General features: G+C 36.0%; 3 protein-coding genes and 3 long non-coding RNA genes across 6 annotated transcripts; 4 read left to right on the top strand and 2 right to left on the bottom strand.

The window, feature by feature from the left end:
• Window positions 1-16289: 16289 nt before the first annotated feature.
• LOC115927178 lies at window positions 16290-18728 on the bottom strand. Its single transcript, XR_004065480.1, has 3 exons — window positions 18690-18728; window positions 17183-17307; window positions 16290-16664 (listed from the first exon to the last, which is right to left on the bottom strand). It is a non-coding gene; the product is annotated as an uncharacterized LOC115927178 (long non-coding RNA).
• A 17947-nt stretch (window positions 18729-36675) lies between these two features.
• Window positions 36676-37343, bottom strand: LOC115927177. Its single transcript, XR_004065479.1, has 2 exons — window positions 37243-37343; window positions 36676-36908 (listed from the first exon to the last, which is right to left on the bottom strand). It is a non-coding gene; the product is annotated as an uncharacterized LOC115927177 (long non-coding RNA).
• Window positions 37344-42572: 5229 nt separating this feature from the next.
• LOC115927418 lies at window positions 42573-43285 on the top strand. The gene is made up of 3 exons (XM_030993280.1): window positions 42573-42759; window positions 42844-43062; window positions 43140-43285. Exons 1-3 carry the CDS (start codon window positions 42573-42575, stop codon window positions 43283-43285), a joined length of 552 nt encoding a protein of 183 aa, XP_030849140.1.
• Window positions 43286-44449: 1164 nt separating this feature from the next.
• On the top strand, window positions 44450-48139 carry LOC115927555. Its single transcript, XR_004065735.1, has 3 exons — window positions 44450-44544; window positions 45735-45836; window positions 47945-48139. It is a non-coding gene; the product is annotated as an uncharacterized LOC115927555 (long non-coding RNA).
• Window positions 48140-49100: 961 nt separating this feature from the next.
• LOC100888832 lies at window positions 49101-61310 on the top strand. Its single transcript, XM_030993279.1, has 11 exons — window positions 49101-49160; window positions 50724-50837; window positions 53821-53955; window positions 54549-54755; window positions 55313-55507; window positions 56223-56361; window positions 57052-57209; window positions 57876-57959; window positions 58952-59138; window positions 61196-61231; window positions 61300-61310. Exons 1-11 carry the CDS (start codon window positions 49101-49103, stop codon window positions 61308-61310), a joined length of 1326 nt encoding a protein of 441 aa, XP_030849139.1.
• Window positions 61311-62014: 704 nt separating this feature from the next.
• On the top strand, window positions 62015-66946 carry LOC100890702. Its single transcript, XM_030992658.1, has 2 exons — window positions 62015-62568; window positions 63492-66946. The coding sequence occupies exons 1-2, from the start codon at window positions 62232-62234 to the stop codon at window positions 64061-64063; spliced, it is 909 nt and encodes a 302-aa protein (XP_030848518.1). The 5' UTR covers window positions 62015-62231; the 3' UTR covers window positions 64064-66946.
• Window positions 66947-72089: the final 5143 nt, after the last annotated feature.

Below are 72089 nucleotides of genomic sequence, written 5' to 3'. Positions count from 1 at the left end.
GAGCAATATCGCCGTTATTTCGGCTTGGTTTTTGTTGATTTTTGAGTATGTTGTAGCTGAGACTATACGCTTACTAAATGTTTTCTAATTTTGTTCAGTCTGATGTCATCGTGGTCTGTTGATGATAATCATCAACATCATCATGATCATGATCATCATGATCATCATCATCGTCATCACCATTACTATCAAGATCATCATCATCATGATCATCATGATGATCATCATTGTTTACATGTCTATATAACTTCTCCCTTTCTCAATATAGTAAATATTATAATCTCTCATAAGACTTGAAGACAGACCACCTAATTCGTCCCCATGACGAATTAAATTTCTAGTTTATTATTTATTATTCTTTATTTTTATTTATTGTTCCCACTTTTTTGTGAACAGGATAACTCAAGATCGGTTTAATCAATTTCGTTCAATTTTGGCACAGTCATAGGTCATTGTCATGAGACGTCAGTGTAACATTTTCAAGGTCATCAAGTCTTCATGACGTCATCCAGGCGCCATTTTGTGTTTTTCTTGGTACTTTTTACTCATGATCATATCTTCATAACGGAAAGGCATTTCTCTTTCATATTTATCATGATTAAGGTCAATATCCGTCCGATCAATTTCAAGTCAGAAAACGCGCGCGCATGCGTACGTCCGCGCGTCAGCGCGCGCGCAAAAAATAAAAATGCTCAGAATCGTCCCAAATTCATTTTGCATACGTTTCAGGCCATTCTAAGCATTTTGCAAAAAAACGCGCGCACGCAAATGCGCGCGCGTTTTCGCGCGTACTGGTATTTTTCAACATAGAATCGCCAAATTTTCTCTGTCATCATATTTGACACATTTTCCCAAGCATTTTGATACCTTGTTCACCTTTTTCTGCCCATTAATAACGGAATGAGCGTCCGTTTAAGATAATTTCCGTGCGTGCGAGCTCTTGTAATACATAGCATACATGGGCAAAAACATGCCTATACAAAATCCATTGTAGCGCTTAAGGATGCAAAGTGATCCCAATTTTGTTTTCATATTTTGATCGAGTATGAATTGGAGATATGATTTCATGTCTCATTTGACCCTCAATTAACTCATGACGTCATCAGAATGGCCTCCGAACTCAAAATTTCAATTTGCATATTATGACGTCAGCATATTTCTGGAAAATTGACTGTATCTCTGTAAATATTGATCGATTTTCTTCCAAATTTTGATATGATCTACCTGAGACAATTTTCTACAAAGACAGTTACCACAATATTTTATTTTGACAAAGGTATCATGGCGTATTTTTGCGATTAAAGGTGGCATGTCAATTTTTCACATTCTGCGTGTATTCTCTATGGGACATAGACATATGACTTTTTCTCAAAACTGGATTCTACATCCTGTCTTTTGCGAGCTATATCTCCGTCGTTTTAGCTGTGTTTTCGCTGAGCTTTGAGTATGATGTAGCTGAGAGAATAAGCTATCACAAGTGTGCCCTTTATTTTTCGATCAGATGCCGGGATCATGCTCATATTTCACTTACAAAGTGGGATTTGTGAATTCTATTTTCCGTTTACGTGTAATCTCTACGGGAAATGTTTTGGCATATCGGTAACGCGCTTGACTTCCGACCTTGAGGTCCCTGGTTCGAGTCCGGGAGTTTTCAACAATTTTTTTTCTTCACTTTTTTTTTTCTTTTTTGACTTTTCAATGATCATAAATTTGAAAACAGACCACCTAATTCGTCCCCATGACGAATTAAATTTCTAGTTTTTTTTATTATTTCTAACCACTTTTTTGTTGGCAAGATAACTTGGAAATGGCTCAATCAAATAATTTGAAATTTGGCACACATATGTATAGGCATATGTACAAAGCACAATAACGTTTTCAACATTGACCTTTACTGATGACGTCATCTAGGCGCCATTTTGTAAAATTTTACGAAAATCAACTCCTGATCATATCTTCATAACCAAAAGGTATTTCTGATTCATATTTATTATGATCACGGTCAATATCCGTCTGGTCAATTTCAGGTCAAATAACGCGCGCGTGCGCGTACTTCCGCGCGTCAATGCGCGCGCAAAATTTTGAAATGCTCAAAATCGTCTCAAAATCATTTTGCATACGTTTTAGGCCATTCTAAGCATTTTTTAAAAAATCGCGCACACGCGCATGCGCGCGCGTTTTCGCGCGTAAAACTATTAGACACCATAGAATCGACATTTTTTTTCTTTCATAATATTCCACATATTCTTACAAACAAATTGATACCATGTTTGTCTCTTTATGACTATAAATAATTGAATAATCGACCGTTTAACATAAATTTCAATGCGCGCGAGCTCTTGTAATACATAGCATATATGGGCAAAAACATGCCTATGCAAAATCCATTATAGCTCTTTAGGATGCAAGGTGACCCCAATTTTTTTTCATATTTTGAGCGAGTATAAATCAGAGATATGATTTCATGTCTCATTTGACCCTCAATTAACTCATGACGTCAACAAAATGGCCTCTGAACTCAAAATTCCAATTTGCCTATTATGACGTCAGCATATTTTTGGAAAATTGATTGTATCTTTCTAAAAATTGATCGATTTTCTTCATAATTTTGATATGTTCTAACTGAGACAATTCCCTACAGATCCAGTGGTCACAATTTTACATTTTGACAAAGGCATCATGGCGTATTTTTGCGATTAAAGGAGGCATGTCAATTTCACACATTTTGCGTGTATTCTCTATGAGACCTGACATTTTCACAAAAATTGATTCTACATTCCCGTCTTTCGCTAGCAATATCTACGTCGTTTTAGCTTCATTTACGCTGCACTTCGAGTATGTTGTAGCTCAGACAAAAAGCTATTCCAAATGTACCCTCCATTTTGTCTCAATTTTATGTTGGATCAGCCCACCTATACTTGTTCCAAACAAGTATTACAAATCTAGTTTATTTTTCTTATTTTGACCCACTTTTTTGTTAGCAAGATAACTTTTAAATGGTTCAATCAAATGCTTTGAAATTTAGCACACATATGTATAGGCATATGGACAAGACACGGTAAGGTTTTCAATCTTGACCTTGACTGATGACGTCATCTAGGCGCCATTTTGTGAAATTTTCTAAAAATCATCTCATGATCATATCTTCATAACCAAAAGATATTTCTCATTTATATTTATAATGATCAAGGTCAATATCGATCCGGTTAATTTCAGGTCAAAAAACGCGCGCGTGCGCGTACGTCCGCGCGTTAGTGCGCGCGCAAAAATTTTAAATGCTCAAAATCGTCTCAAATTTATTTTGCATACGTTTCAGGTCATTTTAAGCATTTTATAAAAAAATCGCGCACACGCGCATGTGCGCGCGTTTTCGCGCGTAACACCATTACACAACATAGAATCGCCATTTTTTTTTCTTTCATGATATTTCTTATATTTTTTCAAGGAATTTGATACCATGTTTATCTCTTTATGACCATTAATAACAAGATGAGCGTCAATTCAAGATAAACGTCTGTGCGCGCGAGCTCTTTTAATACATAGCATATATGGGCAAAAACATGCCTATACAAAATCCATTATAGCTCTTTGGAATGAACCGTGACCTTCAATTTGTTTTCATTTTTAAATAGAGTATGAGTCGGAAATATGATTCCATGTCTCATTTGGCCATTAAGTGTGTCGTGACATCATCATAATGGCCTTGGAACTCAAAATACGAATTTGCATATTATGAAGTCAGCATATTTATGTAAAATTGATTGTATCTCTGTATATATAGATCGATTTTCTTCCAAATTTCGATATGTTGTAGCAAAGACAATTCTCTACAAGCTCTGTCATCACCATTTTTCATTTTGATCACGACATCATAGTGAAATTTGAGATGAAAGGCACATATCAGAAATTTCTTAAGTTGCGTGTTATGCCTATGGAAGGTGAATTTCGTTCACATCATTTATCTACATGACATTGTTTTTGATCAAGATCAAGGTCAATATCCGTCCGGTCAATTGCAGGTCAAAAAACGCGCGCGTGCGCGTACCTCCGCGCGTCAATACGCGCGCAAAATATTAAAATGCTCAAAATCGTCTCAAAATCATTTTGCATACGTTTTAGGCCATTCTAAGCATTTTATAAAAAATCGCGCACACGCGCATGCGCGCGCGTTTTCGCGCGTAAAGCTATTACACAACATAGAATCGCAATTTTTTTCTTTTATAATATTCCACATATTTTTACAAGCAATTTAATACCATGTTTGTCTCTTTATGACTATTAATAACGGAATGATTGACCTTTTAACATAAATTTCTGTGCGTGCGAGCTCTTGTACTACATAGAATATATGGACAAAAACATGCCTACACAAAATCCATTGTAGCTCTTTAGGATGCAAAGTCACCCTAATTCTTTTTTCAAATTGTGATAGAATATAAATTGGAGATATGATTTCATGTCTTATTTTACCCTCAATTAACTCATGACGTCATCATAATGGCCTCCGAACTCAAAATTTCAATTTGCATATTATGTTGTCATCGTATTTTTGGAAAATTGATAGTATCTCTCTTAATATTGATCAATTTTCTTCCAAAGTTGTATATGTTTTAGCTGAGACAATGTTCTACAAATGCACTGTTCACAATTTTTAATTTTGACAAAAGCATCATGGCGTAATTTTGCGATTAAAGGAGGAATGTCAATTTTTCACATTTTGCGTGTATTCTCTATGGGACATGAGTTTTTCTCAGAACTGGATTCTACATTTCCGTCTTTTGCGAGCAATATCTCCGTCGTTTTAGCTTCGTTTACGCTGAACTTCGAGTATGTTGTAGCTGAGACAATTAGCTATCTCAAATGTGCCATTTATTTTGTCTTAAGTTTTAGTTGGACCAGCCCACCTATACTTGTTCCAAACAAGTATTACAAATCTAGTTTATTATTATCAGGTGGGCTGTATCTAATACAGACCACCTTATATTTTTGTTAAAATCGCCTTTATTTATTTATTTATTAGGTGATACGTAACGAAGTCTACGTATCACCTTTTGATTTCGTCAAGATTTTTCTTTATTATTATTTATTTTTATTATTCTTCCTCGAATTTGTTCGCAAGATATCTCAAGAATGGCCAAAGCCATTATCATGAAACTTGCCATGATGATAGATCTTAGTCTAACTTAGAACTGCGTGACTTTTCATAGACTCAACATCATCGTGACGTCATCTAGGCGCCATTTTGTGAAAATCAACTTATGATCATATCTTCATAACGGAAAGTTATTTCTCATTCATAATTATCATGATTAAGATCAATATCCGTCCGGTCAATTTCAGATCAATAAACGTCCGCAAACAAGCGCGTGCGCGTTCGTCCGCGCGTTTACGCGCGCGTAAAATTTTAAATTGCTCAAAATCGTCTTAAATTTTTTTTGCATACGTTTCAGGTCATATGGAGCATTTGATAAAAAAATTACGCACACGCGCATGCGCGCGCGTTTTCGCGCGTACTGGCATTTTGCAACATAGAATCGCCGAATTTTTTCTGTCATCATATTCGGTACATTTTTCCAAGCATTTTGATAATTTGTTCACCTTTTATTAACGCAATGAGCATCCGTCAAAGTTGACAGCACGCGCGGATTTGCGTTATCTTTATCCACAATACATGGGCAAAAACATGCCTATATAAAATTCATTGTAACTCTTTAGAATAGATAGAAACTCCTAATATTTTTTCATATTTGGATAGATTATGAGTCGGAGATATGATTTCATGTCTCATTTTATCCTCGATTAACTCATGACGTCATCATAATGGCCTCCAAACTCAAAATTTTAATTTGCATATTATGACGTCAGCATATTTTTGGAAAATTGATTGTATCTCTGTAAATATGGATCAATTTTCTTTTAAATTTTGATATGTTCTAGCTGAGACAATTTTCTACAAATGTAGTATTCACAATTTTTATTTTTGACAAAAGTATCATGGTGTATTTTTGCGATTAAAGGAGGCATGTCAATTTTTCGCATTTTGCGTGTATTCTCTATTGGAAATGACTTTTTCTCAAAACTGGATTCAACACTCCTGTCTTTCGCGAGCAAGATCTCCGTTGTTTTAGCTTCGTTTTCACTGAGCTTTGGATATGTTGTAGCTGAGACAATGAGCTATCACAGGTGTGCCCTTTATTTTTCGATTAGATGCCGGGATCATGCTCATATTTCACTTGCAAAGTAGGATTTCTGAATTCCATTTCCTGTTTACGTGTAATCGCTATGGGAGATGTTTTGGTATATCGGTAACGCACTTTACTTCCAACCTCGAGATCCCTGGTTCGAGTCCGGGTGTCTCCAACACTTTTTTTTCACTTTTTTTCATTTTGACCTTCACTGTACCATCTCCTTTGATTATTTAAACACGCAGATTCGCAAATAATGTCATAAATAACCCTTTTTACTTTATTATTACCCTATTTTCACTTAATCCATTACTTTTTGCGTGTAATCCCTATGGGAGATGACTTTTTCTCAAATCTGGAGTCTACATTCCTGTCTTTTGCGAGCAATATCGCCGTTATTTCGGCTTGGATTTTGTTGATTTTTGAGTATGTTGTAGCTGAGACTATATGCTATCTAAATCAACCCTCATTTTTTCAATAAGATGTCATGATCGCGCTCATGATCATGATCATGATCATCATGATCATCATTATCATAATGATGATAATCATTTATCAATTACATTTTCATTTCTTTGAATAAGATAAAAATCGTCAAAAGGTGTTCTTCATGATGTAAATTAGAGTCAAATGTGGAACTGGTTACTGCACAGGGTCAAAGGTCATATATTGTTTCAATCTATCTTCCCTAGATCCATGATGATCAAGGAGACACAATTTAATCTTGACATATGAATAGATCATAAGGGAGAAGCATATAAATGGTAGAAGCATTTTACAAAATAATATATCGTGTAATGCATTATTCGTTATGTAAACCATTATCATACGTATCACCTAATTCGTCAAAGTGACGAATTAAAGTCTAGTTTATTATTTATTTTTCTTATTTCGACCCACTTTTTTGTTAGCAAGTTAAGTTGAAAATGGCTGAATCAAATGCCTTGAAATTTAGTACACATATGTATAGGCATATAAAGAAAACACGTAAAGGTTTTCAACCTTGACCTTGACTGATGACGTCATCTAGGCGCCATTTTGTGAAATTTTCTGAAGATTTACTCATGGTCATATTTTCATAACGGTAAATCATTTCTCATTCATATTTATCATGATCAAGGTCAATATCAGTCCGGTCAATTTCATGTCAAAAAACGCGCGCGTGCGCGTACGTCCGCGCGTCAGTGCGCGCGCAAAATTTTATAATGCTGAAAATCTTCTCAAATTTTTTTTGCATACGTTTAAGGCCATTTTAAGCATTTTATAAAAAATCGCGCACACGCGCATGCGCGCGCGTTTTCGCGCGTAACACCATTAAAAAACATAGAATCGCCATTTTTTTTCTTTTATGATATTTCCCATATTTTTACAAACAAATTGATACCATTTTTATCTCTTTATGACTATTATTAAGGGAATGAGCGTTCGCTTAACATAAATGTCCGTGCGCGCGAGCTCTTGTAATACATAACATACATGGGCAAAAACATGCCTATACACAATCTATTATAGCTCTTTGGGATGCACCTGGACCCCAATTCTGTTTTAATATTTGAAAAGAGTATGAGTCAGAGATATGATTTCATGTCTCATTTGGCCATTAAGTGTATCGTGACATCATCTTAATGGCCTTGGAACTCAAAATACGAATTTGCATATTATGACGTTAGCATATTTATGGAAAAATGATTGTATCTCTGTATATATTGATTGATTTTATTCAAAATTTCAATATGTTGTAGCTAAGATAATTTTCTACAAGTTTAATAGTAACCTTTTTTCATTTTGATGACGTCATCAGAGTGAAAATTTTGATTAAAGGCCTCATGTCAGAAATTTCATAATTTGCGTGTTATGACTATAGAAGGTGAATTTCGTTCACGTAATGAATCTACATGATAGTATTTTTTAAGAATTTTCAAGCAGTATCTCGCTTAACTTTGCTCTATTTTGTTTTCAAATTGAAGTTGACCAGCCCACCTATACTTGTTCTAAACAAGTATTATGTCTAGTTATTAAATATTTTTCTTATTTCTAACCACTTTTTTGTTAGCAAGATAACTTGAAAATGGCTCAATCAAATGCCTTGAAATTTGGCACACATATGTAAAGGCATATGTACAAAGCACAATAACGTTTTCAACATTGTCCTTTACTGATGACGTCATCTAGGCGCCATTTTGTAAAATTTTACGAAAATCAACTCATGATCATATCTTCATAACCAAAAGCTATTTCTCATTCATATTTATCATGATCGAGGTCAATATCCGTCCGGTCAATTTCAGGTCAAATAACGCGCGCGTGCGCGTACGTCCGCGCGTCAATGCGCGCGCAAAATTTTTAAATGCTCAAAATCGTCTCAAATTAATTTTGCATACGTTTCAGGCCATTTTAAGCATTTTCAAAAATTGCGCGAGAGCACTTATGCGCGCGCGTTTTCGCGCGTACTGGTATTTTCCAACATAAAATCGCCAAAATTTCTCTGTCATCATATTTGGCACATTTTTTAAAGCATTTTGATACCTTGTTCATCTTTTTCTGACCATTAATAACGGAGTGAGCGTCCGTTTAAGATAATTTCCGTGCGTGCGAGCTCTTGTAATACATAGCATACATGGGCAAAAACATGCCTTTACAAAATCCATTGTCGCGCTTTAGGATGCAAGGTGAACCCAATTTTTTTTCAATATTATGGTATGGATTAAAAATATGAGTTCATGTCTCATTCGACCCTCTATTAACTCATGACGTCATCATAATGGCCTCCCAACTCAAAATTTTAATTTGCATATTATGACGTCAGCATATTTCTGGAAAATTGACTGTATCTCTGTAAATATTGATCGATTTTCTTTCAACTTTCGATATGTTCTAGCTAAGACAATTCAATACAAATGCAGTATACAAGATTTTTCATTTTGACAAAGGAATCATGGCTTTTTTTGCGATTAAAGGAAGAATGTCATTTTTCCCTTTTTGCGTGTATTCTCTACGGGACATGACTTTTTCTCAAAACTCGATTCTACATTTCCGTCTTTCGCGAGCAAAATCTCCGTTGTTTTAGCTTCGTTTGAGCTGAACTTTGAGTGTGTTGTAGCTGAGACGATTAGCTATCTCAAATGTGCTCCTCATTTTGTCTTAAATTTTAGTTGGACCAGCCCACCTATACTTGTTCCAAACAAGTATTACAAATCTAGTTTTTCTTATTTCGACCCACTTTTTTGTTAGCAAGATAAGTTGAAAATGGCTCAATCAAATGATTTGATATTTAGTACACATATGTATAGCCATATGGACAAAACAAAGTAAGGTTTTCAACCTTGACTTTGACTGATGACGTCATCTAGGCGCCATTTTGTGAAATTTTCTGAAAATTTACTTATGATCATAATTTCATAACGGTAAGTTATTTCTCATTCATATTTATCATGATCAAGGTCGATATCAGTCCGGTCAATTTCAGGTCAAAAAACGCGCACGTGTGCGTACGTCCGCGCGTCAATGCGCGTGCAAAATTTTTAATTGCTCAAAATCGTCTCAAATTTGTTTTGCATACGTTTCAGGTCATTTTAGGCATTTTATAAAAAATCGCGCGTACGAGCATGCGCGCGCGTTTTCGCGCGTAACACCATTAAAAAACATAGAATCGCCATTTTTTTTTCTTTCATGATATTTCTCATATGTTTTCAAGGAATTTGATTCCATGTTTATCTCTTTATGACCATTATTAACAAGATGAGCGTAAATTCAAGATAAATGTCAGTGCGCGCGAGCTCTTTTAATACATAGCATATACGGGCAAAAACATGCCTATACAAAATCCGTTATAGCTCTTTGGAATGCACCGGGATCCTCAATTTTTTTCATATTAAGATAGAGTATGAGTCGGAAATATGATTCCATGTCTCATTTGGCCATTAAGTGTATCGTGACATCATCACAATGGCCTTGGAACTCAAAATACGAATTTGCATATTATGACGTCAGCATATTTATGTAAAATTGATTGTATCTCTGTAAATATTGATCAATTTTCTTCAAAATTTCGATATGTTGTAGCTAAGACAATTCTCTACAAGCGCAAAAATAACATTTTTCATTTTGATGACGTCATCATAGTGAAAATTTTGATTAAAGGCCTCATGTCAAAAACTTCATAATTTGCGTGTTATGCCTATAGAAGGTGAATTTTTGCTCTATTTTGTCTCAAATGTTAGTTGACCAGCCCACCTATACTTGTTCCAAACAAGTATTATATGTCTAGTTAGGTGATACGTATGAAATATACGTATCACCTTTTGATTTCGTCAAGATTTTTCTTTATTATTAGGTGATACGTACGTAGACGTATCACCTTTTGATTTCGTCAAGATTTTTATTATTTATTTATTTATTTATTTATTTATTATTATTCTTCCTCGAATTTGTTCGCAGGATATCTCAAGACTGAATAAAGCCATTATCATGAAACTTGCCATGATGATAGATCTTAGTCTAACTTAGAACTGCGTGACTTTTCAAAGACTCAAAATTATCGTGACGTCATCCAGGCGCCATTTTGTGAAAATAAACTTATGATCATATCTTCATAACGGAAAGGAATTTTTCATTCATATTTATCAGGAAGAAGATCAATATCCATCCGGTCAATTTCAGATCAATGAACGTGCGCAAATGCGCGCGTGCGCGTTCGTACGCGCGTTTACGCGCGCGAAAAAAATTAAAATGCTCCAAATCATCCCAAATTTTTTTTGCATACGTTTCAGGCCATATGGAGCATTTGACAAAAAATCACGCAAACGCGCATGCGCGCGCGTTTTTTGCGCGTACTAGCATTTTGCAACATAGAATCGCCGAATGTTCTCTATCATCATATTTGGTACATCTTTCCAAGCATTTTGATAACTTGTTCACCTTTTAATAACGCAATGAGCGTCCGTCAAAGTTGACAGCGCGCGCGGACCTGCGTTATCTTTATCCACAATAGATGAGCAAAAACATGTCTATACAAAATTCTTTGTAACTCTTCAGAATAGATAGAAACTCCCAATATTTTTTCATATTTAGATAGGTTATAAGTTGGAGATATGATTTCATGTCTCATTTGACCCTCAATTAACTCATAACGTCATCATAATGGCCTCCAAACTCAAAATTTCAATTTGCATATTATGACGTCAGCATAATTTTGGAAAATTGATTGTATCTCTGTAAATATTGATTGATTTTCTTTTAAATTTTGATATGTTCTACCTGAGACAATTTTCTACAAATAAATTATCCACAATTTTCCATTTTGACAAAGGCATCATGGCGTATTTTTGCAATTAAAGAAGGCATGTCAATTTTTCACATTTTACGTGTATTCTCTATGGGACATGACTTTTTCTCAAAACTGGATTCTACACTCCTGTCTTTCGCGAGCAAAATCTCTGTTGTTTTAGCTTCGTTTTCGCTGAACTTCGGATATGTTGTAGCTGAGACAATGAGCTATCACAAGTGCGCCCTTTATTTTTCGATTAGATGCCGGGATCATGCTCATATTTCACTTGCAAAGTAGGATTTCAGAATTCCATTTCCCGTTTACGTGTAATCGCTATGGGAAATGTTTTGGTATATCGGTAACGCACTTGACTTCCAATCTCGAGATCCCTGGTTCGAGTCCGGGTGTCTCCAACAATTTTTTTCTTCACTTTTTTTTCCTTTTGACCTTCACTGTACCATCTCCTTTGATTATTAAAACACGTAGAATCGCAAATAATGTCACAAACAACCCTTTTTACTTTATTATTACCCTATTTTCACTTAATCCATTACTTTTTGCGTGTAATCTCTATGGGAGATGACTTTTTCTCAAATCTGGAGTCTACATTCCTGTCTTTTGCGAGCAATATCGCCGTTATTTCTGCTTGGATTTTGTTGACTTTTGAGTAAGTTGTAGCTGAGACTATATGCTATCTAAATCAACCCTCATTTTTTCAATAAGATGTCATGATCGCGCTCATGATCATGATCATTATCATCATGATCATCATTATCATAATGATGATAATCATTTATCAATTACATTTTCATTTCTTTGAATAAGATAAAATCGTCAAAAGGTGTTCTTCATGATGTAAATTAGAGTCAAATGTGTAACTGGTTACTGCACAGGGTCAAAGGTCATATATTGTTTCAATCTATCTTCCCTAGATCCATGATGATCAAGGAGACACAATTTAATCTTGACATATGAATAGATCATAATGGGAGAAGCATATAAATGGGAGAAGCATTTTACAAAATAATATATCGTGTAATGCATTATTCGTTATGTAAACCATTATCATACGTATCACCTAATTCGTCTAAGTGACGAATTAAAGTCTAGTTTTTTTTTCTTTTTATTCTTCCTCAATTTTGTTCGCAGGATATCTCAAGAATGGCAAAAGCCATTGTCATGAAACTTTCAATGACGATAGATCTTAGTCTAACTTAGAACTGCATGACTTTTCAAAGACTCAAAATTATCGTGACGTCATCCAGGCGCCATTTTGTGAAAATCAACTTATGATCATATCTTCATAACGGAAAGTAATTTTTCATTCATATTTATCATGATTAAGATTAATATCCGTCCGGTCAATTTTAGGTAAATAAACGTGCGCAAACGCGCGCGTTAATGCGCGCGCAAAAATTAAAAATGCTCAAAATCATTTTTTTTTGCATACGTTTCAGGCCATTATAAGCATTTCGCAAATCGCGCACACGCACATACGTGCGCGTTTCCGCGCGTACTGGCATTTTGCAACATAGAATCGCCGAATTTTCTCTATCATCATATTTGGCACATTTTTCCAAGCATTTTGATAACTTGTTCACCTTTAAATAACGCAATGAGCGTCCGTCAAAGTTGGCAGCACGCGCGGATCTGCGTTATCTTTATCCACAATACATGGGCAAAAACATGCCTATACAAAATTCATTGTAACTCTTCAGAATAGATAGGAACTCCCAATATTTTTTCATATGTGGATAGATTTTGAAATGGAAATATGATTTCATGTCTCATTTTACCATCAATTAACTCATGATGTCATCATAATGGCCTCCGAACTCAAAATTTAAATTAGCATATTATGACGTTTGCATATTTTTGAAAAATTGATTGTATCTCTGTAAATATTGATTAATTTTCTTTTAAATTTCGATATGTTCTAGCTGAAACAATTCTCTACAAATATAGTGTCCACAATTTTTCATTTTGACAAAGGCATCATGGCGTATTTTTGCAATTAAAGGAGGCATGTCAATTTTTCACATTTTGCGTGTATTCTCTATGGGACATGACTTTTTCTCAAAACTGGATTCTACTTTCCTGTCTTTCACGAGCAAAATCTCCGTTGTCTTAGCTTAGTGTTTGCTAAGCTTCGAATATGTTGTAGCTGAGACAATAATCTATCACACGTGTGCCTTTCATTTTTCGATCAGATGCCGGGATTATGCTCATATTTCACTTGCAAAGTAGGATTTGAGAATTCCATTTCCCGTTTACGTGTAATCGCTATGGGAAATGTTTTGGTATATCGGTAACGCACTTGACTTCCATCCTCGAGATCCATGGTTCGAGTCCGAGTGTCTCCAACAATATTTGTCTTCATTTTACTTTTTGACCTTTCACTGTACCATCTCCTTTGAGTATTAAAACACATAGAATCGCAAATAATGTAATAAATAACCCTATTTTCTTTATTATTACCCTATTTTCACTTAATCCATTACTTTTTGCTTTTAATCCCTATGGGAGATGACTTTTTCTCAAATCTGGAGTCTACATTCCTGTGTTTTGAGCAATATCGCCGATATTTCTGCTTGGATTTTGTTGATTTTTGAGTATGTTGTAGCTGAGACAAGTTTCCACGAGATTTATGTAGACTATCTAACATTATCATGACGTTATCATAGTCAAAAATTCAATCATAGGTGACATGTCAATTATCATATAAAACAATCCTCAATCGGATACCTGAAGGGGGCGCTATACCACTTTCAATCCAGGGGGGTGCAACTCCGCTTCTGCATCCGTCTAGCCATGGGGAGATTTTGGAGGGTCAAAAGTGCACACTGCTTCCACTTATCGTGTATTAGCCTATGAAGACGACAAATTTTTAGTGCACCAGCGAATTGGGGATTTTGGACTGCGCGCAGCGCGTAAAATATGTAAATTAAAATTTGGAATATTCATGAGCTCATTTCCACTTATTAGCATATTATCGTAATGAAAAAAAGACAATGCGCATGCGTTACTCTCGACAGAATCCTTGGGCCGAATAATGTAGAACAAAGGTCAGAGTTGGGGAGGTGTGTGTGTGTTGGGGGGGGGGGGGGGGGGGGTAATAAACTTTTAAGTGGTTGACTTAGTTGGGGCCACAAACTTCACTGTCACCAGGATGGAAAGTACATTTTTTTAAATTCAGTTCAGTTAAAAGGCAAAAATAATGACCCCATTTCACTGTGGTACCTCAATTCATTGTTTACCTTTTTTGTTTTGTTCGTTTATTAACTTTTTAATCAGAAAAATTGCACTGATCCTTTAGCCCACTCAACAAGTGATATATTCATATTTTTAGCGTCCAAAAAATGAATCATTCTCACCTCGACTTCAATGATCTTCATATTGTGCCCCATCCCAAATGAAATTTCTATTTTGTCTCGTTCTTTTCATTCTTGCATTCGTCGCCACTGTTATTTTTTAAATTTGCCCCCCCCCCCCCATCAGTAACATTTTCAATACAGGGACCCCTTCCAATATTGACATTTCCATAGGCTCTATTACCCTCCCTCCCCCATCCACACCCCAATTACCTATGCTTTCATCATTTTGGCATTGACTTATTCTTTATTTAACCCCCCCCTCATCTTTATTGTAAACCATTTTTTATATTATATTTATACATTAGTCTTGTCCACTCTCTTGTTACATTTCCGCTTTCTCTCTCATTAGGAAAGATGGTTAAATCTATTTCGCTGATGCCAGATATACACAAACATCAAATGGTCGAACACCATACTCAGTTCTACACAAGACTGCATCAACCCCCATCTCACCTCAGTCATAGAGCATTATCATTACAGAGTGCCTACATCATCATAATCACCAGCATCATCCCATATATTTCACAAAATAAGAAAATGAAAAGAACAGAATTGAGCAGTATTAACTAATTTATTAACATCTATGAACTCATTTATCAACATATTTTGTTTCTATAAAGATCTTTTTAAATCCAACATGACATCAACAAAAGGATGACAAAAGGATGGGGGAGGGGGGGGGGGGGTGCTGTCTCTTGAATTCAAATTTTTCAGTTGTAAAAGTTTACTGTAGATTTTGAGGAAAAAAAATCAATAATATCAACATGCTGTTTTATTATGTAAAGCACAGGTATATACTGAGTTTTATGAGTACTTTATCTTACATTGGACATTATTGTCGTTTTTACTACTACCTGTATTATCATTATTATTACTGCTATTATCATGATCATTGTCATTATTGTTACTATTTGTAATATTTTTATTATTATTAATGTTATTAATTATATTACTACAGTATTACTATCGAACTACATCATTTTATCCCCCCCCCCTTCAATTTACTATCCAGTTCATGTTTCATGTACACGCATTTAAAAGAACAAATGATTACTTTCATGATCCTCGATATATCTTCTTCTTCTTCTTCTGGTAATCTTCAAAAGGCGTTGTAGCCTATCACGAAGATGAATTAATACTAAAGATTACAAGTGGTGTGAGGAAGATAGATTGTTTCTAAGTGGGATAAGGAGAGTAGATGCCTCAGAAGTAGTCCCTGGCAGTTCTCTGGACTGTCAGCATGCACTATATTTGCTGGAAGTAAGTTCCATTAACTTTGGGACAGAGTGTTGGGCAAATACAAACTTGTCTATGTCGCTTTTGGCTTCGTGCAACTGGAGGGTCATGTCATGGTACTTCCTGCTCGTGATTTGTTAAAGCCCGTCTGTACTAGTTTGGTCTGGGGGATTAGACCACCCTGCAAGGTCACTTACAGGTGGTTATCTCATCAAATCAGCCCTCAATTAATATAAGAAAAAGAGGATCATGGGGGACCAACAGGCACCGATTAGGCATTGTTTGCTATATAGAGGGCGCAAGTAGCTATAAGTAGTGCAGTGGGAAAATTTTCAAGGGAGAGCGGAGAGACCATAGACTATCTTGTGCACCATTCCCAGTCTTCTTGCAGAGTGCCTTGTAGTTGTAGATATAGTAGGCAACTAAAGGTGCTGATCATCTCAGTCAAACTGCTGGTTCACTTGTGGTCCCCATTGTGAAGTAGCGTCCTGGAAATCTGAGATGTTGTAGGGATCCCAGACACAGGAACAGTTCTCAAGATGAGGGTGGACTAGGGATTTGTACAAAAGAAGCCTGGGTATCAAACCTTCTGCAAGGGACAACCTGCATAATGAAAACAAAAAGAGAGGAAAAATCAAATAAGATTAAAACTGCTGCATTACATTGGATTTTCAAAAATAGATCTAGTACCTTCCCACTTTGTTTAGGTCTTGCATTTTAATTTTATTAAAAAATGATAAACTTATGTCTATATGATAGGGCCTTTTTTGAAAAAAAGAGTAAAGGTTTAGATGTATTTCCAATTATTTTAAAAGTAATTTCCAATTTATTTTAAGTTATTATTTGCTAGACTTTTGTGAATAAAAGTTTGTTAGATATAATGTAATATTTAGGAAAAAATGCCTTTGAGTACGTCTTTTAATATGCTGAGAGAATAAACTGTAGCAACACCATATTTTGTCACCTAAATAAAAAGCTAGAGAATAAATGAGAATTACAAGATATAATGCAACACAAGATGACAGTTCCCCAAATCTTTGTATATAGTCCAAGTCGAGTGCGGTGTTCGCATGGGCTTAGATTATATAGCCTGAATATTTTCGAACTTCATACAAACATACCTTGCCAGAGTTCAACTTAGGTGTCCTGTTCTTGATTAGATCTACACCATAACATTTGATGATCAGGTCCTGGTGCTCTTTGTTGCACTTCTGTGATCATTATCTGCTTCTTTGTTCCATAAGATCTACAATTTAAAGAAAACATAAACTTAGTAAGGTTCCTGCTAATATCAAACATGCATTAGTTATCAGTTTATAACTTTGTTCATGTCCTTTAATAAAGAAAGAAATATCCATATCATATGTAGGGTTGGATCCAGAATTCTCACCAACATAAAACTAAAAGGGGTGGCATAAAATCCTGAAAATAAACTAATTATTTCAAACAAGGCACAATGACATGAAGTAAGAGCAGAAATCAGGGAAAGAGGTGGAGGGGGGGGGGGGGGGGGGGAGGAGACACCTTTTTTCTTTTGTTTTTGTTGTTGATGGTAGATCTAGCCTAGTACTAGATCTACATTCAAACTAAGCTGAATCTGGACCTGGATCACAATAATGACACATGTGCACGACTAGTCTAGTCTAGTGGAGCAAAAACGACACTAGACCCATGGCTATGGAATTCTTTGCTATGGCATAACACAAGCTATAGATCTAGATCTAATTGCCTATTTTTAGTATTATTAGTAGGTGGCTCTAGACCTAGATCTAGACCCGTCCCTAGACCTATGCCACATCTGAAAAGGGGGGCACAGAATGATTGCGCACCCCCCCCCCTCTCTCCATAACTTCCACATCATTTATTTAATCCACCTACACTAGGCATTTATTTAGTCTTTCTTTATTAGAATGCATTAGGCCTAGAATCTAGCCCTAGATCTAGGCCTATACTAGATGCGGGGTTAAATGCTGTTTATATTTAAGTGCTAGATCTAGACTAGACCTAGATCTAGGCCTAGCCCTAGGCTCTGCTTAGGCTTTGCTTAGCCCGAATGTTTCTGTCTCTTTCGCTCGTTAGCGTCTGATTTGGGTAGGGTCGGCTGAAGAGAGGAGCCGACCCTACCCAAATCAAGGGCTAACGAACAAAAGAGACAGAAAATTCAGGCCAGACTATGCTATGAATACTAGCCTAGCCCTAGGCTTTACAGTAACACACTGTAAGTTATAGCCGCGCCAGCTCAGGAAACGCAGTCGCTTCTTGGTGGAGTGTTACAGCCGGCTAGAACCGGCGGATTGAAGATCATAAACCGCGCAGTCTCCAACAGGTCCACATCTACGACCGATTACTATCGGTAATCAAGCTATGAACTGAACTTAAAATTATGAGATGTGCTCTAATGAAATAACCTACGGTAAAATCCTGATTGTTTCTAAAAATATTACCGTCGATGACTTAAATTAGAGTTCATTCAATTAGTTAATATTCTTTGGTCAGAAGAAAGAAAAGAGGATGGGGTAGGGGGTTAACCGGGTAATACGTTGTGACAATGCGGAGAGCCGCTCACTGCAATGACGAACACATCACAATCATTTCAGAGACCTTCACACAAAATGGATCTTTACTTACTTTTCTTGATATCATAGGGTATCACTTCGATGTCAATGTTCGCCTGAAGATTTTCTGCTTCACTGAGATGTACTTGACAAACTTCTATTATAATAGAAATTCACTTAAAAGAAAAATGTTTCATTGTTCGTAATTGAATAACTTGAAAGTTGCAGTTCATACAACCGCCATTTTCGTGCTCAAATCGTAGGGAATTCTGGGAATGCAAAAAATGTTTTATGCATGACCTAATACATAAAACATTTTGTCGATGGCCAATCAACAAACAGTAATTGGCGTATTTTCTACGTCATTGCTCATGAATATTCATTGACCCTCCAAAACCGTCGTTCAAATCGGACAAAACCCCCATAATGCATCCAATGCAAAACCTATGAAATGTCAAAGGTCACGATTTTAGTTGGCCCTCTAGTCCTCCTACGGAGGACATACTGTGTATGATCGAATCTCTTTGTTTCAATCATGGTCATCTGGAAGGCATTGTTCTCAATTGCATCTCTCTCTCTCCACTCTCTTGCTCTTTTACTTCTCCTCTCATGTTCTGCCCCTCTCCTTTTTTTGGTCTGTCTCTGCATCTATCTATCTCTCTTCTCTTTCACCCTCTCCCTCTCTCTCTCTCTCTCTCTCTCTTGCCTTGCGTCCCTCTTATTCTCTTGGTCTGTCTCCCTCTGCCCTACAGTTGAAACTTGACTCATGGATAGAACATAATGGGAGTAGTAAACGAAATATGAAATCGTAAAAATGCGTTCTTTATTATGTTACACATGAGCATACGTATCACCTAATTCGTCAAAGTGACTAATTAAAGTCTAGTTATTATTTTTTTAGGTGATACGTACGTAGACGTATCACCTTTTGATTTCGTCAAGATTTTTATTATTTATTTATTTATTTATTTATTTATTATTATTCTTCCTCGAATTTGTTCGCAGGATATCTCAAGACTGAATAAAGCCATTATCATGAAACTTGCCATGATGATAGATCTTAGTCTAACTTAGAACTGCGTGACTTTTCAAAGACTCAAAATTATCGTGACGTCATCCAGGCGCCATTTTGTGAAAATAAACTTATGATCATATCTTCATAACGGAAAGGAATTTTTCATTCATATTTATCAGGAAGAAGATCAATATCCATCCGGTCAATTTCAGATCAATAAACGTGCGCAAATGCGCGCGTGCGCGTTCGTACGCGCGTTTACGCGCGCGAAAAAAATTAAAATGCTCCAAATCATCCCAAATTTTGTTTGCATACGTTTCAGGCCATATGGAGCATTTGACAAAAAATCACGCAAACGCGCATGCGCGCGCGTTTTTTGCGCGTACTAGCATTTTGCAACATAGAATCGCCGAATGTTCTCTATCATCATATTTGGTACATCTTTCCAAGCATTTTGATAACTTGTTCACCTTTTAATAACGCATTGAGCGTCCGTCAAAGTTGACAGCGCGCGCGGACCTGCGTTATCTTTATCCACAATACATGAGCAAAAACATGTCTATACAAAATTCTTTGTAACTCTTCAGAATAGATAGAAACTCCCAATATTTTTTCATATTTAGATAGGTTATAAGTTGGAGATATGATTTCATGTCTCATTTGACCCTCAATTAACTCATAACGTCATCATAATGGCCTCCAAACTCAAAATTTCAATTTGCATATTATGACGTCAGCATAATTTTGGAAAATTGATTGTATCTCTGTAAATATTGATTGATTTTCTTTTAAATTTTGATATGTTCTACCTGAGACAATTTTCTACAAATAAATAATCCACAATTTTCCATTTTGACAAAGGCATCATGGCGTATTTTTGCAATTAAAGAAGGCATGTCAATTTTTCACATTTTACGTGTATTCTCTATGGGACATGACTTTTTCTCAAAACTGGATTCTACACTCCTGTCTTTCGCGAGCAAAATCTCTGTTGTTTTAGCTTCGTTTTCGCTGAACTTCGGATATGTTGTAGCTGAGACAATGAGCTATCACAAGTGCGCCCTTTATTTTTCGATTAGATGCCGGGATCATGCTCATATTTCACTTGCAAAGTAGGATTTCAGAATTCCATTTCCCGTTTACGTGTAATCGCTATGGGAAATGTTTTGGTATATCGGTAACGCACTTGACTTCCAATCTCGAGATCCCTGGTTCGAGTCCGGGTGTCTCCAACAATTTTTTTCTTCACTTTTTTTTCCTTTTGACCTTCACTGTACCATCTCCTTTGATTATTAAAACACGTAGAATCGCAAATAATGTCACAAACAACCCTTTTTACTTTATTATTACCCTATTTTCACTTAATCCATTACTTTTTGCGTGTAATCTCTATGGGAGATGACTTTTTCTCAAATCTGGAGTCTACATTCCTGTCTTTTGCGAGCAATATCGCCGTTATTTCTGCTTAGATTTTGTTGACTTTTGAGTAAGTTGTAGCTGAGACTATATGCTATCTAAATCAACCCTCATTTTTTCAATAAGATGTCATGATCGCGCTCATGATCATGATCATTATCATCATGATCATCATTATCATAATGATGATAATCATTTATCAATTACATTTTCATTTCTTTGAATAAGATAAAATCGTCAAAAGGTGTTCTTCATGATGTAAATTAGAGTCAAATGTGTAACTGGTTACTGCACAGGGTCAAAGGTCATATATTGTTTCAATCTATCTTCCCTAGATCCATGATGATCAAGGAGACACAATTTAATCTTGACATATGAATAGATCATAATGGGAGAAGCATATAAATGGGAGAAGCATTTTACAAAATAATATATCGTGTAATGCATTATTCGTTATGTAAACCATTATCATACGTATCACCTAATTCGTCTAAGTGACGAATTAAAGTCTAGTATTTATTTTGTGTCTGTATAGAAGAAATTATTATTATTCTTCCTCAATTTTGTTCGCAGGATATCTCAAGAATGGTTAATGCCATTATCATGAAACTTGCCATGATGATAGATCTTAGCCTAACTTAGAACTGCGTGACTTTTCAACAACTCAAACTCATCGTGACGTCATCCAGGCGCCATTTTGTGAAAATCAACTTATGATCATATCTTCATAATGTAAAAGTATTTTTCATTCATAATTATCACGATTAAGATCAATATCCGTCCGGTCAATTTCAGGTCAATAAACGTGCGCAAATGCGCGCGTGCGCGTTCGTCCGCTCGTTTACGCGCGCGCAAAAATTAAAAATGCTCTAAACCATCCCAAATTTTTTTTGCATACGTTTCAGGCCATATGGAGCATTTGACACAAAATTATGCTCACGCGCATGCGCGCGCGTTTTTTGCGCGTACTAGCGTTTTGCAACATAGATTCGCCGAAATTTCTCTATCATCATATTTGGCACATTTTTCCAAGCATTTTGATAACTTGTTAACCCTTTAATAACGCAATGAGCGTCCGTCAAAGTTGACAGCGCGCGCGGACCTGCGTCATCTTTATCCACAATACATGAGCAAAAACATGCCTATACAAAAATCTTTGTAACTCTTCAGAATAGATATGAACTCCCAATATTTTTTCATTCTAGATAGATTATGAGTCGGAGATATTATTTCATGTCTCATTTGACCCTCAATTAACTAATGACGTCATCATAATGGTCTCCGAACTCAAAATTTTAATTTGCATATTATGACGTTTGCATATTTTTGGAAAATTGATTGTATCTCTGTAAATATTGATTGATTTTCTTTCAAATCTTGAAATGTTTTAGCTGAGACAATTTTATACAAATATAGTGTCCACAATTTTTCATTTTGACAAAGGCATCATGGCGTATTTTTGCGATTAAAGGAGGCATGTCAATTTTTCACATTTTGCGTGTATTCTCTATGGGACATGACTTTTTCTCAAAACTGGATTCGACACTCCTGTCTTTCGCGAGCAAAATCTCCGTTGTTTTAACTTCGTTTTCGCTGAGCTTTGAATATGTTGTAGCTGAGACGATAAGCTATCACCAATGTGCCTTTTATTTTTCGATCAGATGCCGGGATTATGCTCATATTTCACTTGCAAAGTAGGATTTGAGAATTCCATTTCCCGTTTACGTGTACTCGCTATGGGAAATGTTTTGGTATATTGGTAACGCACTTGACTTCCAACGTCGAGATCCCTGGTTCGAGTCCGGGTGTCTCCAACAATTTTTTTCTTCACTTTTTTTTCCTTTTGACCTTCACTGTACCATCTCCTTTGATTATTTAAACACGTAGAATCGCAAATAATGTCATAAACAACCCTTTTTACTTTATTATTACCCTATTTTCACTTCATCCATTACTTTTTGCGTGTAATCCCTATGGGAGATGACTTTTTCTCAAATCTGGAGTCTACATTCCTGTGTTTTGAGCAATATCGTCGATATTTCTGCTTGGATTTTGTTGATTTTTGAGTATGTTGTAGCTGAGACTATATGCTATCTAAATCAACTCTCATTTTTTCAATAAGATGTCATGATCGCGCTCATGATCATGATCATTATCATCATGATTATCATTATCATAATGATGATAATCATTTATCAATTACATTTTCATTTCTTTAAATAAGATAAAATCGTCAAAAGGTGTTCTTCATGATGTAAATTAGAGTCAAATGTGTAACTGGTTACTGCACAGGGTCAGTGGTCATATATCGTCACAATCTATTTTCCCTAGATCCATGATGATCAAGGAGACACAATTTAATCTTGACATATGGATGGATCATAATGGGAGAAGAATTTGATAAAATAATATATCGTGTAATGCATTATTCGTTATGTAAACCATTATCATACGTATCACCTAATTCGTCTAAGTGACGAATTAAAGTCTAGTTTATTTTTATTATTCTTCCTCGAATTTGTTCGCAAGATATCTCAAGAATGAATAAAGCTATAATCATAAAACTTGGCATGATGATAGATCTTAGTCTAACTTAGAACTGCATGACTTTTCAATGACTCAAGGTCATCGTGACGTCATCTAGGCGCCATTTTGTGAAAATCAACTTATGATCATATCTTCATAACGGAAAGGAATTTCTCATTTATAATTATCAGGATTAAGATCAATATCCGTCCGGTCAATTTCAGGTCAATAAATGCGCGCAAAAATGCGCGTACGCGTTTGTGCGCGCGTTAACGCGCGCGTAAAATTTTAAATTGCTCAAAATCGTCTTAAATTTTGTTTGCATACGTTTTAGGCCATTATAAGCGTTTCATAAAAAATCGTGCAAAACATGCATTTTTGCGCGTTTTTGTTCGTCACGGCCGAACGAAAAAAAATTACCTCTCAATTTTTTTTGACAGGATATTCCTCATATTTTTCTGAACAATTTGATACCATGTTCATCTTTTTATCACTATTAATAACGGAATGAGCGTCCGTTGAAGATAAATATCCGTGCGTGCGAGCTCATGTATTACATAGCATATATGGGCAAAAACATGCCTATAACAAGTACATCGGGATGAATAAGGACTGCCAATTTTTTTCTTCATATTTAGATTCAGTATGAGTCGGAGATATGATTTCATGTCTCATTTGGCCATTAAGTATATTTTTACATAATCATATTGACCTTGGAACTCAAAATACGAATTTGCATATTATGACTTCAACATATTTACGGAAAATGATATTATCTCTGCAAATATTGATCAATTTTCTTCTAAATTTTGATATGTTGTAGCTGAGACATTTCTTCAAAAGATTATTACCAATATTTATTTTAATTTTGATGACGTCAATATAATTTTGCTTAATGTGCGTCTTATGCTTATGGGAGGTGATTGATACTACATTCCAGTCTAGACTTGTTCATTATGTTGCGTATGTAGTGCGTCGAAATATCAGTTCAATGATTGGTAGGCTCTGCAATCAGGCAAAAATTTGAGCTTGTTAAGTAAATTAATAGTTTAATCATATAACAATTGTCTATCGAATACCTGAAGGGGGCGCTTTACCACTTTTAATCATTGTCATCATAATTTAAAACCAAAAAATCATCGTCATCATCAATATCGTCATTATCGTATTTATGAATATTATCATTAGATCATCATCGGCACACTTTCCTGATACAAAAATAGCTACGTATCACCTAATTCGTCAAAGTGACGAATTAAAGTCTAGTTAGGTGATACGTAACGAAGTCTACGTATCACCTTTTGATTTCGTCAAGATTTTTATTAGGTGATACGTAACGAAGTCTACGTATCACCTATTGATTTCGTCAAGATTTTTATTTATTTTTTTTATTTATTATTCTTCCTCGAATTTGTTCGCAGGATATCTCAAGACTGAATGAAGGCATTGTTATGAATCTTTCAATGATGATAGATCTTAGTCTAACTTAGAACTGCGTGACTTTTCAAAGACTCAAAGTCATCGTGACGTCATCCAGGCGCCATTTTGTGAAAATCAACTAATGATCATATCTTCATAACGGATAGTAATTTTTCATTCATATTTATCATGATTAAGATCAATATCCGTCTGGTCAATTTTAGGTCAAAAAACGTGCGTAAACGCGCGCGTACCCGTTCGTGCGCGTGTTAATGCGCACGCAAAAAATTTAAATGCTCTAAATCATCTTAAATTTTTTTTGCATACGTTTCAGGCCATTTAAAGCATTTCGCAAAAAAAATCGCGCACACGCGCATGCGTGCGCGTTTCCGCGCGTACAGGCATTTTGCAACATAGAATCGCCGAATTTTCTCTGTCATCATATTTGGCACATATTTCCAAGCATTTTGATAATTCGTTCACCTTTTATTAACGCAATGAGCGTCCGTCAAAGTTGACAGCACGCGCGGATTTGCGTTATCTTTATCCACAATACATGGGCAAAAACATGCCTATATAAAATTCATTGTAACTTTTAAGAATAGATAGAAAATCCTAATATTTTTTCATATTTGGATAGATTTTGGAATGAAGATATGATTTAATGTCTCATTTGACCCTCAATTAAGTCATAATGTTATCATAATGGCCTTCAAACTTAAAATTTAATTTTGCATATTATGACGTTTGCATATTTTGGGAAAATTGATTATATCTCTGTAAATATATAGTTGTTTTTCTTCCAAATTTTGATATGTTCTAGCTGAGATGATTTCCTACAAATGCAGTTACAACAATTTTCCAGTTTGACAAAGGTATCGTGGCATATTTTTGCGATTTAAGGAGGCATGTCAATTTTTCACATTTTGCGTGTATTGTCTATGGGACATGACTATTTCTCAAAACTGCATTCTACATTTCCGTCTTTCGCGAGCAACATCTCCGTTTTGTTAACTTTGTGTTCGGTGAGCTTCGGGTATGTTGTAGCTGAGACAATGAGCTATCCGAAATGTGTTCTTCATTTTTCGATCCTATGCCGGGATCATGCTCATATTTCACTTGCAAAGTAGGACTTCAGAATTCCATTTCCCGTTTACGTGTAATCGCTATGGGAGATGTTTTGGTATATCGGTAACGCACTTGACTTCCAACCTCGAGATCCCTGGTACGAGTCCGGGTGTCTCCAACAATTTTTTGCTTCACTTTTTTTTCCTTTTGACCTTCACTGTACCATCTCCTTTGATTATTTAAACACGCAGAATCGCAAATAATGTCATAAATAACCCTTTTTACCTTATTATTACCCTATTTTCACTTAATCCATTACTGTTTGCGTGTAATCCCTATGGGAGATGACTTTTTCTCAAATCTGGAGTCTACATTCCTGTCTTTTGCGAGCAATATCGCCATTAATTCTGCTTGGATTTTGGTGATTTTTAAGTATGTTGTAGCTGAGACTATATGCCATCTAAATCAACCCTCATTTTTTCAATAAGATATCAGGATCACGCTCATGGTCATGATCATCTTCATCATCATCATGATCATCATTATCATAATGATGATAATCATTTATCAATTACATTTTCGTTTCTTTGAATAAGATAAAATCGTCAAAAAGGTGTTCTTCATGATGTAAATTAGAGTCAAAGGTGTAACGGGTTACTGCATAGAGTCAATGGTCATATGTTGTTACAATCTATTTGTTACAATTTATCTTCCCTAGATCCATAATGATCAAGGGATCGTCACAATTTAAACTTGACATATGGATAGATCATAATGGGAAAAGTATTTTATAAAATAATATGATATCGTGTATTAAATGCATTCTTCGTTATGTAAACCAATATCATACGTATCACCTAATTCGTCTAAGTGACGAATTAAAGTCTAGTTATTATTTATTATTATTTATTATTATTCTTCCTCGAATTTGTTCGCAGGATATCTCAAGACTGAATGAAGCCATTGTTATGAATCTTTCAATAATGATAGATCTTAGTCTAACTAAGAACTGCGTGACTTTTCAAAGACTCAAAATTATCGTGACGTCATCCAGGCGCCATTTTGTGAAAATCAACAAATGATCATATCTTCATAACGGAAAAGTATTTCTCATTCATAATTATCACGATTAAGATCAATATCCGTCCGGTCAATTTCAGGTCAAAAAACGTGCGCAAATGCGCGCGTGCGCGCTCGTCCGCGCGTTTACGCGCGCGCAAAAATTTAAAATGCTCTAAATCATCCCAAATTTTTTTTGCATACGTTTCAGGCCATATAGAGCATTTGATAAAAAATCGCGCTCACGCGCATGCGCGCGCGTGTTTCGCGCGTACTAGCATTTTGCAACATAGAATCGCCGAATTTTCTTTATCATCATATTTGGCACATTTTTCCAAGCATTTTGATAACTTGTTCATCTTTTAATAACGCAATGAGCGTCCGCCAAAGTTGACAGCGCGCGCGGATCTGCGTTATCTTTATCCACAATATATGGGCAAAATCATGCATATACAAAATTCATTGTAACTCTTCAGAATAGATAGGAACTCCCAATATTTTTTTTCATATTTAGATAGATTATGAGTCGGAGATATGATTTCATGTCTCATTTGACCCTCAATTAAATCATGACGTCATCATAATGGCCTCCGAACTCAAAATTTTAATTTGCACATTATGATGTAAGCATATTTTTGGAAAACTGATTGTATCTCTGTAAATATTGATTGATTTTGTTTCAAATTTTGATATGTTCTAGCTGAGACAATTTTCTACAAATGCAGTGTCCACAATTTTTCATTTTGACAAAGGCATCATGGCGTATTTTTGCGATTAAAGGAGGCATGTCAATTTTTTACATTTTGCGTGTATTCTCTATGGGACATCACTTTTTCTCAAAACTGGATTCTACACTCCTGTCTTTCGCGAGCAAAATCTCCGTTGTCTTAGCTTATTTTTTGCTGAGCTTCGAATATGTTGTAGCTGAGACAATAATCTATCACACGTGTGCCTTTCATTTTTCGATCAGATGCCGGGATTATGCTCATATTTCACTTGCAAAGTAGGATTTGAGAATTCATTTCCCGTTTACGTGTAATCGCTATACGAAATGTTTTGGTATATCGGTAACGCACTTGACTTCCATCCTCGAGATCCATGGTTCGAGTCCGGGTGTCTCCAACAATATGTGTCTTCACTTTATTTTTTGACCTTTCACAGTACCATCTCCTTTGAGTATTAAAACACGTAGAATCGCAAATAATGTAATAAACAACCCTATTTTCTTTATTATTACCCTATTTTTCACTTAATCCATTACTTTTTGCGTTTAATCCCTATGGGAGATGACTTTTTCTCAAATCTGGATTCTACATTCCTGTGTTTTGAGCAATATCGCCGATATTTCTGCTTGGATTTTGTTGATTTTTGAGAATGTTGTAGCTGAGACAAGTTTCCACGAGATTTATGTAGACTATTTAACATTATCATGACGTTATCATAGTCAAAAATTCAATCATAGGTGACATGTCAATTATCATATATAACAACCTCAATCGGATACCTGAAGGGGGCGCTATACCACTTTCAATCATGGTCATCTGGAAGGCATTGTTCTCAATTGCATCTCTCTCTCCTCTCTCTTGCTCTTTACTTCTCCTCTCATGTTCTGCCCCTCTCCTTTTTTGGTCTGTCTCTACATCTATCTATCTCTCTTCTCTTTCACCCTCTCCCTCTCTCTCTCTCTCTTGCCTTGCGTCCCCCTTATTCTCTTGGTCTGTCTCCCTCTTGCCCTACAGTTGAAACTTGACTCATGGATAGACCATAATGGGAGTAGTAAACGAAATATGAAATCGTGAAAATGCGTTCTTCTTTATGTTACACATGAGCATACGTATCACCTAATTCGTCAAAGTAACGAATTAAAGTCTAGTATTTATTTTGTGTCTGTATAGAAGAAATTATTATTATTCTTCCTCAATTTCGTTCGCAAGATATCTCAAGAATGGCTAAAGCCATTTTCATGAAACTTGCCATGATGATAGATCTTAGTATAACTTAGAACTGCATGAATTTTCAAAGACACAAAATTATCGTGACGTCATCCAGGCGCCATTTTGTAAAAATCAACTTATGATCATATCTTCATAACGGAAAGTAATTTTTCATTCATATTTATCATGAATAAGATCAATATCCTTCCGGTCAATTTCAGATAAAAAAAACATGCGCAAATCCGCGCGTACGCGTTTCTGCGCGAGTTTACGTGCGCGCACAAATTTAAAATGCTCAAAATCATTCCCAATTTTGTTTGCATACGTTTCAAGCCATATGGAGCATTTGACAAAAAATCACTCAAACGCACATGCGCGCGCGTTTTTTGCGCGTTCTGGCATTTTGCAACATATAATCGCCAAATTTTCTTTGTCATCATGTTTGGCACATTCTTCCAAGCATTTTGATACCATGTTCATCTCTTTATCACTATTAATAACGGAATGAGCGTCCGTCCAAAATAAATATCCGCGCGCGCAAAGTCATGTATTACATAGCATATATGGGCAAAAATATGCCTATAAAAAGTCCATTGGGATGAATAAGGACTGCCAAGTTTTTTTCATATTTTGATAGAGTATGAGTCGGAGATATGATTTCATAGCTCATTTGGCCATTAAATACATCTTGACGTCATCATAATGGCCTTGGAAGTCAAAAATACAAAATTGCATATTATGACGTCATTATATTTTTTGAAAATTTAGTGTATTTCTCATAATATTGACTGATTTTCTTCCAAATTGCGGTATTTTGTAGTTGAGGCAATTGCCTTCAAGATAAATACACACTACTTTCTGTTGCATTGACGTCATCATAGTACAAAATTCAATTAAAGGCCACATTTTAGAATTTTCTTAATTTGCGTGTTATGCCTAAGGAAGGTGAATTTTGTTCACATCATGAATCTTTATGACATTGATCTTTGAGCACTATCTAGCTTATTGGTATTATACACAAATACACTTTGGGCGACCTTCCACGCAAGCCGCCGTAAGTGGCGCTACAGTTGGGGGGCAGCTGGGGGGCTTCTGGATAGCACCTGAATGGGAAAGTTGAATGAGCGAGAGCTCGTTCGTACTTAGGCCCGCATCTACTGGCGGTGTGGTGAGAGTGCCTCCGTACCGTAAGTTCGAACTCACAACTCTGCTCCAGCTAGCTAAAATTCCTTGAATTATTTATATTCTAACTCTAAATCATTCCGTCTCTCACTCTCTTCAATTCAATAAAATCATCTGCATGTTAACATACACGATAATGAATATGTGGGACACCGTTACAACGGCGTCTCCCAAACTTCGATTGCCGAAAACGCACGCAAAACTCGCCAATGACGGACATCATCTACCCATTCATCCATCGTAAATGAAATAAATTTAGACAAAATGAAGTTGAAATGTCCGAAAGCGGCAAGGAATAATAAGTGGTTTGTCTGTGAGAAAGCAATTATCGTTGCATGCAAGATGAAAGCGCAAGCTGATAGAAGCCCCCCAGCGTGTAATGATAAACGTAGAGGGCTCACATCCATGAAAATTCGCCCGTATCGGTGTATATGTCCTCCCATATTTTGATACGGTGTAGCTAATAAAATATCTACAATATTGACGTACATCATTTTTCATTTCGATGACATCATCATAGTGAAATTTTCAATTAAAGGTGACATGTCAGAATTTTCTTAGTTTGCGTGTTAGGCGACTTTTTCTGAAAACCTGATTCTACAAATCTCTATCGAATACCTGAAGGGGGCGCTATACCACTCTGAATCATGGTCTTTATCGTATTTATGATCATTATCATTAGATCATCATCGGCACACTTTCATGATAACAAAATAGCACGTATCACCTAATTCGTCAAAGTGACGAATTAAAGTCTAGTTATGTTTGAAAGTGTCAACACATTTCAATTCACGTATTTTACGAGGTATAGTACTCCATAAGCAAGGTCCATTCAATATTACTGTACGTTTATATGAAGTTGTATGTACAAATGGCAAGTGAAAATTCTAAGCATTTCTAGTACTATAGTGGTGTATATTACAATTTAGTATACAAAGTTTTAAAAATGATTTGGGAAGGATTTGTAAATAGCACTGGAACATTAATATTGCACATTGATGATTATACATATCAGTAAAATTCAATATTTTCATTTCTTTAAAAAGTGGATGTGAATGGGCAAGATAACAAGTATGACAAATAGTAAGAATTGCACGTTTTTGCAATTAAATTACTTTCCTAATATGGGTTTCATGTGCATTCCCCCATGCAAGTATTCCATAATACAAAAATGGTAATATCAAACTGTTATATATCATCTTCAATATACATTTAGGAAATGATCTTAATTTATACATAACACCAATATTTTTCGATAATACATTACAAACAGCATTTATATGATCAATCCATTTCAACTACTTATCAATGGTGATGCCAATGAATTTATGTGAAGAGATCTGTTTAATTTCTGTATTACACAAACAAATAATAATAGAATCAGTGTCACATTTTTATTTGTAAAAATCATAAAATGTGTCTTACTTATATTAAGTGACAGTTTTTTTTTTACAGAAAGCCATGTGTTTATGAACTTAATTTCTCGATTAAATATATCTTGAAGTGATTGTATATTTTGAATAAACAATTACCGGTAAGAGTAATCCTTAGCAGAATGTAATCAGTCTGTTTCTTTAAAAGCGCAATATATCGTCGCCTGCACCACGAACCGTCCTCTCTGCGCACTTTGATGCGAAAGTTAGTTTCGCAGAAAACGCATTTAAAGAAAAGCTTTTTTTAAACCGGCAATAATTATAACTAAAAGTAGAGCAAATTAAAAACCGATGACTTCATTCGATAGTTCAGGTCCCAAAGTTACATCCCATATCTTTATATTTTCTTGAACTTAATTATTTACGCCACAGCGAGCATTGTAACAGAGAGGACGGTTCGTGGAACAGATATAGTGCGCGATCGCGCCTCGCGTCTTTACCACGAACTGGCCGCTCTCCTGCGGACGGTTCGTGGAAAAGATGAAATGCACAATGCGCATTGCTATTTTCACCACGAACCGTCCGCTCCTATTACGCGCAACTGAAAACCGTACAAAATGAATGGAAGATGAAGTGACTGAGAATCGGAAAGTGTTGTTTACAGACATCGGTTTTCTAATTCACATTTTCAAACATTTTAGGGATGTTGAAATAATCCGGGTGATGATGAGAGTAAAGAATGACACATCTACTCTCACTCAATATCAATTCTTCAAAAATGATGAAATATTTTTTGTCCGTACTGCCTCATAAACAGAGAAGACGGTTCGTGAAAAAGATGAATTCCGTTACAACAGTAATCCATTTCACCACGAACCGTCCGCTCTTAACAAGATGTGTACAAACCGAATGAATATTTAAGAAAATCTCAATTAAAGTATGATCTGTGAGCATTCATAGTTATTTTAATTCAATATTGATTTTTTTTTTGTACTGAATAACAGGCAAAATTCGTTTATTGGAAATCAGTTCATTGCATGCAATAATTTGTCTTTTTCTTTTCTTTTTTCTTTTATTTGAAATTTATTAGTTAGTTTATTAGTATTGCTATCTTACTGGACGAAATCAAAATGCTCTTCTTTTAACATTGTCCAATTCTGGATTGATAGTAAATCTTGCTTTCTTTCTTTCTTTGCTTCTTCTTTCTTTGCTTCTTCTTTCTTTGTTTCTTTCTGCCTTCCTTCCTTCCTTTACTTTTTCTTCTGCCTTCCTTCCTTCTCTTTACATTTTCTTTCTTTCTTTCCTCCTTGCTTTCTTTACCAAATTTTCTTCCTTTCTTTCTTTATTTCTTCCGTTCTTTCTTCTTTTTTTAAATTTGTCTGCAGTAATTTCATAAGGCACTTTAAATTAAGAAAATCAGATAAATCAGACATGCATGGAAACAAAGGATTTAGATACACACGTCCATTGCCTGCTTCAAATATTAAAAAAAATAAACAAACATAGATTATTTATCAATTGTGTCTTTTTATCTTTTAATAATCATCATATTATTTCATTCCATAGTATTTGCAACATATTTAACAGAAATATTTACAGACAGAACAAAATCTGAAATAGGCAAGACGAATTACAATTCCTTTAAAAAAAAAATCACACACATTGACATTTTGGCATAATGTTTGTTTAGATCTCATTGAGACAAAAAAAGAATGGACAATGATGGAATGTTATTTCAATTTTTGTTTTTTTTTGTTTCTTCATATCCAGTCATCAAGAAGTCCTCGTGATTTGACTCTTTATATCAGTTGTATAAAGTAAAACCTTTGTCTCTATTAATGAAAAAGTGATATATTGGACATCAAATTAGAGGATTTTAATAATCCTATTCCTCACAACTCTGCATGAAATATATTCAATTATGCACATGTCTTAGGAATATTCAAAAGGATATATAACTTTTCCACATTCTATTCATTTTGATTTCCATAGAATCTTGTTAAACTTCATTGTTTGCAGATGGAAATATCAAAATTTCACCAAGATCTCTTTAGTCAGATTCATCACAATAATGAAATATTTAAAATTATGTATCACTTTTCTTCCATTCATGTAGTTATTCTATTTCCAATGTATACTTCATTGTTATTTTTTTAAACTACACTATTTACAGATAGAAACATTAAATTCTAGTCCTTGATACATCTCGTATTTTCCATTTCCAAGTTTACTTCATTATGTTATTTCTAAACTGCATTATTGACGGATATAAATATTAAATTTCAACACATCATTTAACAAATGCATTATTTATTTTTAATTATTGTAATTATTTCATATCCGTAGTAAATTCAGAGTTCTATTTAAACTGCATTATTTACAGATAAAAAAGGAATGAGCCAGATACATCTCATAGGAATGTATTATTCCAAAGAAAACATCATTTATCTTCAACACATGTTATCAAATCATTTCATCTTCATATAATTTTTTTCTCTTTAAAGCTGTATCATTTACAGATAAGAAATACCAATGTTCTGAAAGAGCCAGATACATCTCATAGAAATATAATATTGAAAAGAATGTATTATTTCTCATAAATTCATTTAATTATTTCAGTGTATTACATTTTGTTTTTAAACTGCATTATTTACAGATGGAAATGTTAAAATATCACTTGTCTTGAGTACAATAAGTATCATATTGACACAATATTCAAAAGAATTGATTATTTCTCGTCAATTCATTTAATTATTTCAGTGTATTACATTTTGTTTTTAAACTGCATTATTTACAGATGGAAATGGTAAAATATCACTTGTCTTGAGTACAATAAATATCATATTGACACAATATTCAAAAGAATTGATTATTTCTCGTCAATTCATTTGATAATTTCATCTCTATAGTCTATTCCTTATATTAAAACTTCAATATTTACAGATGAAAAAAAAAAAAAAAAATGAGCCAGCTTAATTTCGTAACTATGAATGTAATATCCCAAAGAATGCATCATTCAATACAAATCATTTAATTAATATGTCATTGATATATTATCTCTTGTGCTAGATACATCTCATACCAATGAAATAAGTAATTTTCGTTTCGATGTCATGCAAAAGTATTTTTTAGTCTCAATTGTGAATCATTTATAAACAAGTTCTTTTTTTTTTTTAGATTTGATTTTCAACAAAAATTCAAATCACTCATATGAAAATACGCAAAGTATCATAATGACAAACACAGCTTGTCACAATCTAGCAGATTCAACTGCATTATTTACAGATGGAAATGTTAAAATATCACTTGTCTTGAGTACAATAAGTATCATATTGACACAATATTCAAAAGAATTGATTATTTCTCGTCAATTCATTTAATTATTTCAGTGTATTACATTTTGTTTTTAAACTGCATTATTTACAGATGGAAATGGTAAAATATCACTTGTCTTGAGTACAATAAATATCATATTGACACAATATTCAAAAGAATTGATTATTTCTCGTCAATTCATTTGATAATTTCATCTCTATAGTCTATTCCTTATATTAAAACTTCAATATTTACAGATGAAAAAAATAAATAAATAAAATGAGCCAGCTTAATTTCGTAACTATGAATGTAATATCCCAAAGAATGCATCATTCAATACAAATCATTTAATTAATATGTCATTGATATATTATCTCTTGTGCTAGATACATCTCATACCAATGAAATAAGTAATTTTCGTTTCGATGTCATGCAAAAGTATTTTTTTAGTCTCAATTGTGAATCATTTATAAACAAGTTCTTTTTTTTTTAAGATTTGATTTTCAACAAAAATTGAAATCGCTCATATGAAAATACGCAAAGTATCATAATGACAAACACAGCTCGTCACAATCTAGCAGATTCAACTCTACATTTCAGATATGAACTGGTCAGTGATTACTTTTTATGGAAACAAAGAATATGAAAGCATTAATTAACTGATATCATTTGGGTAGCATAGTTTAGTAGTGAGGCAGCTTATCATAAAAAGCCTGGTGGAGTGGGTGCCAGACTGCAGGTGTAGTGCCGCTGCAGAGGGCCTTGAGATCCTGATATTTACCCAAAGATAACTTTGGTGGGCCATTCCTGTAGAGAGGCTCGGGTGTTACTTCAGTGACCTCTTCTACACCTCTCCGTGTCTGGTTTGTCCTGATCACATCAAATTCTTCATCAGTGTGAGAATACTTGAAGTACACGGAATCCACTTCACCTTTCACGACCTTCATAGCCATGAATTTCTTCCAGTCTACGGTTTGTCCACCCTCAGAGGTTTGGACTCGCAGAATACCTTTCTGTTGACCAACAGACTTCCAATCATCAATATCTCTTGATTGGACTTCTACTACATGATAAGGATGGGGGTGAAGACGAGCCATCGCACAAATGGTGCTCAATTGAGTCGGTACCATGACTTCTTTCACACGTCTAATGCTTCGTTCTATGACGCTGTGCATGGCATCACCCTCACTTTGTCCGTGGTTTGTAGGGAAGTAATTAACTGTGACCGATTCAACGGACTTAGCCTTTCCGATGAAATGTTGCAGCATTGTTGGGATGATAGAGTTCTTATTTTGACCGACACAGCCATCACAGTAGAACACTACTTGTTTCACACCCCTCTCATCTAGACTGTTAAGGTACCGATGGACGTGTGAGGCAATTTCACAGGATCCTCTTTTTGTTTCGCACTCGTGTGAAAGAAAGCACCATCCGTCCTTGCTTGCAAGTTCATATATCGTGAAGTTGTAGTTGCTGAGTCTACGTTTGTAGAAAATGTCAGATTGTGGGGACTTCGGCAAGTAAATGACCTGCTCCAGATCGAAAACTGCAGAGACAAATGTGTGGTCAACTGAAGCTCTTTCCTTAGCAAGACTCTTCAACTCTCTTACTTTTTCTTTTTCAGCAATGTGAACTTTGTATGCCCCTGCAATTTCTTCCCTCTCTTTGGGATTCCCACGTCTGTTGGTTTTCAAAGTTTCCTCTTCTTGATTCCATTAACGGCATAACCTCGTCTTCATTGTTCCTTTCTTCTTCGTTGGTGAGCCCTTGGTACTGTGATGCACTTGAACTGATGTCAAGTGGAATTTCACTGAGATTGAATGCAAGATTATGACAAAGGCAATCATCACGTAAGTTAAAATGAAGGAAGCATAAGAAACACAAGCACTCTGGACACGCTGCCCAAACTTCATCAGTACACATGAAATTGTCACATGTTTCAGGATTTCTCTGACCACACTGCATGTTTGGATGGAGCGGAGAATCTGGAGAAGATAAAAAGACAAAGGGAAAACAATGATAGTGAATGTAATGACATAATTTTCGGGACACAGGTAAAGTTATATTGAGCACAACAGAAACAATAAGTGTGATAATAATTGATCAGGATATTAAATAAATGAATAGAAAATCCTTTTTATATTCAGAACACGTACACAATCAATAAAATGAAGTGTGCTTTTTGTCCATTCTAACTGTATCAATATAATTTCACTTTAGTTATTATCATCAGTATAATTTCCTTGTACTGTGGACAGTCCTCTGATTTCTTTATGTTATTATGAATAGTCATGAACTATTATTGGAAGATATTTTTACCTGCATGGCTGTCAGACTGTGTTATCTGGTCACTTGCGATGGATATTGGTTCAGGCAATCCAGATCCACATCCTGTTGAATCTTCAGGAAGTGATGGCGATCGATGATACGGGTAGAGGACCAAGTTTTGCTTCTGGGGTAGGATTACAAAAATTGAATATAAACACTAGTTTTAAACTCTCCGAAGAAGATGCCCCTCCCAAAAAAAAATGAATAAGACTACAATAGTGAAATATACACACTAGTTCCAATGCCTCCCCCCCCCAAATAGAAGACTCATCCCAAACCTGCACCCACCCCTCCCCCCTAAAAAAAGATCTTACAAATGTAGAAGAATCCATTTATAATATTGAACATGCGCTTCGGTCTTTCCTCATTAAGATCTTGTAGGAAAGTTGGTCTAGATTGTTGTTGTTGTTATATTCTTGTACTTTCATAATGCAAACATTCTTATTCATAATTGTAATTAAGTTCATTTGTATATGCATATTCATTATTGTAAATATGGTCATTTTTTCATGCACAAATTCATTATTGTCAATATGTTCTTGTTGAGACTCTCATACTCCCGATCGGGGTTCGATAGAGTTTAATAAAATCTTATCTTATCTTATCTATCAAATTGGGAAAAGGAGTGTAATACCTGCATATTTGTCAGAAAGTCGTGCCAGGGGGATGTCAAATTCCTCATCAGACTGTGTTATCTGGTCACTTGCGATGGATATTGGTTCAGGCAATCCAGATCCACATCCTGTTGAATCTTCAGGAAGTGATGGCGATGATACGGGTAGAGGACCAAGTTTTGCTTCTGGGGTAGGATTACAAAAATTGAATATAAACACTAGTTTTAAACTCTCCGAAGAAGATGCCCCCCCCCCAAAAAAAAAAAAAAAAAAAAAAAAATGAATAAGACTACAATAGTGAAATATACACACTAGTTCCAATGCCTCCCCCCCCCCCCAAATAGAAGACTCATCCCAAACCTGCACCCACCCCTCCCCCCTAAAAAAAGATCTTACAAATGTAGAAGAATCCATTTATAATATTGAACATGCGCTTCGGTCTTTCCTCATTAAGATCTTGTAGGAAAGTTGGTCTAGATTGTTGTTGTTGTTATATTCTTGTACTTTCATAATGCAAACATTCTTATTCATAATTGTAATTACGTTCTTTTGTATATACATATTCATTATTGTAAATATGTTCATTTTTTCATGCACAAGTTCATTATTGTAAACATTTTCTTGACGAGACTCTCATACTCCCAAGAACTGGTTAACACTCAGATGATATCAAATTGGGAAAAAGAGGAAAAGGAGAGTAATACCTGCATATTTGTCAGAAAGTCGTGCCAGGGGGATGTCAAATTCCTCATCAGACGATTCTGAATCTTCAAGATATTCTGAATCGAGAACGATTCCTTGCCACAGAGTCCCTTCATAGTCCATGATCACCTCTTTCCCTTTTGTCATCTTCCCTGTCCACTGAAGGAGTGGTGAATGAACAATGTTGTTTGCACCATTCAAATGCCATTGCACCAAAACATCATAGCCTTTATCCGGTCTAAAAACGAATAAAAAAAAGAAAGAGAGATTTCAACAACCTTATTTTCATAACAATTTTGCATACCGGTATGTATTCGGTAATAAACATACATATTAAGCTGTTCCATGAGAGATGAACTGGTAAAGAAATTATAGCCTTATTTTTTATAATTCATGAAGAAATTATTATTCTGCATTAATATTGGCCCAACACTTGAAATTATAAAGTCAAAGACATCACCTATATATTGTTTTTTAACACCATTTCATTATTTATAAATATTTATTCTGGTAAACATAAGAATTCTTACCTTGATCCACTTTTCCCTTTGCTCTTCTTTGGTCTTGGCATACCTGCTTTGTTTTAGATATCTCCTTCTCTAAGTTGCACAGCCACATCTGCGATAATAAAAACAAGAAAAAAAATGAGACAAAATATTATAAAAGTCAATGATATACAAATCGGTTTCACAATGATTTGACACATAGGTAGAGATTAAAGTTACAATAATTTTACTACACCATGCATTCAAGTACATAAATAAAAATGTCAACAAGAACATGAACATGAATACCCTGGTCCCTGCCAATTTTTGGGACTGAATAAGACATTTTTTTTGTAATGAAAAAATGGTTAATCTAGATGAAGTCCAACTATTGTTCAGTACGTTAATTGTAACTATCTTGATTAGATTACATATAAAATAGAACTTTCAGTTTTGGTCCCCGAAATGGGCAGGGCACAAATGACTTAAGATCTGCTAATGGTGGAGCTCCTAGGTAAAACCTTAACTATCTAGTCCAAATGTTAGATCTAGATAAAATCTATAAGATAGGTTAGTTAGTAACATTATACATCTTAATAATAATACTAAAAAAAGTTAGGACTAGACCTAGACTCTAGTCTAGATCTACACTAAGACTAAGTTACATCTAGGTCTAATTTGTGTCTTTCTTTGATCAGAAATAGATCTGGTCTAGGCCTAAATCGTCGTCGTTAGTAATAGTATTGTAAGATAAAGACAAAGTAGATCCTAGGTCTAGGTCTAGATCTAGAGTTAGACCTAAATTACTAGTGTTGAATTGCTCTTGTTCTAGTTTTTCCTGTGTTTATCTAATCTACAGACAGTATTCATTAAATAATCTTAGAAAGCAGATATCTTCAGTAGATCTGAAGTTAGTTCTTATTATCAACAGTCAGACAGGATTTCGTGTTAGGTCCAACCAAAAACTGAATAGGCGGGACTGTAACATAATTTTTCGTGAGAATTTAATGATAAAATGAACTTTTTAGAAAAATACAATTGCTATAACCGAAGGAAGAATCTCTTATTGTTTTTTGAAAATATTTTATGTTTTAGAAAATAGATCTTAGAGCATATACTTACGAAATAATTGGATCCGGGCAAACTTTCCAGGGAAGCGGCCGCTTCGTGGTGCAGCAGACGGATCAATTTACGTCAAATTCTTCACCACGAAGTGTCCTGAGCGCGCGAGCGCGAGAGAGGACGGTTCGTGGTACAGAAATATCCAATTTATTGCAAGAGGACGCTTTACGATGACGTCGTTATTACGTAACCGCGCAATGTTAGACTCTGAAATTTTCACAAAATGTAGGTATTTATTAGTACATGAAAAAAATGCAAAAAAATAAAAATTGAAAAAAATGCCGAATTTGGCCAGAGAGGACGGTTCGTGAAACGGGTGACGATATGTTTGCGTGGCTAACAGAAGTTACGAGGTTCACTCAGGGACTTGATAGAGAAGGACTGGAATCAAGCTGGCGAAACCCTTGTAATTTATTCAACGCATTCGTGAGTTCTAAAGCGTAACAATGGGATGTGTAACATTCCACTTGGCTTTGAAGTTCCATGCTCCGAACCGCGCTTCCACTGCGGGGACTTTCGGAAGCCAGGCACCAGTTTTACATTTATTACAAAATATTAAATTACCAGCAACTTGAAATTTCAGTGTAAATCCAAAACTGTGTATGGGGATTGTATTGCGAATAGTGCATCAAACATATTTCTAAATTTAGAACTCCGTCCTTCCTATAATTTGTGTGCCAGAGTTGGTAAAAGAAAAATTACATCCTGACAAAAACTGAATAGTTTAGGATAATGCGCTAAGTCTTGCATGTTTTAATGTCACGTTATTTGATCCATCATTTACAATCTTCAATAGCATTAAGTTTGCTAATGCGTGTTTTTGTTCGCTTGTTCTACTCTTTCCACATTCAACAATGGATGAGAAACCATCGAAAGGGACAGCGAACAGTTGCTGTGATACCATTTTCTGATGTAGGAATTCTAAATCCTGAAATGCATGCGCTCTTTTATCTCACCACCTGGTCAGCAGTTGTAGATTATGCTAGGAGTCCACTGGGCCAGCGCCAGTTGGTGCCAGTTCGCGCCAAAGATTATGTGATTGGCGCGGTAGTGGCTCGCTGTGGCGCCGAATTAATGTCCGCTCGGCATGTGTCGCCAAGTGGAAAAAAACTGGGTGCCATATGGCGTGCGCCAAATGCCACCCGGCTTGCTCCAAAATGTTGCGCCAGTTTGCGCCAGTTCGCGCCATTACACGGCCATTTGATTCCAAAATTCACCCTGTTGGCGCCATTCGCGCCAATAGACGGCTACTTTGCACCACTTGGTGATTAGTTTGTGCCAAAGGTCGCCAAATTGGTTTGAACTTGCCGCCGCTTGGCGCTACTTGCCGACTATATAAATACCGGCCATCGGCTACCTGGTTCAGACCCTCCTCAGCTGCTGTATGAACAACATCTGTACTAAATATTTACAATTTTGATATGTCTGAGGCTTTTGATAATGTTGGAGTGATGATGCTGCTCCATCAGAAGATAATGAGAGATGCTGAGGTGGCCACTGCCTATTTGGCCATGTGGCGCGAAATCTCATTGGCGCAACTTGGCGCGCGCCATTACATTCCAGTGGATTCCATTAGGCGGATTGTTTGCGCCAAAGGGCGATATGTTCGCGCCATTTGGTGCCACTTGGCGGACACTTGGCGCTGATTGCTCGATGCAAGTGGCGCCACATTCAAAATTGGTGCCGTCATGCTAGGAGTCCACTGGGCCGGCGCCAGTTGGCGCCAGTTTGCGCCAAAGATTATGTGATTGGCGCGTAGTGGCTCGCTGTGGCGCCGAATTAATGTCCGCTCGGCATGTGTCGCCAAGTGGAATAAACTGGGTGCCATATGGCGTGCGCCAAATGCCACCCGGCTTGCTCCAAAATGTTGCGCCAGTTTGCGCCAGTTTGCGCCATTACACGGCCATTTGATTCCAAAATTCACCCTGTTGGCGCCATTCGCGCCAATAGACGGCTACTTTGCGCCACTTGGTGATTAGTTTGTGCCAAAGGTCGCCAAATTGGTTTGAACTTGCCGCCGCTTGGCGCTACTTGCCGACTATATAAATACCGGCCATCGGCTACCTGGTTCAGACCCTCCTCAGCTGCTGTATGAACAACATCTCTACTAAATATTTACAATTTTGATATGTCTGAGGCTTTTGATAATGTTGGAGTGATGATGCTGCTCCATCAGAAGAGGATGAGAGATGCTGAGGTGGCCACTGCCTATCAACTTATGCTGGCCAATCCTGAAGAAGAAGAGCCTCCTAAGAAGAAAGGGAAGCACAACTGGTGGTTTAGACCCATGCGCCACCCACAGTTGAGGGCCGAACGTGGACAGTACCACACTTTGATGGAAGAGCCGAGGGAGAATAACAGGAGGAAGTTCAAGAACTACACCAGGGTGTCCCCAGAGATGTTTGATGACCTGTTGGTCAGGCTTACACCCCACTTGCAGAAGAAGGACACCCACTTCAGGAAATCCATTCCCCCTGGTCTCAAGTTGTCCGTCTTCCTGTGCCATCTCGCCACTGGGGCCACCTCTGCCGAGCTGTCTTACAACTTCCGAGTGGGCAAGGAAACCATCCAGAAGTTTGTCCCTGGTGTGGCCAGAGCGATAGTGGATGAGTATGCTGCAGAAGTCATCTCCCTCCCCACAACCAATGAAGGCTGGCTTGAGGTTGCAGGTGATTTTGAAGCCAGAAGGAATCTTCCTTACTGTCTGGGAGCCTATGATGGAAAGCACTTCCATCTCCAGAAGCCCAACAAATCAGGCAGCCTTTACTTCAACTACAAGCAGTTCTTCTCGGTTGTCCTAATGGCTCTGGTAGATTCAAAGTACCAGTTCATGTGGATCGATGTGAGTGGAGTTGGCCATCAGTCTGATGCCCAGATCTACAACAACAGTGAACTGAAGGAGTGCATTGAAGCTGGCACTTTAGGCATCCCAGATCCAGCTCCTCTTCCCCATGATGATGAAGAGCACCCTATACCGTACCTCTTCGTGGGAGGACGTACATCATGAAGCCCTCTGGCCGTTGTAACATGGACCAACAGCAGAAGATCTTCAACTGGCTGTCCAGGGCAAGGCGTGTGGTTGAAAATGCCTTTGGCATTCTGGCTCTGTAGTTCCAGTGCTTCCTTAGCCAGATGAGACAGGAACCAGACACAGTCCGCCTGCTCGTTGAAGCTGCCGTGATGCTGCACAACCTCATCAGGAAGCGCTATCAGGCACCGGACGTCCGCATGTTGGACCAGGAGGATGCCCAGCACAACCTCATCCCTGGAGCTTGGAGAACTGCCGCCATCACTGTGAGGCGGCAAGTGGCGCCGAATGGTGGGCAACCAGGTGGCATTTGGCGTGAAGTAGTCACCAATCGGGTGCCGTTTGGCTCGCGTAGAGGCGCAAACGGGGCGCAAACAAGGTGCCCCTTGGCGCCAAGTGGCGCCATGTGGCGCGAAATCTCATTGGCGCAACTTGGCGCGCGCCATTACATTCCAGTGGATTCCAATAGGCGGATTGTTTGCGCCAAAGAGCGATATGTTCGCGCCATTTGGTGCCACTTGGCGGACACTTGGCGCTGATTGCTCGATGCAAGTGGCGCGACGAAAATTTCAAACATTTTGAAATTTTCTTGCCGCCACATTCCAATTTGGTGCCGTTACGGGCCACCACGAGCCAGTAGGGAGGCAGTTTGAGCCACTACACGCCACTAGGCACCTTATTGGCGACACTAGGCGCCACAGCAAATTGCATTGGCGCAAACTGGCGCAAAGTGGCGCCGGCCCAGTGGACTCCTAGCATCACGGGCCAACACGAGCCAGTTGGGAGGCAGTTTGAGCCACTACACGCCACTAGGCACATTATTGGCGACACTAGGTGCAACAGTAAATTGCATTGGCGCAAACTGGCACCAACTGGCGCTGGCCCAGTGGACTCCTAGCATTAGCGCATAACTTTTCGGCGGCTTGGAGCATGGGGTCGAAGGAGAGCGGCTTGATTCCAGTACTTCTCTATCACGTCCCTGGTTCACTAGATGACTATTTGGAAAGTGAGCGTTGTGTATTATAACCTTAAATATTAATGTTTACAAAAACGTTTCTACAGAGCTGTGACTGCCAACATACACAGATATATCCACCTCCGATAACGGGTATGATAATCTGTTATGGTTAACGGTATCATCGGATTATGGTGTGTTTCCACAGGAGTGTATAACGACAAATAATCCATTAGACCATTAGATAATTGTTCATATGGATGTGTATTTATTTTCTTTATTCCTTAGGAGATAGGAACAGACGGGACTGATAGCGGTAGAGGCGAAGGAGTCTCATTAAGTATTTGGGACTTTGCTGGACACGACATATACTACTCAACCCATCAGGTAAAATAACATTTTAAGAACTTTAAATTCCTTATAAAATCTACCGTGGTGCCATAAAAGCAAATTTGTAAAGTATTGTTAGATTCTGGTATTTGATAAAAATTAAAATTGTATTATCTTCCATACATTCATTATGGCATTTATGTGCTAAATATTTGATATTTCTCCTGCGATTTTTGTTTCTGATCAGTTTCAGTGTATAAATCTCATTCTCAAAGAAAGTAGAAATTGAGACTATTATTCCATTGTCTCAGTTCAATGATTCAGTTCAGGGCACGTAGATTCATGTACTTTTAATAAGTACAGCTGTTGGCCTACATATTAGTTTTTACCATACATTTTATAAAGGTGCATTAATGTGTGGTCCAGTCATAGATGCAATGTCATGCCCAGTGTCTAAATTATTGCTTCTTTGATATATTTGATATTCCACTGTAGGAGAACAGACTTCACATTAGTCAATAATTGCTAGCTTCTTGTGAACTGTAAAAACTCTAGAACTATGTCTTAATTTTGTAAAAAAAAATTCTTTGTCAACATAAGTTTGTTATTCCTTTGACCTGCAATTGTCACACACTTATCTTGGAATTGGTAGTGTATATGCAAGTAGTTGGTTTATCCTTATGTATCTTAGCACTGATACTCCCAAATTGACACCGGCTCTATATATGGAGCCAGTGGATCTACGTCAGTCAGTTTTATCCAAAGAACTTAATACATTTTTGGAAATTAATGCTTTGTCTTGAGTTTGAACAGAGATATCGCAATGTAGAGACCTCTTGCCCTTACTGATGAACTATACTCTCTATATTAATACAGTTAACAACTAAATAATGTTTCTTCAGAATGTGACATATTGAAGCTTGCATCAAAAAGTATATAACATAGGCCCTAATTTAACTAGCCCATCTTGTATTCATGGGTTACGAACAACTAAAACAAAAACATCAAATTTATGAATGCCTTAGTTGTTATTCATATATAATAATTAAAACAAAAATAATAGTTCAGTTCTTGTATAGCGCAGAATACGTTATGAAATAACATCTCTAAGTGCTTTCAAAGAGCTTTGGACTTTATCACCCTAGCTTTAGCTCCGGCAGCCTGATATAAATAATAGAACGTATATAAACAACATAGCATGGTAGTTATTAATACTTATGCATCATTTTTATTCCCTTCTCCTCTAGGTGTTTCTGACGTGGCGAGCTATTTATGTGATTGTCTTTGATCTCAGTAAAAGTTTGGGCTATGTCGTTCCCCCTGAATCCAGAGACAAGAAATCTGAAAAGGTATTTCTCTATTTCACTTCATACTGCTTGGCAAAAATTAATTATGCTTTACAGGGGATTGACAAATGTTAGAGAGTGTTGTGTTTTTTTTTTGCCAAAGATTACTTAAATTGCCAAAGTTATTTTGTAAAGTTTTAAATATTTGTATAATCCATTACTCGTACCAAATATTATGATAGCTCTTGTTCATGTTAACTATTTTAAAATGTAGATTCAACTACCTGTTGCCGTCTAGATTAATTCATGTGTAATTGTTGGTACAATTTAAACAGTGATATATTAACACACCTTTTCGTCTTTTATCAGAGCAGGGTGTACTGTGAGATTAAATAGCTGAAATCTCTATCTCTTTGAAAGTCCATCTCTGCTCAAAAATACACGTAGACCTATAAGGTCATCCTGCCGATCATGTCCGCACCTGTGCATGTCATTAAAGCGATTAACTTTTGAGAGAAAAAAAAATACCAATCATAATAGCTGGTAATGTTTTACCAAATAATTATCCAGGTGTACTGCTATTTCTCTTGATTATTAATTTACCATCTTCTCCAGTCATCTTTTCATACATGTTATTATTTAATCTCCATCCTTCATTGATTTCTATTTCTGTTAGATAGTATTTGACCTCAATATTCCTTTTTTTGTATACATTACTTTATATGGAGTTGCCGTACTTTAAGCTTAGTTTATGTTGCAATCCTTCTTAATGAATATTTTATGCTAATATTACAAAGTAAGTACATATTCATGATATTGTATTGATTATATGATTTGAATATCATGCTATCATCGGTTAGGTATTTTGAAAGACAATGAACATATATAAACCAATAGATCGTTCCAAAAAACTAACACAAAATACAAAAGAGTGGGATATGAGAATGATTACCAAGAATGGTGTTTTTGTGTGTTTTTATGCTTCCGCTACAACGTAGCCGGAGGCATGATGTTTTCTGGTTGTCCGTCCGTACGTCCGTACGTCCCGTTCTCGTGATTGCGTTATCTCAATAACCGATTGATGGATTACCTCTAAACCTGGGTCATGCATGTATCTTTCTAAGCCAATGAACTGATTGAAATATTAGGGTCACGAGGTTAAAGGTCAAAAGTCACAGGGGTTAATAATAATGCAAAAATAGCTTTTGATCGCGTTATCTCAAGAACCGATTAATGGATTCCTGCCAAACTTGGGGCATGTATCTTGCAGAGCCAATGGATTGACCAGATTTTGTTGTCACGAGGTCAAAGTTTGAAGGACACAGGGCTTATAATGTATACAAAATTAGCTTGTGATCGCGTTATCACTAGAACCGGTGGACGGATTACCATCAAACTCAGAACATGTATGTATCTTGCAGAGCCATGTATATGAAAAATAGCTTGTAATCACGATATTCTGAGAACCTGTGTATGGATTACAATCAAACTTGAATATTAAAGGTACTATGTCCCATTTGCAGGCCAAAAAGTGACAAGGTTAAATTCCAACGGCATTTGAAAGACCGTAATTTAGAACTTCCCTAAAAGAAGGGGGGCTTGAAAATGTCTTTAAGTGGGAAAATAACAACTATTATTTGTCGAATCGACTCAGGAGCTATAGAGCCATTTAGTAATAGTCTGACTTTTCAGACCATTATACCGAATGGATGTACGTTTTATGCTGCGCAAAGATTAAATCAGTTTAATTTTGGCCATCACAAGTAGTGGGTTATTGATGTAGACAAATGCTCATGTGCCCTTTACAGCTCATTATGTATGTTATTACCAAAGATTTTTAAAAAAGCAGTCAGTCACTCAATAATGTCTGACAGTATAGTCTAGCAAGTAAACGGGTTTCTTTGCATAATTTGAATATTATGACACTGCTAACGTTCAAATTTCACAGATCTATGAATATAGGACATACATGACTTATTCATAATTCCTGCAAAGTTCTACAGAATTTGATATTAGCTGCAAAAGGGACATAGTATCTTTAAAACTTGCTTCCGTTTTGGTTTGTAAAATCGCTCTAGGGCGGAGGCATCATTTTCGACTGCGCGCGGTCGAAGTTCCATCTAGTTATGATTTGGCCTTATCATATATACTTCTTTACAATTAAAACGCAGGTTAACGGAGGTGCCAAATCAGAACTGACATGGCTAGAGTTCATCAATTTTTGGTTGCATTCCATCTACGCCCATGCTGTGGCGCCGTCTTCAGTCATAAAAAAGAGTACGTCTAAAACCGCCCAGAAATCTCCACCAATATTCATCGTTGGAACGCATCGAGAAAGTGTGAAAGGAGATGCAAAAGAGAAAAAGGAAAAGGTAATAATGTATGATATACATGTTTGGTGATAATAAAATAAAAGTATAGTAATAAAGACTGCTTTGAGAGAAATAGTTGTGTTTATACGCGAGGCGTGCCGAGGGCAATACCACGATTGTAACCTCCCCGAGAGCGTATAAAAACAACTACTTCTCGAAAATTAAAGCAGTCATTATTTCTTGTATATACTGAGAAAAGGTCATCTTATGTCACCACCTTGGCTTTTCTCTAGTTTATCTGCACGGTTGTTTTTTATGAGTGTATCTTTGATAGTTAGACTAGTCTAGATCTTGTTCTAGGAATTTCCCCCATGGTCTAGGCCTTATTCCTCACAAATTTCGAAGCTGTTAAGTGTAATAACATCAATAAATACCTTGTCCTGAAGACCGAGAGGATCATCCAAATCAAGCGAACCTTGGATTTTGTCCATGTCTTCTGCTGAGATTGTTTATGAGTCACAAATCCCTTTCCTCCTTGTTTAATCATTGCTGAAAAACACTTAAAAACTCTCGTCGAATGGAAAAATCTTCATGCTTAAGTTATGCTGTCGACATTTTTATAATTGAGGAAATGACGCTGAAGTCCGAATCTGATAGTAAAAATTGGCTTAGATCTACGTTGTCCAGCTCCGAGTTTGAAAGTTTGTTTTAATACGCTATCGAGGTCTCTGTTGATAACTTACAGGTAGCCTAGATCTAGACCTAAAATATCTTTGAATATTTTTATGGAGAATTTCACGTACCCTGTTGGTGTTCTTGCTGTCAGCAGAATTAATCATGTCTTGCAATTGATCGTCATTAAGAAGTTGAAATCTAGAAAGAATTTTTTCAACCATTTTTGCCTTGTTTGGAAACTATAAGTAGAATCTAGGCCGGATTTAGTAGTACGATCGACATCGCCGGACGTCTTATTAAAAAATCTAAAAATTAAGCTACCAACCAATTCGCAAACACGATGTATGGTATCCACGCTCGCTCAAACCAGACACCAACACGTGAACCAATAGGTATTTCAGCAAGATTGAACTAGTTTTCCGGTGACTGGAATTTTGCCGGGATTTTACTGATTTACTCTTTAACTATACCATAGGTTTGGCATTTTTCTTTTATTTACGGGAATGGCTAAAACCACCACTGCAATTTCGACCAATCAGATAGCTGGATTTCTTAAGTGAGGTTTATAATTGTGTTTACCCCAGCTGTTCTTCTTGACGGTCCTGCAATTTTTCATATCGGGAATACCCCTCCCCCCCCCCCCCCCAATGCCCAGATGTGCGCCTCTACATACTTCCGGTGGACGTTGCATGCGTTGGGCATGTGCGCGGTACACATTCATGCATGCGCAATATACGTACCTGAAAGCTATTTCGATCGTGCAGTGATTTAAAACTTGTCTTGCCTTCGGAGAAACTTTTGCAGGTCGCGTGCGCTGTATAGGATATGTTGGACATTTTACCCAAGTTACATCTCTAATTCGGGGATATCTCTGAAGGATTTTCCTCTTTCTTTCGTGCGACATCACGCAGCAGATTACAGATACCCTTAATACTCCACTTACACCAACAAGACCGACACCAAAACGACAAAAAAGGGTCGAACAAAAACTACCATACCCTGATTTAGCCTGAAAGCTTCGGTTTCAGATATCGACGGTTGTTTCAATGTGATTTCAACTGGCCAGACCGACATACATAAGATGCTACAATTTATGTCACTGTTTACATATTCATATATCCCCTTTGGCTGCAATATTACACTCCCCGTTATTGTAAAAAATAACAAAAAATGAAAAATATATTTTGTCTTACGATAGCTTGCTCATTTTAATAGCTCCTAGATTAACTTTTAATTTTTAGAAAGACTTTCAGTTTAGCAGTAGTCTTTGTCAGTTTGTTTAAAGAATCCACCTTACCAGGCGCTTATTTCTGTCTAACCCTGAGCGGCCATTTCGTTCTTTATATAACTTTGCAACATTTGGATTTACACTTTCTTGTGAATGGAAGTTTTAAAGTAAAATTTCACCCTGGTATCAGTTATTTTGGTTTTGATAGTACTAGAAAATTAGATAAACGGATCACTTAACATTTTAGCAATATATAATTAAAAAGAATTAAATTTAAGCAAATTGAAGCAAATATTTATTTAATCTAAACAAAACTTTCAGTCATACGTGCATTCTAGATGTAATCAATCATTACAAATTTGTTTTTACACAGCCCCATTTCTTTATTAAATAAGCAAGAAAATGAATAATTATGAAATCTGCACTACCAAGCAAATGGGAGACGACCTCAACAGATGAGTTAAAGATTCGTGTTCAATTGGTTATAACTTCAAATTTTAATGACTTTCTTATTTCTAGACATATTTTGTTCAATTTACTGATCTGTTTCTCTAATATTTGTCCTTTTATTAAACTCAATGAGATATCAAGGTGGAATTTAATTGCATTTTGCTATCATATCGGTATTATTTTGTGTGCATAGATTATCATGTTTTCATCTAAAGTGAGGTATCCATGCATGATTACAATTTTGACTGTGTATTTTCTGTTCATTTCACTCTTTTTGTCTTCTAGCTTGAGCAGATCCATGAGAAGATCCGCGAATCTATCATGAGAATGCCGTTTGAATGCCATGTGGTCCCCAAGTATTATGCCATTGAAAACAGCTTAGAGGACAAAGATGAAGAGGTATATTTACACTAATGTGTCCGACCATTTACCAGTATTTCAGATAACGGCTAACCAAAACCTTAATCATAATACAAATAATAATAACTATTAACTGTTATCATGCCACAGGGCTAATTCCCATTGTGCCAAGTCCCAAATTCCTCAGTGACAAGTTTATATTGAGATAATCTGATTATCGCGATGGTTCTATGAATAGCGCGTGCAAAACACACAACACACTACAATGAGCATGAACAATGACTGCTACTATGAATGGTGTGCACGCACGCAGATGGCACCATAGCAGTGGTTTGCTCGCATGAACAAAGCACTATAGCGTGCATGCTGCAACATGGCTATGAGTTAATAAACAGAACCTAATTAATCTAGATAACACAGTGTGGGAAGATGTACACAATTGTTGAAATGCCGATGTAGCTAATCAACATTTCTTAAAACAATTTATGTCCAAATATTAAACAAAACTTTTTAGTACAAAATAATTCTTTAAAAAAACATGCAATTTGTAGAACACCTCTTATGACAAACAAATTGTAAAGATGGTAAATAAAAAGAACACAATGTAAAACTTATATTGTAAACATCCATCGAACATTAACAAGATGCGATATATCAAATGTCGAAATAGTGTAAATAAATGTCCAAAATAAGTTAAAAGATTACATTATTTTAATGACTTTAAAAAACATAAAAGTAATATAAAACAAAAATTGGGATGTCATTCGAGATATTCTAGGTAATCTGTAAATAAAACACCTGCTAGCTTCAATGTAGATGGTCGTGACATAAATGATAGTAAAGATATTTCTAATATATTCAATAATTTTTTTTTAATCAACATTGGTCCATCTTTGTCAAGTACTATTCCAGTTGATAGTGACATATCTTATCAATCTATTTTACCACCTCCCTGGGAAAAGGTCATAATATTTTAAAGCTGTTACTGAAAACGAATTAATCAATATTGTCAGTGGAATAAAGAAGAGTAAAAACACTAGTATGGATAACATAAGTTCCATTGTTGTAAAGAAAGTTATATTTTACATAACCAAACCGTTACTTTATATCTTCAATCTTTCACTATCAACTGGAATTTAAAAATTGCAAAGGTAATCCCAGTATACAAGAAGAGGGATAACCGCAATACACTGTTGGTCATAGTGGTGGAATATTTTTTTTTACCCCGATTTATGGAAAGATTTTAACAATGATTTATTCCTACTAGATCTAGATAATAGTATACATTCTCAGATTTTATTGAATAATAATTTGTGAGTGTACGTTTTGCATGACTGCTAAAGTATGTGCATGCTATTATGCTAATCTACTAGGGGACCTACGTCCTTAAGTCATAACTGACAGTAATGAGCAATAATGCCTTATAAAAGGGCACCAATAAAGCATATCGACACGGTTTTGATCCTGGGGGCTCACAATAAGGAGGCCATCGCTTAGCCACTGAATCATGACTGTACGCAGCGGGGGCTAGGGTACGTCGCCGCCCCCCAAAATACAAAAACACAAAGAAAATGCAATATTTGTTTTAATAATTCATTGCATTTTGCCCGACTAGGTTCCGTGATAGAAATCCTCAAATAATTCGTCACTGATTCTATGATAATTTCCAAAACACTCTTATGCTAGGACAAATTATTCATGAAAATAATATTTACTTTACTTTAATCTACTGCGCATAAACAAATTCGAATATGCAGAGAGTACATGTGGTTATACTGACACTGATTTGTATCCACTGTGCTTGACGAAAATCAATGGTATGCATTTACTTCCTAAATACAACTGGGATTGATTCATATAGTAGTTATTCTTCGTAGAAAACTTGACACAAATGTCATGCTTTAATTGCCTCTAGCAATATTACAACTCTACAAATATTTTTGAGAAGCCGCCTACTAAATGATGTATTTGGTGAATTATTATATATATTTTGACCTGATAGATATAACGCACGTGTCGCGCACGTGTGCGTAGTCCCATATACATTTTCATGTACAATGCGTACAGTGCTTGTAACTTTACCAAGACTGGGCCAAATTTCTTATCATTTTGATGATTCCAAAACCTTGCAGTACACACCAATACTTATATGCTAGATGATCAACCTTTGCTGATCGATTCCACAACGTTTCTTTCACAATGCGATCGCATGGCCATTACTGGTCTTTATCTTTATCATTCCTGAACATGCTCAATTAAATTTAACATTGAATATTTATATAAAATTTTGAGTGGCATACAAGAATATATTGCTCAAGCTATGACAATATTGGACGAGTCAAAGACGAGTCTAAAAGTGTCATAGCGAGCGCAATATATTCTTATATCACACAAAAACAACGCCATATTATATTATTATTATTATTATTATCTGTATTAAGCTGACTAGCGAAATAACAAAATTTTGACTTAATTACCTTGGTATATATGGCTTTGGCCCGAATTCACGAAGGATGTTTAACTTAACCAATGGTTTGAACCTTCAATTACATAACCCATTGTTTAACAAATAAGCGCAAAATAAGCGTATCCTGCATTGCGCGTGTCTGACTGTGTCGCGCTTATTTTTGCGCTAAGTTGAAGTTCCCGGATGACTGAGCAATACGAAAACAGTATTGGTCGGTCGTCCAGGTACTGCGCTAAAGATATTGTATACACTGATTTATTGTACCCCTTGGAAGCCTCATATAGATAATAATTATTGACATTACCTTAATTGTTTTGATACGCTGTAGTTATTTATCCACATCTTCATTGCATTTTTTCTAAATCTTTTCTAATATTGATGTGTGCCTGTGGTGGAATACCATTGTTATTTTGTTATATTGCTTTTGTATAATGATGTTTGTATTACAATGTAAATATCTGATTACTTTGTAAAACAGAAAATATCAGCCATGAGCTACATGTCACGTTTACAAGAAATAAAAATAAACCAACCAATAATTAATTTCCTTTGTAGCTGGTCGCGTTGAGGAGACATATTGAGAAAGTAGCGATGGAAGAGCCTTACATGGGAGAAGAGATTCCACTCAGATGGCTCTTGTTTGAGGAAGCTCTAGCTGTGGATAAAATCAATTACATGTCGTTAGATCAGGTAGGACTGCAACGTTTAATTCTTGCCATTTTCAAATAATTTGGGTATTGTAGTGGAAGAAAATTATAGAGCAATTTTATAAATATGCAGTTCATATTGGAACTTCAAGTTTTGAACGCCTAGTTGGGTTTTATTTCTTTAAACTTTCTTTTTTTCTTTCAAATTTGCCATTTTTCGGTACTGGATGTTCTAACAAAATGATTTGTATGTATTTTATTTTCAACGAAATTTTAGTTTAGTCCTTATTTCATTTCTACATAGTTACGTACAACTCTCCTGGTATTGTTGGAAATACGTAATGCTATATTATTTAAATGCATCCATCAATTATACCCTTTCAATGTTGTTTATGTCCGACTTTATGCCTGTCTCAATTAATAGATGTGCCTTTGCACATTTTGGCATAAGATTCAGGCTACATGTTGCCTTCTGTTAAAGTTTCGGTTCACTACTATATTCATATTATGTGTATGCATTGCGTAAATTAAATTTGATATTACTGATATAATATTTATTAATTTGATGGATACTTTTTTAGGTGTTTTTCACAAATCATATTATGATTTTGAAGCCATTTTGTTGCATTCTCCCAGACCAAAGAATTGACAGAGCCGGTCGGGATGGAATCGGAGCGTGAACTCCCCACGATGCTGAACTTTTACCACGACCTGGGTAATGTAGTCTACTACGGAGGCATTGAAGACCAGCAGTCTCTCCTGCGAGACATGGTTATCCTGAATCCTCAATGGCTAATTGATGTCTTCAAGCAGGTCATAACCATTCTGGATCCTGCAAAGAGGGTGAGAAATCTACTCTTTTAAAACTTCGTTTACTCTTGCTGCGGTGAGCTGCAGCGTTTTTTTTTTTTTTTAATTACGAAATGAATGGGAAGTGGGCATTCGAAACTAAGTGCGTACCACAAAGGTCCTATGCAGTCTGTCTGACAAGACATCGTAGTAGATGTGGCTAATCGATGTCTTCAAGCAGGTCAATACCATCTTGGGTTCTGCAGAAAGGGTGAGGAACCTTCTCCTCCATTTATAATAATATTCTGGGTTTATATAGAGCTTGATACATCAATAATGTATGTGATAGCTTTTATATGTATCATTACCCCCGGCAGTACTCTTAACAACATATTACGGTAACCTTCGACACTCTGACCTATGCGAAGAAGGCTGTAAATAAGTCGCCTGAAAGACAGAGTTTTAGAGTATTGATAACAATGATAGGACATATTATTTATGACATTGATGTAACAAAGCTCTCTCCTCACCATGTAGTAATGGTTAGCAATCTATACTCCTGTGTCCATTTATAACAACTGCCAATAAGTTGACTTTGTGTTTTAATTAAGGATGGGATCGTGAGTGATGCTTGGACCACTCTTGAGAAGGATGGTATCTTAGAGGATAGGTTGATTCAGCATATGTGGGAAGGCTTCTTGGAGAAGAAGGAGGCCTTAGTCGAGCTCATGGCTAAGTTTGATCTCATCTGTGAGGTTCCTGTAGAACGACTACAGCAAGATCAACAGGATGCAGTAGACACTGAGGTAAAATCTCCAGCTAAATAGTGCTCCTACCCGTTCTACCCCGGCAATGCCCAATATGTATTTTATCATAAGTATATGATTAGGTTTATAATTGTATTTGGGTTTCTCAGTCTAGGGTTAAGATTAGGGTATATTTGTGGGTTCATTGCTGACATTATACATTTAGTTAGGATGGGACATTAAAACAAAAGCAACTTTTCACCCTATCCTCAGTATTTCAGGTTAACCTCAAAATATTGTGACTAGAAGGAGGAATATAGGAGGAAACAAAGGACATGTACCAGCTTTTGTAAATTTAAATTATATGTGCAAATATTGACTCAGGGTTGAAAATGGGTACATAAAGTCCAAATTATAAATGTGCTTCATTTTGGATAATGTAATTTGTTTTATATTTGCATACATGTTCCTTAATATTACAAATAATTGTCTTGTGATGTGAAATGTAAAGATTATGGAGAGTTTTTAAAGCTTTTACAAATGGTACCAACAATTTATATTTCTGAAATTGGAAATCAGAATGGCTCAATGGGTCGATGTTGTTGTGAAACTTCCAAAAATTTAGTGGCAGGAGTTAGATGTGTGAAACTAAATGTTGAGTAGAATATGAATTGCTCTGTTTTTTGCTTAAACTTCTCGATATTTGTTTGGGTATCTTGCTATATTTTGTTTTGTATTTATGGTTTAAGTGTTTGGATATGGTTTTATATTTTAGGTATCAAATGAAGCAGAAAAGGTGCTACAGAAGCGGTACTATGTTCCTTCCAGACTGACGTCCCCTTGTCCCCCAAAAGAGAAGGCACAGATCAAATCTTCTACAGACTTGTATGTTGACTTCAGAGGCTTCTTACCAGGTGAGGATGAATTTATCATCTGTTTACAGCTAAAAGGGTGTTAACACGTGTACTGTATCATAGTGTTAATGACCTTCTTGCTCCAAAGAGACTATATGGCAATTAAATTGCAACAAGGTCTGTTTAAAGTCAAACCTGTCTAAGTGGCCACCTGTCCAGAAAGGATATATATTTTGTCTGCCTTGAGTAGGAAGATGGTAAGCTACAGACTATTTCTGATACTTTTTTTGTATCAAATTAAATCTACAATATTATTTTTATTTGCTTTAATTCTAACGATAATATCAATATTGTATGATTTCTAAGTGCACATATCCACCACGCAAGTTGCTCAATGTGCTCTAATATTACCCCAGCTCTTCTGGGCTACTTGTTGTAGGTTACCCCAGCAAATCAAGGGATTCCTTCCTGCCGGTACCCTTTTAACACCTGGGTGGAGAGTGGCAGATGTAGATTAATGTCCTGCCAAAGGACGTGTCAGGGCGGTCAGGTGTAAAAGCCACTAGACATAGGTATGACTATGTTGATAGTCGGAGTTAGGTCCATCTTGTTAGAAACTCGTGTTTTGTTTCTCAGAAATATATAATTGTCGTTAAGTATTATTGCAGCTAATATATCTTTTTGAGCTGGCTTTCAAAACATTACTAGCCATAATCTGTTCGTCACCTCTCTCATTTGTCATTTCTACAGATGGGCTGTTTCATCGGTTGATGGCGAGAGCAGTCAGATGGATGGGTGAAAGAGATGGAGAACCCGTCACTCTTTTCCATCGTCACATCAGTCTAATGGTTGATGGAGTGCACCATGCCTTAATAGAGATGTTAACTCCATGTGAAGCAACTATCAAGGTCTGAGTCAAGCGTTAGCGATACCTTTTTGTTATCATGGTGGAGATACTAAATTGTATGTAAAGTTTTTGAGGCCGTGCATCGGATACAAAGGCAACGAATAATCTCCGCCGGGCATTGTTATAGTCATTCTCCCAAAGAAAATAATACTGTCGATACGTAATGGACCAGTGCTCTTATTTCTCTGATATATATTTGCATTGTGTAACCTTTTAAATTGTACCTATAATTTAGTATCAAGGTTTGGTTCTTAGTGCTCTAATCTGAAAATGGAAGCTCATAATATCTCACCGTTTTTATTGGTTTTAAATACACATACATTCGTAGCTGATGTTGTTTTAAAGAGTTGATCAAAAGCAATATAATCGTTTTCATTTTCAACCTTTCTTTTTGTTCTTGTTTAGTTTTGTAATGTATGAAATATATTGTTATTCTATAATTGTTTTGTTTTACATTGTATTTTAATTGTATCAGGTAATACGTACTCTCTTGCAAATCAGTTAATGTGTGCTGAGGAACATGCTCTGTGGAACGAACACAATATTTAAAAATGTATAAATAAATTAATAAATAACCCTCACAAAACTGAGGGGAAATGCAAACAATTACACACCATCATATTAATAAAAATCTGTTTCCCTTTACATTTGATGCTGAACATGTCAGGTCATTGTATATCAAGGAGCGGTTGCTGGTTCTCATCATGATGGGGATAGTCACAAACCCCCTGCCCCAAGCGCTGTCAAAGAGGTAGGTAGCTCAAAAGGATGGTTTCAATTACTACACAATATAAATTAACAGAGAAAATTATGTTGTTGTTCGATTGGAAAACTGGTAGCTCGTTTGTGTCTGCCAGTACACATCTGAGAAAGGTCTCTGAAACATAGAATTGAAACTGTCACTGGTAAATAATTGTTTGAATGTGTCATGGAACATGTGTTTCTAGTTGCATAAGTCGAATCGGTTGATACCCAAATAGTTTGACTTAGTAAAAGTTCAACCTACGAAGAGTAAATAACACATGATTTGCATAGGTTTTTCAAGAAAATTGATTTAACTAATAACAACAATATGACTTGTACTTGAGTTATGCAAATATAACTGTAATTAACTTTACACTAACGGTCCCATGTCTTAAATTGTGGTGAAACTATGAGTCTTCTTAGATTAGAGGACAGTAAAGTTATACCAAATTGCACTTAAACTTGATTTAGAAATCAACTACAGTTAAAGGCAGGATTAACTCCAAATCTTTTCCTGAATGTATGATTAATTTAAGCCATATTCTACATCTAGTTTATGTCGTAATTCAGTTTAGTTATCAAACTGTGAAACTTTGTGCTTCATCAAAATGGGAGACCTTTCTGAAACCGTTCTGTGTCAGTAGGTTTATGGACAATTGTTAATGAACTTCCAAGAGAATATTAATAGTTCGACTAATTTGGATAGAGATATATTGGAAACAAACCTCAACATAAATGTACTGTTTGTGGATAAGGAAGATAAGAGGAACATTTTTCCCTCCACCCAAACCGGCAATACCTGTTCAAGTGTCTCTGCCGATTTTGTTAAGTTAAGAGAGAAAACAAGCCAATGTTACGTGCGATTCATGCACTTCCGAATGACAGTTTCATTGCAGATCCGTCTACTGCGAATTTAAATCAAAGTTAAATAACCTTGAAGCAGCCCCCCAAAATTCAAATATAATATCTGTATTGGGGCTGTTTGTGTATTTATGGCAGGTGATGGACTTTATAACCCAAACCCTTGATAGTCTCATTCAGCAGTGGGCTAGGATGATCAAGTATGATGTACTCTTTCTGTGCCCGAGCTGCAGTAAGAAGAAAATGCTTAAAGACTGCTTCAAAGGAATGTCACTCAAGTGTGGACTACATAACATCAATACAGCTGCAATCAAGTACAAGTTCGGTAGGTCTTTAAGAATTGGTACCCCACCAACAACTATTTTTGCTCTGTATTGAAACAAATCTCCCACACAGCAAACCGATGGTGCCATTATTTAATACCCCCTTGTCTCTTGGAGAGTCTTTGAGTGAGGGAAATGTAAGATAATAACTTTTTCCATATGGGTTGATTGGTGGAAAATGCAAATCATTATATATGGCCTGTTGGTCATAAAACTGAAAGGTATACCTGGTGATTCATAACACCTGTTATTGGTAAACACCCGAATGGTGACAATTTATCGATGAGAGCCCACTATAATATGCGTCTTTAATATAAATAAAATGCACGCATGTGTAAACTAGTTGACACACTTGTATATATTGACATGGACTAGGTTCAACTTTAGTTTCGTTTGTTGAGGGGGGGGGGGGGTGGTATGTTATATTTAATTTTCTTTATACTCCTCAACTAATGATGCATAGAATGTCAGGTAAAATTGTGTTAAGTTTATTTTATACCTCCTCTCTGTACACACATAGGATTTTAGCTGATCGCCGCACTTTGGGGTTATTGGTGCAATTATTGGAATTCTGTGTATAAAGAGTTATTGGTACTCCCTGTGTTGTAAAAAGGCCCTGATTCTGTTTTAAATTGTTTTAATAATTCTAAAACATGCCATAATGATCTGGTGCACTTTTCACTTTGATCATACAAATTCCGATTTTCCACAAACGGTGAGATTGGAGATGTATTGGTTGTTCCTTTTACCCTCAAAAGGCCAGGCTATTTGAGGCCTTAATACGGCCGGGGGGGGGGGGGCATTATGCCCTTCCCCCTAAGATCTCGGCCTAGAAAGGTCCATTAATATGAAAATTAGAATGATGATATATTGTATAAGTATATCGAGTAAGACGGTGTTGTTTACTTACTTTTGTGTTTTCTTATTTATTTTATATTAATATTTGTATGACAATATGCACATTTTTTGGGGGAAATATACTTACATAGTTACATTTGTGAGAATTATTATATTGATAGCCATGTGATGATATTTGGTATCCTAACACCCGAATCATAGGTCCACTCATAATAAGTTAGGTATCACAATGTGCAAGAGACATGAGGGAAAAACTTATAAAATTTCAGCACCAAAAGTTCAGGGGTTTTGATGCAGCTGCAACAAATCGACAGGGGGCCATAATGGCCCCCGGCCTTATTAGGGTGAAAGCCCCACTGTTCTACTCGTAGCTACTTGCTCCCTCTATATAGAAAACTTCCCCGATCGGTGCCTGTTGGTCCCTCATGATCTTCTTTTTCTTATGTTAGTTGAGAGCTGAGTTAATGAGATAGCCACCTGTCAGTGACCTCGCTGTGTGGACTAATCCCTTCTGGCCCAGTAGTATTGACGGTCTTTAAATACCTTCATGCCTCACTTCATTCATATTCATTTTTATTTGATTGGTTGTGCTCATGAAGTTCTGTTTTTGGTTGGTATTTTTTCCCTTCCTTTTCTTTTGTTACTCATGTAAATTATAGAGAGACTAATATTATCTAGAATCATGGTGTCAGGAGTAGGGTTGTAAAATGTCATAATATGAATCTGGTGTGCCTATTAAATAAAGGGGCCCTGTGAACAAGCTTTTGATTTGATTATGGCTCCTAAGCTTTACTACTCTGTATATGATAACATTTTACATAAGATCTTTAACTGGTTGAATAAATTGAAATTGAAGTTGATATGAATCTCAAAAACACCTTACCATTTTATATAAATAGTATAGAATATTATGTCTTATTCAATTTGATGTCAGGTGTAGAATTTTGTTCACGTTTATTATACCTGAAGTGTTTAAGGCCAAATAATAATTGTCTTGTTATTTTAAAACCATCTCTAGATTGGCGTTAAGAAACTCCAAACTCACAAACCCCGAAAACGTAGATTTATGTCTTGCCAGTGAATAATATTGATGTGGCAGGGATTTGAACCCAATACATTGTGATCCACAGCACTCTGATTTATCCACTAGACCTCAACTCTTTTCTTAATTTGAATGTATTTCTTCATGTTTTTTATACAGGTATGAGTGAGGAAGGAGTGGAGTCAGGGAACGAAAGTAAGTATGCAGTCACTTCATCCTCTCATTCTCAACCTTTTTTTTTCTTTCTTGAATCATGTTGTAAGGATTTTCGTAGTTTGAATCTGGAGTGCCTAGTCAATAAGCTAACAAGTATCTTACCATTTTATATAATATATAAAATGGTAGTATTCTATACTAACATATATAAAATGGTAGTATTCTATACTAACATATATAAAATGGTAATATTCTATACTAACATATATAAAATGGTAGTATTCTATACTAACATATATAAAATGGTAGTATTCTATACTAACATATATAAAATGGTAGTATTCTATACTAACATATATAAAATGGTAGTATTCTATACTAACATATATAAAATGGTAGTATTCTATACTAACATATATAAAATGGTAGTATTCTATACTAACATATATAAAATGGTAGTATTTTATACTAACATATATAAAATGGTAGTATTCTATACTAACATATTATGTTAGTATAGAATATTATGTCGTGTGTCAATTAAGAGAGGGTTTACTATTATTCTCCCCTCACCGACTAAGACGGAGGGGAAACGCTACTGTATGTCCGTTCTTAAGAAATCTGGTTCCCGTTCGATAACTTAAGTAATGTTTCACGGATTTTGATGACATTTGATATGAAGGTACATGGTATCAAAAAATAGGAATAATTTGTAATGAGGCACTAAGCAAAGATTTGTGCATCAGGTGTGATTACATTACGAAAATGTACTATTCTGAAAAATTGTCATCCGTCTTTTTGTTTTGGTTCAGGTTCTTTAGATTCCAGAAAGAGTAGCTCTTTGAAAAGGAAGAATGAAGATGCAAGAAGAACTGTAGAATCGACACAAAGAAGCGCTCCATCGTACAAAACAAGCAGAAGTGCAACCAGTGGATCCTCTCAAGGACAGCCAAAGTTCTATGACATCTATCTTAAGTTTAGTCAAGACACGGATGATGTACATAAGGTGAAGGATATCATCCGCAGGAATGGCTGGACGATGATGACTGCTGCCGACAGCAGGCTTGGTGTCCCGAAAATGACCAGTATCGAGGACGCCCTGAAGACCTGTTCCCACGTGGTCCTTATAATCACGAAGGAGGATTGCGAGAAGAACGATCCATATCAGACCATGATGATGGGGATGGCATTTCAGTCGACGGTGGGCGGGAGTTTGAATGGCCGGGTGATTTCAATCCGATGCTGCGAGGAGAGTCATCTTCCGTTATCGCTTCAGAGTTTGGAAAATGCATGCATCAATGATCACTCTCTAGAGGACAAACTAAAGAGGACCATTGATGTTAGCATCAAGAAGAACAAAGAAAGATCATCAGTGGGTTAGTTTCATATGATTTAAAGATAAAGCTTCGTTTTGGGAATGCTAATCCACTGTGAAAGAAACTGAAAGCAATCAACAAAGTTTGCTTGTGTAGCAGATAAGTATTGGTATATACCTTTTCAGCCGCAACACCTTTCTTTTGAAATGGGCTACCTGACCAAATTTGGGAGCCTAATAGGTCACAATCATGGAGGGTTTCGCGGGGGCCTTAAAACGTATTTGTTTTTAAGGATTTCATGAGGCTGTTCTGCTTGTGGTTTTCTCTGGGTTTGTTGGGAGCTTGTTCCACCAGTCAAGTCACAAATACGTAATATATTGCTCCCACTATGTTATTAATATCTGGTTGAATAGTTCTTATACATCCATGTATTCTATGTTCAGCTACAATGTATGTTAATATATTCTTGTTTAACACAAAGTTAAGATAAATTTTACAAATTCTTATGAGCTTTATAAACACTCTCCATTAATATTACTATCATACTGTGAGGTTTTGGAATCCTGGAAATGATAAAGAACACATGCAATGTACACAGAAATGTGTATATGGGACTACAAATTTATTTTATGAATGAATCGTAGTTATGAGTTGAACGTTGTCTCCAAATTGCAGGTATAAAAAAGCACTAAAAATAGTGTAAGCCATGAATTTCCACAAAAGAGTATAACATGTAAATGTTTGTCATTATGACCTTTTATGACAGAAGCCTTCCGTCCTCAGCATCAATATCAGTATCAAAGTAAAAACGTTTCCACTTATGGGGTGTTACTGAGACTCTCTCCACCATACCGTACCGCTTTCTTTCTTCACCATTGCTTTCCATGGAACCTTCAGTCCCCATTTCCCTCTTAAGCCATCATAGAGTTCTATTTTGATATGATGTACTATGCAAACCATCTTTATATTTTTCTTTCTCCAAGGTACTAGCTCCACGTTGCCAATAGAAGGATCCATTGCACCTCCAGTGTCCTCTGACCTCACCACACAGCCTCTGGCAGCGGCACGGGTTGCATCAGAGGATGAGCGGATCTTCCCGCGAATCAACGATCGGCCAGCTGTTCCAAGCTCCTCGGTGAACATACATGGGAATGTTTTTAACATCGGCTCCATGTATGTTACAGGGAGACATGATCTTGTGCCGCCGCACCCAATGATTATCCCCCTTGTGGTACGGCACGAGCTGAGTAAACTGTTGAACGGTCCCCGTGTTACTCATGACGACTGGAAGGGACTTGCTAGTGCCTTGCGATTGGATGACTACATCGCTAGTCTGACCAACAAGCCAGACCCAACATCAGATCTGATTGACCTGGCGGAGAGACAGAAGAAGATTTGCAGCCTCGAGGATCTGAGGCTCACTCTGAAGCAGATGAAGCGCGATGATTGTGTGGATGTTCTTGATGCCGGAGCATCGGTAGAGTCAAACAGCCGTCTTATGATCAAAGATCGGGACAGAAGTAGCAGTTCTAGTGATGACAGTTACAATGAATAAGTCTCTGGATTGTGAACCACGTGGTATTGGCTTTGAATCCCTGCCACAGTATTAACGTCCTTTGGTAAGACGCTAATCTACATTTGCCACACTCAACCCAGGAGAGTTAATTAGGTTTTTTGTAGGTTTATTCCTTTAAATGTACTATCCGCTGATAACAGCTGCTGGAGCTAAGCCCAGGGTATATATTCCAAAGCTGTCTGAAAGCGCCTAGGACGTTTTAATTTGGTGTGCGCTTTACAAGAATGAAATATGAATATTAGCATTGTTTTGTTCAGGTACCGGAAACTAAGTACATTACATGGTTATTAAGGGAGCTTCGTGAAATGTATTGTCTTGGAAAGATGCACCTGAAACGCAAAAGGACTTACTTATATTATAGTTTGTCATGTCTGATAATGAATGACTTGATAGATTTATATGTTTTTATATACTGTATTTTACATTTGTAAAACATTGCCCAATTCGGCCTTGTAGGCCGCGATGCATTGTTGTTCTTTTATTCTCAATAAAACCATTATCTATCTATCTATCTATCTATATCAAGATAGTGCATGTGTAACAGTTTAAAGGCTTCATATCATAAAGATTTGATTCTACATCGGAGTGATAACATTACAAATTTTAACAACTAGACATATTGTGTCCCCCGTGCGGACTCGTCTTTCCTGCCCACTACATGAATCTAATGTACGATAGTGTGCACACTATCATAATTCAATTTTCACAGGTATCATGTATAGAAAAGTGCATTTACAAATAACCAGAAGTAGCTGCCTATATTTGATATTTGGAAAAAGTGATACCTATTTTTCGGACCTTCAAGCTACGTTTGCACAATTGATTTTCCTCTTTTTGTCTAAAACTTGTGTGTACAAAGTGTACAAATTACAATTGATTCCTAACTTTCCAATTTTTAGCTGTAACAAATTAGTAGGTAAGACATGAAATGATAGTTAACAGTTCATGTTTATTCTTTTGGATCTTATCATCGTAGATTAATCTGGGTTTAAATTTTTCTTTTAACTCAGAGATTGATTTGTTGATGTTGTATTGTGCTCAAAATAATTATGAAAATGTTATTGTATATATGTATGATATGTTGACGAGGGAAGCCGTGAATAACATGTTGCCAATGTTCTATTGAACTGCATTATCTTAGATGCTGCTTATAAGTATCGGCATGCACGGTGATGTCGATATACAGTGGGCTTGCGGTTGTGCCATGTGAGAGAGGGTGAGGATTGGAGCCATTCCTAAAGCCACTCTACCACCCATCCTCTCCAACCGGTGCTAAGGTCCTCATTGGAACTATCGCTAAGAAAGATAATCAACAGTCTTTTTCAAGAATATACCAACAGTCCATTTCAGGACTACACACACACTCGAGAAAGGAAGATTACCGAGAGTCCTTTTCAAGACTCCCCAATCCTCCCCTCCAAGTCCAAGTGAGCTTCCTTTTGTAATGCCCCCCTCTACTGCTGGGCTTTAGTCAAATTTTAGACCTTGATCAGATGACCATAAATATGTTAAAGCTGTTACTCAGTTTGGGGGCCTGGGCTTATTATCTAAAACGGGGTTTTTTATGAATAATAAAACGTGCTAATTGCGTAATAACTTTTTACATGAAAGTTGTATGAATTCAATCTTTTAAGAATTGTAATTTTGTATGAGTAATATTTTTGAACAATTGTGATATTTGTAAATATTTGAGCTTCCTGTTTACACCCTTTGGTAAAATTTGTGATATATTAAGTTCATGAATATATATTTTGTTAACTCGTTGTAAGACAGGGCCCTGGTATGTAGAACTAATATAAAATATTATATTTACATGTTGAGAGTCAGTTTTGATGAATAAATGTTGTATTTTGTGCTTGCACAAGTGATAAAGAATTCATGTGTTAGAGAATCATGCGATACATTTTCTTACGGGATTGAATGAATATTTAATGTATGATCTCAACAATGATATTTCATCTCGCTTTTATACTGATTGATGATATATGTAGAGAATTCAGAAGTTTCAGCATTCCACGGAGATATAAAAAAAATAATATGTTGTTATTGCAATGAAGTGGTTGCTAGTAGTGGAGTTATAATTGTCGTAGAGGGCGGCCGAATGTAAACAAACATGTAGAGATAGCTGCGCTCATGTGCACCGATTATCGATAAACTGTGCTGTTGGTAGGGATTTCTTTTGATTATCCTAGATGTTATAATAAGACACAAAGTAGTTGATTACGATTAAACAAATTATATGTTACTACATTTTTAGTATAAATGTCTTGAAGAAGTATTTTAGCAGTGCTTAACATTTTATTGAGTTTGAACTTAATTATATTGATAGGCCTATGTCATACTATATGGGTTATCAATATGACATGCAGATTATGCTGTCAGAATAGCCAGAAAAATGCATGGTCCTATTGATTATCGCTGGTATATGCTGGCTGTTGAGGCATCCTATCCAATGCCTACGTGTAGTGACTTGGCTGCTACTTGGTTTATTGGTTTTTCTGCAAATGTATAATTATGACGTGGTTTAATGCAGTAGTGTAAATGTATACTATATTTGAAATGTATTTCAGTACAAGAAATTACTTGGTCTTTTAGATATGCACCTTGCTTGTAAAATTGCTTTCTTTTGTATAATGCTTTGGTAATAAGAAATACTTCAGCATTTCAAAATGCACTTATGAAATTACTTCAGTTCATAGCCAGAATTTTAGTAAGACAAATTGTGTTTGATTGTGATCAAATGCTTTTAGATAATTGATTTTTGTTAACATTTCTATTCAAATTTATTTCCATTCGGAACTTAAGACATAGTTTATATTATCAGAGGGTAATGAGTAAAGTTTAGTTAGAATAGGGAAACAAATAAGGCGAGGCGTCAAAAATAAATATACCAGCCAGCGGCAGCTAACTGCACTTGTGCGTCCTGGCTGCATTTTTTAAATTAGCTCTGCCGGCTACCGCTGGCGGTAGGAAATGGCGTTCAAAAGCATACGCCGGCTGCCGCCTTTCGAATGGAAACCGAGCCTCAGATCCCAGCCTGGCGCAAGCCGGCTGGGCTAACAAAAGAAAAATAATTGCCCCAGCCAGGCTTCGGCCGTAATTGCAGCCTCGATGCGCCAATACGTGAGGCGGCAGCCTGCTGGTATCGATATTTTTGACGCCTCGCCTAAGGAGTGTTTGTACTTTGTACGTCATGTGTATATTGACATTGTTCCCATGAGGCCTCATAGTTGGAGGAATTTTACGGAATATGCAATTATATATGCATATTAAGTATTTTAAACTTGTCACCAATTCCAGCAGATGTGTGGGAATTATACTGAATCAATTTACCTGTATCAATCATTGTCTTATTAAAAGCAAGAGTGTTGTATATCTTGTTATTTTGATATGATATATGATCATATTGTATTATGATATACGACTGTCTTTTGCAGACATTTTGTATGTTATGTTTAATTTGAATATTTTCTCATTGTTTTTGTTATTCTTCTGCCTTTGCAGAATTTCGTTTTGTATTTTGTTAACGAATGGTAAATAAACGGGATAAACTACATTACATTGCACTACACCTTGTACGATTCGTTTATTGGATCACTCCAAATATTCCTGACTTATTAAGAACAACATATTTGAATAGACGAGAGCAGATATTTTAGTCACTCTGTGTGTTAAACCAAGTGGGCAAGTTGTACGGCACTATCATGTCACAGTGTCATAATAGATTGAGCCCATTTGAAGTGCCCATACATATTTAGGCCTAGATGAATTGCAATTAACTTTCATAAATTCATTACCTTTTTATTGTTGTCCAGTTCATTCAAAGTATTAGTTACCAGTCTACTTCTCGGAGGGAGCGAGCGAGAGAGAGAAAGAGAGATGGAGAGAGGGAGAGAGAGAGGGAGAGAGAGAGAGAGAGGGGGAGAGAGAGGGAGAGGGAAAGAGAGAGAGATAGAGAGATAGAGAGGGAGAGAGAGAGAGGGAGAGAGAGAGAGAGAGAGAGAGAGAGGGAGAGAGAGAGGGAGAGAGATAGAGAGATAGAGAGGGAGAGAGAGAGAGAGAGAGAGAGGGGGGGGGGAGAACAAGGTAACACAACCATGACTCAATCCTGCCACTAGCCTCCCTCCAAGGCAATGGAGACCAAGGATTAACTGCACGTCCTAGATATTTTTTGTTCACAAAACCCTCCTAATTATATCTCCGAGAGAGATCTTACCTTCCTAATCTAAATATAATATTCTGAAATAGCATGAATATTTATACGAAGGATGCTTAATAATCCTATGATTATTGTATATGGACAGGGAACAACTCTTTCCCAATACAATTATTGATTGGGGAGCCGATCCAGGGACCTTTTTTCACAAAGCCTTTTTTTCGATGACAAATGACAAAAATCAGTGATAAATCTGTTGATAACCAATTAGAAGCAAGGATTTCAGTTGCTTATAACAAAAAATATCATTTGTCACTGATGACAAGTTTTGTGAAATGCCCCCCAGAATTACCGGTTAGACTCTCCCAAAACTACGTAGGAAAGGGACTATACATAATTTGCAACCATCAATCTCATGAATATCGATGCTTGAATGCCTTTATAGACATTTGTCTATGGGAACGAGTGCATGTGTGTGATTAAATTATCATTTGTTTTCTCTTTCTAAATAATGAGTAATAAATAAAATACATAGTTATTTTAATATAATCACTGTAGACAGACTTTTAAATGGTGGGTCTTTCCTGTCTTGTCTCTAAAATATACTTTCATTAATGTATGTGTGAATTTGTTCATCTTTTTCTACTTCTTCTACTCTTCTCCGTTAATGTTATTTCCATGTTTTCTATTGATATCATGTTGTAGCTGTTATATGTTGTTTAGATTTGTATATTTCTTTAAAATAACAGTTTTGAATAACATGAACTGAATTGAAGTGTGCGTCATGACTTTAAGCTGCATTGAAAAAAAGCCCGTGCGCGGAGGGCAGAGAGAGGTGACGGGGGGGGGGGGGGGGGGGTCAACTGCCCCAGTACACCCACTGAACGCCAATGTCTGTGTGAAATATGACTTGGAAGCGAAATTATAAAACAAGCGAGGAACATCTGCGAGAAAATGGCGATTAGCTGCTTAATGCAAGTTTGATTTACACCTAACGTATACACGGCCCCAGGCAAGTCTGATTAATGGGGCTTCAATGGCTTTTTAAGTTCAAGTTCAAGTTCAAGTTCAAGTTCAAGTTTTATTTCAATTCAAGTCCATAAAAAACATATAAGATACAGATTATATACAATATAGAAAACACAAAATACACACAAAATGGAAACATGTCTACAAATATATCGGAATTATAAAAAGTTAAACAGCAATAGAAATGAATTGGGGAAACTGCAAATAAAACCATAAGGTTCTGTCGAGGCAGCTCCCTGTTATTAAAAGATACATATACAAGTTCCAACAATTGGCTATAAAAAGTATAACAATAACAAAACAGTGTACAAAACATAGGAGACGTATTAACATGCAAATATTATTATAGATTTAAAAACAGATGAAGTATTTTTTTAGTTTAGATTTAAAAGAGTTTAAGAAAGCAGTATCACGTATATCTTTGGGGAGAGAATTCCATATTTTCGGGCCAGTGTGTCTAAAAGTAAATAAGGAATTTGTTGATGGACATTTTTCAATAAAATAGTTATCAGGATTTCTAGTATTATAATTATGAACATATTTTTTACATTTCATCATAGTGGTAAGATTAATCGGCAGTTTATCAGTTTTATGTTTAAAAACCATGAGTGATATACAATATTGATTCAATTGAAAAATATTTAAAAACTGTAGTTGTTGAAATAATGGCATTGAATGGGCATCGAAATCAGACATAAGACATATTCTTACTATACGTTTTTGTAATATATGCAGTCGTTGTAATCTCGTTGGGTATGTGTTGCCCCATACAACATTACAATACATTAAATACGGTAAAACCATTGTATTATACAATAAAATCAAAATATTTTGTGGCAAGATATGACGTAATTTGCTGATGACACCAATATTTCTTGAAATTTTGTTTGAAATGGTAAGTATATGAGCATTCCAAGTTAAATTTTGGTCAATAATTACACCTAAAAAGCTAGTTGATTGCACTCGTTTTATCGGAACATCATTCATCTTTATATTTAATACATTCAATGAATCAGCTGAAATAATTTTTTGCTTATAATGAAAATATATAAAATTTGATTTAGATGTATTCAAAGACAATTTATTACTATTGAACCATTGCGATACATGCTGCAGCTCATTATTTAAAGTTTGACATAAAATATTAATATCTTTATGAGAATAGAGGATATTGGTGTCATCAGCAAAAAGGACAAATTTCAAAATGTTTGAACAATAATTTAAATCATTTATGTACAATAAAAATAAAAGAGGACCTAAAATTGAGCCCTGAGGGACTCCACACGTGACTTGCATTGGGTCAGATAAAACATTGTTATATACAACTATTTGGTGTCGATTATTCAAAAAAAATTTCAACCATGTGTAAGCAACACCTCTTATTCCATAGTAATTCAATTTATCTAACAAAATATTGTGATCTATAGAATCAAAGGCTTTGCTTAAATCTAAGAAAAGACCTACAGTGTGTAATTTATTACTTAAGGAAGATACTACTTAAAGTAGTTTAATGCTTGAAGCTGTGTCTTGCTAGACAAATTGCCCCTGCGCAACACGGCTATGGTACTGCCAACAGTCAGAAGATGTACGGTTAATCCGTTGACTTCTGAATTTCTCTCATTCCCATAGACTTAATACATAAACCACCCGGTTCCTCGATTCAATGGGTTAATAAATCTGAGCTGGTAGTCTGAGACCACTTTTTTTTTTTTTAAATCTCAGTTTCTATCTTCATTTCATCTCAATCTCTTACTTTTCGCGTGCCCATTACAGTCATAAGCACGATGTTATTGAACGTAAACATGATTGAACTGAAATTTTCTCAGAAGTTGACTTAAATGCAAGCGATTTAATCTCAAAATTGCGTATCATATCGCTGCACAATGATTAAACATCTTAAAATACTTTGTTTAGCTGTTTAAGGGGTTAGGCTCGACTAGCACATGTGCTATTATATGGCCCCTTTTACCAACCAATAGTTTCTCTTCTTGTATAATGTATTGCTGTTTGTAAATAAATAAAATGAAATAAAAACAAAAATAAAATAAAATAAAATGAAATCTTTATCAACAATGGCTATACTTATGAGAGTGTTAGAGCTTCCTTGGACCATCCTTTAGCACTACTCATAAATACGAGAACGAAATACACACGATGAAAAAACAGAAAGAACGATAATGAACAAAATTTAAGAGGCAGGAGAAAACAGAATACTGTGAACAAGCAACTGCATCGAACTTTCATCTCCGTGTTTCTTTCTTAATTAGTTTCGTGTATATAAATAGCTCTTTGTAACCCCATCCTCGCTGAGAGTACTCAACTCCTCCGCGATCAGCTCTATCATATCCGACCATCTTGATGCTCATTAAAGCCTCGTTCACATTTGACCCCGGCGGTTTCTTTCATTCATTTACACTAATAATAATTAAAAGCGAGGCAGCGGTTTATCACGTCATATCTGAACGAGGCTTAAGGTAATAAAAAAAAAACTCTCCTACTACTGCACGAAGTCAAATTATCATTTTATTTCATTTTATTTTATTCATTTTCCACTCAAATATCCACAAGTTTAAATGAAATATATAAACCATATAGTATTGCAATATATCAAAAAACAAGTGACTTTTAAAAGTAACAAAATACTGATAAGTATGTACGTAATAAAATAACTTAACATAGTACATGTAAGTTTGAGAATAAGACAAAATATTTTACATCGCCTGATTTAACTCAGAGGGGAAAAAAGGGAATCTCAAAAAACTAGGCTTGTTGAGCGAGATTCTAAGTATAAATTAAGTATTAGACCATCAACGACCTTTG

Source organism: Strongylocentrotus purpuratus, unplaced genomic scaffold (assembly GCF_000002235.5).
Source record: "Strongylocentrotus purpuratus isolate Spur 01 unplaced genomic scaffold, Spur_5.0 spur5_scaffold_20, whole genome shotgun sequence".
NCBI classification, from domain to species: Eukaryota; Metazoa; Echinodermata; class Echinoidea; order Camarodonta; family Strongylocentrotidae; genus Strongylocentrotus; species Strongylocentrotus purpuratus.
Note: the sequence above shows the minus strand (reverse complement) of the source record. Positions and strands in the feature narration are given on the sequence as shown.

Bases quoted from the DNA above. Each gene is read 5' to 3' on its own strand.
- LOC115927418 (XM_030993280.1), top strand. From the start codon at position 42,573: ATGTTTGATGACCTGTTGGTCAGGCTTACACCCCACTTGCAGAAGAAG. The intron at 42,760-42,843 runs GTGTGGCCAGAG...TTGAGGTTGCAG, and splicing joins CATCCAGAAGTTTGTCCCTG to GTGATTTTGAAGCCAGAAGG. The intron at 43,063-43,139 runs GTGAACTGAAGG...GATGATGAAGAG, and splicing joins TGCCCAGATCTACAACAACA to CACCCTATACCGTACCTCTT.
- LOC100888832 (XM_030993279.1), top strand. From the start codon at position 49,101: ATGTATGGTATCCACGCTCGCTCAAACCAGACACCAACACGTGAACCA. The intron at 54,756-55,312 runs GTGAGAAATCTA...GTTTTAATTAAG, and splicing joins TTCTGGATCCTGCAAAGAGG to GATGGGATCGTGAGTGATGC. The intron at 57,210-57,875 runs GTCTGAGTCAAG...TGAACATGTCAG, and splicing joins CATGTGAAGCAACTATCAAG to GTCATTGTATATCAAGGAGC.
- LOC100890702 (XM_030992658.1), top strand. From the start codon at position 62,232: ATGATGACTGCTGCCGACAGCAGGCTTGGTGTCCCGAAAATGACCAGT. The intron at 62,569-63,491 runs GTTAGTTTCATA...TCTTTCTCCAAG, and splicing joins CAAAGAAAGATCATCAGTGG to GTACTAGCTCCACGTTGCCA.